The sequence below is a fragment of the Rhamphochromis longiceps genome, linkage group LG8 (genome assembly GCF_057381845.1).
Source record: "Rhamphochromis longiceps isolate RC_006_pf linkage group LG8, R_longiceps_female_GT1.1, whole genome shotgun sequence".
In the NCBI taxonomy this organism is placed as follows: Eukaryota; Metazoa; Chordata; class Actinopteri; order Cichliformes; family Cichlidae; genus Rhamphochromis; species Rhamphochromis longiceps.
In genome coordinates this window covers 35,757,977-35,830,065 of record NC_140564.1, presented here as the reverse complement: position 1 = coordinate 35,830,065, position 72,089 = coordinate 35,757,977, and the positions used below count along the sequence as shown (strand labels likewise).

Here is a 72,089-nt window from a genome sequence, read left to right as displayed (position 1 = left end):
AAGCATCCTGCATATGTGAAGGACACATATCATTTCATTGACATAGTTAAAAACTTAAAAATTGCTGAGGATTTTTATTTTTTCTCCATGGACGTAGACAACTTGTACACTAATATTCCAATTGAGGCGGGAATCGCTACTGTAAGGAATATTTTTCAGAAATTTCCAGATCCTAGAAGGCCTGATCAGGAATTGCTACAATTGCTGGAAATTAATTTGACAAAGAATGATTTCATGTTTGATGAACGATTTTATTTGCAAGTTAAAGGAACCGCAATGGGCAAGAAATTTGCACCGGCGTATGCAAATATATTCATGGCCAATTGGGAAGCAGAAGTGCTCCCGAAGTGTAAAAAGAAGCCGGCCCATTATTTGAGGTATTTGGATGATATTTGGGGGATTTGGACCGGCTCTGAATTGGAATTTACAGAATTTGTGCAAACGTTGAATTCCCATGATCCATCAATTCAATTAAAATTTGAAATCAATAGGGAGGCCATAGACTTTTTGGACACCACGGTGTTCAAAGGGCCGATGTTTAACATCACCCGTAAACTCGATGTCAAAGTTTTCTTCAAAAGTACAGACACGCACGCCCTGTTACACAAATTTAGTTTCCACCCAAAACACACTTTCCGTGGTATCGTTAAGTCCCAGCTTCTTAGATTTCGGCGGATTTGTACCCAACCGACGGACTTTAGAAAGGCAGTAATCACCTTATTTAAGGCATTGCGTGAAAGGGGATATTCTCGACCTTTTTTGAAGAAATGTCTTAAGACCTTTCAGGAGGACAGTGAGAAGGTCAAGGGGGACTTACTCCCACTCATTAGCACATTTTCCTCCAATAGCAGGTATTTCAACAGACATATGAAGAATCATTTTGATGAGGTCATAGGTCAGGCAGCTCTTATCCCAAATTCAAGGGTCATTTCGGCCTTTCGGAGGAACAAGAACTTAGCTGACCTGCTTGTAAGGGCCAGACTTCCACGGCTCGACTCGAGCAAACCGAGGTACTTGGAGGCCCTGTTTACGAAGCTGGAGTTTGTTAGGAATGTCAAGGACAGGACTATTATTTCAGTTACGCAAAGTTTCAGCCCACAAACAAAGAATTGTGTTTATGTTATTTTTTGCTCAAAGTGTGGAATGAAGTACGTGGGTGAAACTAGAAATGATTTGTACAGTAGATTGTACCAACATGTGTATAACATCAGGAAGAAGAAGGAACCTGATGCACCTTTAGTTGTACATTTTCTTAAGCATGGCTGGGATTCGCTGAGAATGGCTGGACTACAACAAGGCATGGATTGGACAGATTGGGAACGAAAAAAGAGGGAGAGATATTGGATTTATACATTGGGAACTAAAGAACCATTGGGACTTAACATAAAATGGAATTAGACTTTTATTGGGGAAGGTTTTGGTTAATTTCCAACCCTTAATCCCACCCTAACCTCAACCTTTTTAACCCTATTTGTCTCAGTATGTTAATTTCAACCCGATTTAGTTTTGACCCCAAAAACCCCCCCTTTTTGTTCTCCAATGTTTTACACTACCCTAGCCCCAACCCAAGCCCCATCCCTAAACCTAACCTCAATGTAAGCCCTATGTTAGTCTAACCCCAGTCCTTTGTCTTATCCTGACCCTAACCCCAGCCCTGTATGTTAGCCCTAACCCTAACCACTTTATCCCCACCTCCTGACCCTCGGTATGTATTATTTAATAAAGGGGGAATTAAATTAGTGAGGAATTGGAAAATTGGCTTAAAAATTCTAAAAACCAGGGTTCATAAATTTATCAGCACAATTCATAGGGTTTGCAAGACTATTTACAGTTAAAAATGACTTAAAAAACAAATTGGGAATAAAAACAGTGATTAAATTAATTTGGCTTTAAAATTCATTAACAGTAATTTCATGGGGTGCAAATAAGTTATTTTTGGCTAAAAAACAGTTAAAATGTAATGTAGATTAAGAAATAAAGACCAAATTCATTTTTACCGAACCAAAGTTAAAAAAGACGAATGGGATTTTACACAGCCGAGGGGAGAATATAAAAGGCGGAGCTCACACAGGAGCTCATTTTCCACTCGGCACTCGATGAGAGCACATCTCTGCCAGTCCAACTGTTGCCAGCTAACCTAGCGTACAGTTTTCTGTGTGCCACACCTGAAGAAGACCGTGTACGGTCGAAACGTTGTGTTTTTTGTGTTTATTTTTGAATAAACAGTTTTTTTGGCACACCTTCTTTTGTTGTTTATTTTTTTACGTGACTTTTTCCTTTCCACATTTTGGAAAGCGTTTTTTGTTCACATTAAAATTAAATAAATATTTTTTGAAGCACATTTAATTTTTTTTGGAAAAAAGAAAAAAGAAAAAAGACAAAAAAATATTCTGGACGCCATGGACGGTGGCTGGACGGTGGTACGCTATGGCCGCCGCCGCCGACGTGACCGCCAAGTCTTCTGGGACGGGTACGGAGGGCCGCAGGGAGGGATGGACCGTGCACGCTCCTTTTCCTTTCGGAGAAGGGATTATCTTCCCCATCCTAACCCGCCAGTGCCTCCCCCCCGGGTCCCCCGGTACTTTGGTCCCCAAGTCCCATCCCGCTCGTATGCAGCTGTGGTCCGGCAGGGACGTTTCCAACCGGCCCGAAGAGGGAGCTCTTCCAGGACCAGAGAGGATGATGTAATAAGAGAAGCGGCAAGTCCCGATTTTGGAAGGCTGATTCGTAAGCTGCATGGCATCATAAAGATGGTGCACCATCTCCAGAACGTGGCTCCAGAGCCAGGCAGGCCGGAGCCCAGGATGATTGTTAAGATGGTGGATATCCTAGCTGGGATGATTAAGCCGGCATACCCACGGCGGGATACAGCAGACATGATCGTGGGGAATGCAAGAAATTGGGGTCAGATGACCCTCCAGATTTTGATGGAACATTATGAAGGATGCTTGGAGAGGTTTCTGGAAGAACTCTCCAGCATGGACACTCGTGAATGGAGAAAGGCCTTTGAGGTGGCCTCCCGCTGGGCCAAGCGGAACCTAAGACGGATCACGCGGAGCATCATTGACCACGCTGAGGCTCTCATCTCAACTAAGCTCGCGGGTGAATCACCTCAGGTTCGTCGGCGGGTAGCGCCAAAGGCCTCGGTGGCCACCATGACGGACCGGGTCCCTGATGCAGCGGCTAGCTGGTCAAGCCCCAACATGGCGGACTGGATGCCATCTCCCCTCGGAAGGAGGGAAGTCCAACGGGGGAAGAGGAGACCCGAAGGGGTGGTTCTTCCTGAGGAAGATGTTCTTCCTGAAGAGGATCTTTTTCTGGAAGACGTGCAGGAGGACCACCTGTCAGACTCTGACCTCGTGTTTCCTCCAGAACGTACAGCCTCCCAGTTGGAGTTGGAGGCCATGTTTGATGAGATGAGAGCAGAGGAGGCACGAGATGAGGCCAGGGCTAGAGCGGAAGAAGAGGCCGAGAGAGAGGCCCAAGCAGCAGAGGAGCGGGGACAATCTTCCCAGCCTTCAACACGGGATGTGCAAGTTCAAGCCCAGGTCCATCACGAAGGCTCTGAGGGTGAGGAGCCGTGGATTGATCTTTCAGGGGATCTGTTTGATGAGGTCGAGAGTTCCAGGGGTCCTCGTTTCCGGGTGAATCGCCATCAGAACACCACAAGAAAGATGATTGATTGGAGCTGGGTGGCGAATCGCAAATGGATTTTCTTGGGAGATTCGAACCTCACCAAATTCCCTGACTTCTCCAACACGGACTTGCAGGTGGAGAGCTTTCCAGGGGCGGACTTCCGCCACGCAGAAGCCTTGTTGAGGAAAACGGTACCGCCACAGGGTCTGGTGGTGGAGAAGGTGGTCTTGTCCTTTGGGATCAATAGCAGGGCCAACAAGCCTAAGGAAACGACCATCAAGAATGTGCAGGCGGCAGTGAGGGCTGCGAGGACGCGGTTCCCATATGCAGAAATTTGGGTTCCCCAGATTAATTTCTCGGAGAACCTGCCAGCTGAAGACAAGTCGAATCTGCAGGTCCTGAATGACTATATCTACCGGAATAGGGTTCACATTCCCCTTTTGGACGAGGACTTGTTCCATACCGAGGAAGATGACATCCATTGGACGGCGGAAACGGGCGTGGCCATGTTTCAACATTGGACGTCCTTTTTAAACTGCAACACCCCCTGAGTCTGGACCAGTATGGGGACGACAGTGGACTGGGCCTTCAAGGTCAGGACGTGGTGGTCTTGGCAAAGAACTTTAGACTCTCGAGGCCACAACGGGAACTGTTGAGAAAAGGACTGTTCTTTGTTCCAGCATTGTATATAGGTAAGAATGAAAAGCTTAAGTTTGAATTTGATATGCAAGCTTACCATAGAAAAGTTAAGTTAGCTACGTATTTTAGAAACTCAAAAAGGAGGGATAAAATGCCTTTTACGGGGCCGTCGGATTGGTCACCGCCTGTGCAGGAGCTTCCACCAGAAGTGGAAACTTTAATTCATAGAGATTTGGAAAAGTTTAAAAGGTGTTATAAACCAATTAGAGAAAAACAGAACATTTCATTGGCAGAAGTCAGAGCACTGCGAGAGCTAAAAACCGCTAAACATATAGTAATAAAGCCAGCCGATAAAGGATCGGCGGTTGTAATTTTAAGTCGGGAACAATACACGTTTGAAGTACAACGACAATTACAGGACACCACATATTACAGGAAGTTGGACAAACCATTGTATTTGGACACAATCCCTATTGTTAAAAATATACTTAAATCATTAAAGGACAAAAAATTCATTAATTCTAAGCAGTACAAATACCTATTGGGCAGTTCGCAACCTAGAGAGAGGCGGTTTTACATATTGCCGAAAATACACAAAGCTCCAGACAAATGGACCATCCCGTACGAGATCCCCCCGGGAAGGCCCATTGTTTCGGATTGCGAGAGCGAGACTTATCGTACAGCGGAATTTCTGGATTTTTATTTGAATCCATTATCTGTAAAGCATCCTGCATATGTGAAGGACACATATCATTTCATTGACATAGTTAAAAACTTAAAAATTGCTGAGGATTTTTATTTTTTCTCCATGGACGTAGACAACTTGTACACTAATATTCCAATTGAGGCGGGAATCGCTACTGTAAGGAATATTTTTCAGAAATTTCCAGATCCTAGAAGGCCTGATCAGGAATTGCTACAATTGCTGGAAATTAATTTGACAAAGAATGATTTCATGTTTGATGAACGATTTTATTTGCAAGTTAAAGGAACCGCAATGGGCAAGAAATTTGCACCGGCGTATGCAAATATATTCATGGCCAATTGGGAAGCAGAAGTGCTCCCGAAGTGTAAAAAGAAGCCGGCCCATTATTTGAGGTATTTGGATGATATTTGGGGGATTTGGACCGGCTCTGAATTGGAATTTACAGAATTTGTGCAAACGTTGAATTCCCATGATCCATCAATTCAATTAAAATTTGAAATCAATAGGGAGGCCATAGACTTTTTGGACACCACGGTGTTCAAAGGGCCGATGTTTAACATCACCCGTAAACTCGATGTCAAAGTTTTCTTCAAAAGTACAGACACGCACGCCCTGTTACACAAATTTAGTTTCCACCCAAAACACACTTTCCGTGGTATCGTTAAGTCCCAGCTTCTTAGATTTCGGCGGATTTGTACCCAACCGACGGACTTTAGAAAGGCAGTAATCACCTTATTTAAGGCATTGCGTGAAAGGGGATATTCTCGACCTTTTTTGAAGAAATGTCTTAAGACCTTTCAGGAGGACAGTGAGAAGGTCAAGGGGGACTTACTCCCACTCATTAGCACATTTTCCTCCAATAGCAGGTATTTCAACAGACATATGAAGAATCATTTTGATGAGGTCATAGGTCAGGCAGCTCTTATCCCAAATTCAAGGGTCATTTCGGCCTTTCGGAGGAACAAGAACTTAGCTGACCTGCTTGTAAGGGCCAGACTTCCACGGCTCGACTCGAGCAAACCGAGGTACTTGGAGGCCCTGTTTACGAAGCTGGAGTTTGTTAGGAATGTCAAGGACAGGACTATTATTTCAGTTACGCAAAGTTTCAGCCCACAAACAAAGAATTGTGTTTATGTTATTTTTTGCTCAAAGTGTGGAATGAAGTACGTGGGTGAAACTAGAAATGATTTGTACAGTAGATTGTACCAACATGTGTATAACATCAGGAAGAAGAAGGAACCTGATGCACCTTTAGTTGTACATTTTCTTAAGCATGGCTGGGATTCGCTGAGAATGGCTGGACTACAACAAGGCATGGATTGGACAGATTGGGAACGAAAAAAGAGGGAGAGATATTGGATTTATACATTGGGAACTAAAGAACCATTGGGACTTAACATAAAATGGAATTAGACTTTTATTGGGGAAGGTTTTGGTTAATTTCCAACCCTTAATCCCACCCTAACCTCAACCTTTTTAACCCTATTTGTCTCAGTATGTTAATTTCAACCCGATTTAGTTTTGACCCCAAAAACCCCCCCTTTTTGTTCTCCAATGTTTTACACTACCCTAGCCCCAACCCAAGCCCCATCCCTAAACCTAACCTCAATGTAAGCCCTATGTTAGTCTAACCCCAGTCCTTTGTCTTATCCTGACCCTAACCCCAGCCCTGTATGTTAGCCCTAACCCTAACCACTTTATCCCCACCTCCTGACCCTCGGTATGTATTATTTAATAAAGGGGGAATTAAATTAGTGAGGAATTGGAAAATTGGCTTAAAAATTCTAAAAACCAGGGTTCATAAATTTATCAGCACAATTCATAGGGTTTGCAAGACTATTTACAGTTAAAAATGACTTAAAAAACAAATTGGGAATAAAAACAGTGATTAAATTAATTTGGCTTTAAAATTCATTAACAGTAATTTCATGGGGTGCAAATAAGTTATTTTTGGCTAAAAAACAGTTAAAATGTAATGTAGATTAAGAAATAAAGACCAAATTCATTTTTACCGAACCAAAGTTAAAAAAGACGAATGGGATTTTACACAGCCGAGGGGAGAATATAAAAGGCGGAGCTCACACAGGAGCTCATTTTCCACTCGGCACTCGATGAGAGCACATCTCTGCCAGTCCAACTGTTGCCAGCTAACCTAGCGTACAGTTTTCTGTGTGCCACACCTGAAGAAGACCGTGTACGGTCGAAACGTTGTGTTTTTTGTGTTTATTTTTGAATAAACAGTTTTTTTGGCACACCTTCTTTTGTTGTTTATTTTTTTACGTGACTTTTTCCTTTCCACATTTTGGAAAGCGTTTTTTGTTCACATTAAAATTAAATAAATATTTTTTGAAGCACATTTAATTTTTTTTGGAAAAAAGAAAAAAGAAAAAAGACAAAAAAATATTCTGGACGCCATGGACGGTGGCTGGACGGTGGTACGCTATGGCCGCCGCCGCCGACGTGACCGCCAAGTCTTCTGGGACGGGTACGGAGGGCCGCAGGGAGGGATGGACCGTGCACGCTCCTTTTCCTTTCGGAGAAGGGATTATCTTCCCCATCCTAACCCGCCAGTGCCTCCCCCCCGGGTCCCCCGGTACTTTGGTCCCCAAGTCCCATCCCGCTCGTATGCAGCTGTGGTCCGGCAGGGACGTTTCCAACCGGCCCGAAGAGGGAGCTCTTCCAGGACCAGAGAGGATGATGTAATAAGAGAAGCGGCAAGTCCCGATTTTGGAAGGCTGATTCGTAAGCTGCATGGCATCATAAAGATGGTGCACCATCTCCAGAACGTGGCTCCAGAGCCAGGCAGGCCGGAGCCCAGGATGATTGTTAAGATGGTGGATATCCTAGCTGGGATGATTAAGCCGGCATACCCACGGCGGGATACAGCAGACATGATCGTGGGGAATGCAAGAAATTGGGGTCAGATGACCCTCCAGATTTTGATGGAACATTATGAAGGATGCTTGGAGAGGTTTCTGGAAGAACTCTCCAGCATGGACACTCGTGAATGGAGAAAGGCCTTTGAGGTGGCCTCCCGCTGGGCCAAGCGGAACCTAAGACGGATCACGCGGAGCATCATTGACCACGCTGAGGCTCTCATCTCAACTAAGCTCGCGGGTGAATCACCTCAGGTTCGTCGGCGGGTAGCGCCAAAGGCCTCGGTGGCCACCATGACGGACCGGGTCCCTGATGCAGCGGCTAGCTGGTCAAGCCCCAACATGGCGGACTGGATGCCATCTCCCCTCGGAAGGAGGGAAGTCCAACGGGGGAAGAGGAGACCCGAAGGGGTGGTTCTTCCTGAGGAAGATGTTCTTCCTGAAGAGGATCTTTTTCTGGAAGACGTGCAGGAGGACCACCTGTCAGACTCTGACCTCGTGTTTCCTCCAGAACGTACAGCCTCCCAGTTGGAGTTGGAGGCCATGTTTGATGAGATGAGAGCAGAGGAGGCACGAGATGAGGCCAGGGCTAGAGCGGAAGAAGAGGCCGAGAGAGAGGCCCAAGCAGCAGAGGAGCGGGGACAATCTTCCCAGCCTTCAACACGGGATGTGCAAGTTCAAGCCCAGGTCCATCACGAAGGCTCTGAGGGTGAGGAGCCGTGGATTGATCTTTCAGGGGATCTGTTTGATGAGGTCGAGAGTTCCAGGGGTCCTCGTTTCCGGGTGAATCGCCATCAGAACACCACAAGAAAGATGATTGATTGGAGCTGGGTGGCGAATCGCAAATGGATTTTCTTGGGAGATTCGAACCTCACCAAATTCCCTGACTTCTCCAACACGGACTTGCAGGTGGAGAGCTTTCCAGGGGCGGACTTCCGCCACGCAGAAGCCTTGTTGAGGAAAACGGTACCGCCACAGGGTCTGGTGGTGGAGAAGGTGGTCTTGTCCTTTGGGATCAATAGCAGGGCCAACAAGCCTAAGGAAACGACCATCAAGAATGTGCAGGCGGCAGTGAGGGCTGCGAGGACGCGGTTCCCATATGCAGAAATTTGGGTTCCCCAGATTAATTTCTCGGAGAACCTGCCAGCTGAAGACAAGTCGAATCTGCAGGTCCTGAATGACTATATCTACCGGAATAGGGTTCACATTCCCCTTTTGGACGAGGACTTGTTCCATACCGAGGAAGATGACATCCATTGGACGGCGGAAACGGGCGTGGCCATGTTTCAACATTGGACGTCCTTTTTAAACTGCAACACCCCCTGAGTCTGGACCAGTATGGGGACGACAGTGGACTGGGCCTTCAAGGTCAGGACGTGGTGGTCTTGGCAAAGAACTTTAGACTCTCGAGGCCACAACGGGAACTGTTGAGAAAAGGACTGTTCTTTGTTCCAGCATTGTATATAGGTAAGAATGAAAAGCTTAAGTTTGAATTTGATATGCAAGCTTACCATAGAAAAGTTAAGTTAGCTACGTATTTTAGAAACTCAAAAAGGAGGGATAAAATGCCTTTTACGGGGCCGTCGGATTGGTCACCGCCTGTGCAGGAGCTTCCACCAGAAGTGGAAACTTTAATTCATAGAGATTTGGAAAAGTTTAAAAGGTGTTATAAACCAATTAGAGAAAAACAGAACATTTCATTGGCAGAAGTCAGAGCACTGCGAGAGCTAAAAACCGCTAAACATATAGTAATAAAGCCAGCCGATAAAGGATCGGCGGTTGTAATTTTAAGTCGGGAACAATACACGTTTGAAGTACAACGACAATTACAGGACACCACATATTACAGGAAGTTGGACAAACCATTGTATTTGGACACAATCCCTATTGTTAAAAATATACTTAAATCATTAAAGGACAAAAAATTCATTAATTCTAAGCAGTACAAATACCTATTGGGCAGTTCGCAACCTAGAGAGAGGCGGTTTTACATATTGCCGAAAATACACAAAGCTCCAGACAAATGGACCATCCCGTACGAGATCCCCCCGGGAAGGCCCATTGTTTCGGATTGCGAGAGCGAGACTTATCGTACAGCGGAATTTCTGGATTTTTATTTGAATCCATTATCTGTAAAGCATCCTGCATATGTGAAGGACACATATCATTTCATTGACATAGTTAAAAACTTAAAAATTGCTGAGGATTTTTATTTTTTCTCCATGGACGTAGACAACTTGTACACTAATATTCCAATTGAGGCGGGAATCGCTACTGTAAGGAATATTTTTCAGAAATTTCCAGATCCTAGAAGGCCTGATCAGGAATTGCTACAATTGCTGGAAATTAATTTGACAAAGAATGATTTCATGTTTGATGAACGATTTTATTTGCAAGTTAAAGGAACCGCAATGGGCAAGAAATTTGCACCGGCGTATGCAAATATATTCATGGCCAATTGGGAAGCAGAAGTGCTCCCGAAGTGTAAAAAGAAGCCGGCCCATTATTTGAGGTATTTGGATGATATTTGGGGGATTTGGACCGGCTCTGAATTGGAATTTACAGAATTTGTGCAAACGTTGAATTCCCATGATCCATCAATTCAATTAAAATTTGAAATCAATAGGGAGGCCATAGACTTTTTGGACACCACGGTGTTCAAAGGGCCGATGTTTAACATCACCCGTAAACTCGATGTCAAAGTTTTCTTCAAAAGTACAGACACGCACGCCCTGTTACACAAATTTAGTTTCCACCCAAAACACACTTTCCGTGGTATCGTTAAGTCCCAGCTTCTTAGATTTCGGCGGATTTGTACCCAACCGACGGACTTTAGAAAGGCAGTAATCACCTTATTTAAGGCATTGCGTGAAAGGGGATATTCTCGACCTTTTTTGAAGAAATGTCTTAAGACCTTTCAGGAGGACAGTGAGAAGGTCAAGGGGGACTTACTCCCACTCATTAGCACATTTTCCTCCAATAGCAGGTATTTCAACAGACATATGAAGAATCATTTTGATGAGGTCATAGGTCAGGCAGCTCTTATCCCAAATTCAAGGGTCATTTCGGCCTTTCGGAGGAACAAGAACTTAGCTGACCTGCTTGTAAGGGCCAGACTTCCACGGCTCGACTCGAGCAAACCGAGGTACTTGGAGGCCCTGTTTACGAAGCTGGAGTTTGTTAGGAATGTCAAGGACAGGACTATTATTTCAGTTACGCAAAGTTTCAGCCCACAAACAAAGAATTGTGTTTATGTTATTTTTTGCTCAAAGTGTGGAATGAAGTACGTGGGTGAAACTAGAAATGATTTGTACAGTAGATTGTACCAACATGTGTATAACATCAGGAAGAAGAAGGAACCTGATGCACCTTTAGTTGTACATTTTCTTAAGCATGGCTGGGATTCGCTGAGAATGGCTGGACTACAACAAGGCATGGATTGGACAGATTGGGAACGAAAAAAGAGGGAGAGATATTGGATTTATACATTGGGAACTAAAGAACCATTGGGACTTAACATAAAATGGAATTAGACTTTTATTGGGGAAGGTTTTGGTTAATTTCCAACCCTTAATCCCACCCTAACCTCAACCTTTTTAACCCTATTTGTCTCAGTATGTTAATTTCAACCCGATTTAGTTTTGACCCCAAAAACCCCCCCTTTTTGTTCTCCAATGTTTTACACTACCCTAGCCCCAACCCAAGCCCCATCCCTAAACCTAACCTCAATGTAAGCCCTATGTTAGTCTAACCCCAGTCCTTTGTCTTATCCTGACCCTAACCCCAGCCCTGTATGTTAGCCCTAACCCTAACCACTTTATCCCCACCTCCTGACCCTCGGTATGTATTATTTAATAAAGGGGGAATTAAATTAGTGAGGAATTGGAAAATTGGCTTAAAAATTCTAAAAACCAGGGTTCATAAATTTATCAGCACAATTCATAGGGTTTGCAAGACTATTTACAGTTAAAAATGACTTAAAAAACAAATTGGGAATAAAAACAGTGATTAAATTAATTTGGCTTTAAAATTCATTAACAGTAATTTCATGGGGTGCAAATAAGTTATTTTTGGCTAAAAAACAGTTAAAATGTAATGTAGATTAAGAAATAAAGACCAAATTCATTTTTACCGAACCAAAGTTAAAAAAGACGAATGGGATTTTACACAGCCGAGGGGAGAATATAAAAGGCGGAGCTCACACAGGAGCTCATTTTCCACTCGGCACTCGATGAGAGCACATCTCTGCCAGTCCAACTGTTGCCAGCTAACCTAGCGTACAGTTTTCTGTGTGCCACACCTGAAGAAGACCGTGTACGGTCGAAACGTTGTGTTTTTTGTGTTTATTTTTGAATAAACAGTTTTTTTGGCACACCTTCTTTTGTTGTTTATTTTTTTACGTGACTTTTTCCTTTCCACATTTTGGAAAGCGTTTTTTGTTCACATTAAAATTAAATAAATATTTTTTGAAGCACATTTAATTTTTTTTGGAAAAAAGAAAAAAGAAAAAAGACAAAAAAATATTCTGGACGCCATGGACGGTGGCTGGACGGTGGTACGCTATGGCCGCCGCCGCCGACGTGACCGCCAAGTCTTCTGGGACGGGTACGGAGGGCCGCAGGGAGGGATGGACCGTGCACGCTCCTTTTCCTTTCGGAGAAGGGATTATCTTCCCCATCCTAACCCGCCAGTGCCTCCCCCCCGGGTCCCCCGGTACTTTGGTCCCCAAGTCCCATCCCGCTCGTATGCAGCTGTGGTCCGGCAGGGACGTTTCCAACCGGCCCGAAGAGGGAGCTCTTCCAGGACCAGAGAGGATGATGTAATAAGAGAAGCGGCAAGTCCCGATTTTGGAAGGCTGATTCGTAAGCTGCATGGCATCATAAAGATGGTGCACCATCTCCAGAACGTGGCTCCAGAGCCAGGCAGGCCGGAGCCCAGGATGATTGTTAAGATGGTGGATATCCTAGCTGGGATGATTAAGCCGGCATACCCACGGCGGGATACAGCAGACATGATCGTGGGGAATGCAAGAAATTGGGGTCAGATGACCCTCCAGATTTTGATGGAACATTATGAAGGATGCTTGGAGAGGTTTCTGGAAGAACTCTCCAGCATGGACACTCGTGAATGGAGAAAGGCCTTTGAGGTGGCCTCCCGCTGGGCCAAGCGGAACCTAAGACGGATCACGCGGAGCATCATTGACCACGCTGAGGCTCTCATCTCAACTAAGCTCGCGGGTGAATCACCTCAGGTTCGTCGGCGGGTAGCGCCAAAGGCCTCGGTGGCCACCATGACGGACCGGGTCCCTGATGCAGCGGCTAGCTGGTCAAGCCCCAACATGGCGGACTGGATGCCATCTCCCCTCGGAAGGAGGGAAGTCCAACGGGGGAAGAGGAGACCCGAAGGGGTGGTTCTTCCTGAGGAAGATGTTCTTCCTGAAGAGGATCTTTTTCTGGAAGACGTGCAGGAGGACCACCTGTCAGACTCTGACCTCGTGTTTCCTCCAGAACGTACAGCCTCCCAGTTGGAGTTGGAGGCCATGTTTGATGAGATGAGAGCAGAGGAGGCACGAGATGAGGCCAGGGCTAGAGCGGAAGAAGAGGCCGAGAGAGAGGCCCAAGCAGCAGAGGAGCGGGGACAATCTTCCCAGCCTTCAACACGGGATGTGCAAGTTCAAGCCCAGGTCCATCACGAAGGCTCTGAGGGTGAGGAGCCGTGGATTGATCTTTCAGGGGATCTGTTTGATGAGGTCGAGAGTTCCAGGGGTCCTCGTTTCCGGGTGAATCGCCATCAGAACACCACAAGAAAGATGATTGATTGGAGCTGGGTGGCGAATCGCAAATGGATTTTCTTGGGAGATTCGAACCTCACCAAATTCCCTGACTTCTCCAACACGGACTTGCAGGTGGAGAGCTTTCCAGGGGCGGACTTCCGCCACGCAGAAGCCTTGTTGAGGAAAACGGTACCGCCACAGGGTCTGGTGGTGGAGAAGGTGGTCTTGTCCTTTGGGATCAATAGCAGGGCCAACAAGCCTAAGGAAACGACCATCAAGAATGTGCAGGCGGCAGTGAGGGCTGCGAGGACGCGGTTCCCATATGCAGAAATTTGGGTTCCCCAGATTAATTTCTCGGAGAACCTGCCAGCTGAAGACAAGTCGAATCTGCAGGTCCTGAATGACTATATCTACCGGAATAGGGTTCACATTCCCCTTTTGGACGAGGACTTGTTCCATACCGAGGAAGATGACATCCATTGGACGGCGGAAACGGGCGTGGCCATGTTTCAACATTGGACGTCCTTTTTAAACTGCAACACCCCCTGAGTCTGGACCAGTATGGGGACGACAGTGGACTGGGCCTTCAAGGTCAGGACGTGGTGGTCTTGGCAAAGAACTTTAGACTCTCGAGGCCACAACGGGAACTGTTGAGAAAAGGACTGTTCTTTGTTCCAGCATTGTATATAGGTAAGAATGAAAAGCTTAAGTTTGAATTTGATATGCAAGCTTACCATAGAAAAGTTAAGTTAGCTACGTATTTTAGAAACTCAAAAAGGAGGGATAAAATGCCTTTTACGGGGCCGTCGGATTGGTCACCGCCTGTGCAGGAGCTTCCACCAGAAGTGGAAACTTTAATTCATAGAGATTTGGAAAAGTTTAAAAGGTGTTATAAACCAATTAGAGAAAAACAGAACATTTCATTGGCAGAAGTCAGAGCACTGCGAGAGCTAAAAACCGCTAAACATATAGTAATAAAGCCAGCCGATAAAGGATCGGCGGTTGTAATTTTAAGTCGGGAACAATACACGTTTGAAGTACAACGACAATTACAGGACACCACATATTACAGGAAGTTGGACAAACCATTGTATTTGGACACAATCCCTATTGTTAAAAATATACTTAAATCATTAAAGGACAAAAAATTCATTAATTCTAAGCAGTACAAATACCTATTGGGCAGTTCGCAACCTAGAGAGAGGCGGTTTTACATATTGCCGAAAATACACAAAGCTCCAGACAAATGGACCATCCCGTACGAGATCCCCCCGGGAAGGCCCATTGTTTCGGATTGCGAGAGCGAGACTTATCGTACAGCGGAATTTCTGGATTTTTATTTGAATCCATTATCTGTAAAGCATCCTGCATATGTGAAGGACACATATCATTTCATTGACATAGTTAAAAACTTAAAAATTGCTGAGGATTTTTATTTTTTCTCCATGGACGTAGACAACTTGTACACTAATATTCCAATTGAGGCGGGAATCGCTACTGTAAGGAATATTTTTCAGAAATTTCCAGATCCTAGAAGGCCTGATCAGGAATTGCTACAATTGCTGGAAATTAATTTGACAAAGAATGATTTCATGTTTGATGAACGATTTTATTTGCAAGTTAAAGGAACCGCAATGGGCAAGAAATTTGCACCGGCGTATGCAAATATATTCATGGCCAATTGGGAAGCAGAAGTGCTCCCGAAGTGTAAAAAGAAGCCGGCCCATTATTTGAGGTATTTGGATGATATTTGGGGGATTTGGACCGGCTCTGAATTGGAATTTACAGAATTTGTGCAAACGTTGAATTCCCATGATCCATCAATTCAATTAAAATTTGAAATCAATAGGGAGGCCATAGACTTTTTGGACACCACGGTGTTCAAAGGGCCGATGTTTAACATCACCCGTAAACTCGATGTCAAAGTTTTCTTCAAAAGTACAGACACGCACGCCCTGTTACACAAATTTAGTTTCCACCCAAAACACACTTTCCGTGGTATCGTTAAGTCCCAGCTTCTTAGATTTCGGCGGATTTGTACCCAACCGACGGACTTTAGAAAGGCAGTAATCACCTTATTTAAGGCATTGCGTGAAAGGGGATATTCTCGACCTTTTTTGAAGAAATGTCTTAAGACCTTTCAGGAGGACAGTGAGAAGGTCAAGGGGGACTTACTCCCACTCATTAGCACATTTTCCTCCAATAGCAGGTATTTCAACAGACATATGAAGAATCATTTTGATGAGGTCATAGGTCAGGCAGCTCTTATCCCAAATTCAAGGGTCATTTCGGCCTTTCGGAGGAACAAGAACTTAGCTGACCTGCTTGTAAGGGCCAGACTTCCACGGCTCGACTCGAGCAAACCGAGGTACTTGGAGGCCCTGTTTACGAAGCTGGAGTTTGTTAGGAATGTCAAGGACAGGACTATTATTTCAGTTACGCAAAGTTTCAGCCCACAAACAAAGAATTGTGTTTATGTTATTTTTTGCTCAAAGTGTGGAATGAAGTACGTGGGTGAAACTAGAAATGATTTGTACAGTAGATTGTACCAACATGTGTATAACATCAGGAAGAAGAAGGAACCTGATGCACCTTTAGTTGTACATTTTCTTAAGCATGGCTGGGATTCGCTGAGAATGGCTGGACTACAACAAGGCATGGATTGGACAGATTGGGAACGAAAAAAGAGGGAGAGATATTGGATTTATACATTGGGAACTAAAGAACCATTGGGACTTAACATAAAATGGAATTAGACTTTTATTGGGGAAGGTTTTGGTTAATTTCCAACCCTTAATCCCACCCTAACCTCAACCTTTTTAACCCTATTTGTCTCAGTATGTTAATTTCAACCCGATTTAGTTTTGACCCCAAAAACCCCCCCTTTTTGTTCTCCAATGTTTTACACTACCCTAGCCCCAACCCAAGCCCCATCCCTAAACCTAACCTCAATGTAAGCCCTATGTTAGTCTAACCCCAGTCCTTTGTCTTATCCTGACCCTAACCCCAGCCCTGTATGTTAGCCCTAACCCTAACCACTTTATCCCCACCTCCTGACCCTCGGTATGTATTATTTAATAAAGGGGGAATTAAATTAGTGAGGAATTGGAAAATTGGCTTAAAAATTCTAAAAACCAGGGTTCATAAATTTATCAGCACAATTCATAGGGTTTGCAAGACTATTTACAGTTAAAAATGACTTAAAAAACAAATTGGGAATAAAAACAGTGATTAAATTAATTTGGCTTTAAAATTCATTAACAGTAATTTCATGGGGTGCAAATAAGTTATTTTTGGCTAAAAAACAGTTAAAATGTAATGTAGATTAAGAAATAAAGACCAAATTCATTTTTACCGAACCAAAGTTAAAAAAGACGAATGGGATTTTACACAGCCGAGGGGAGAATATAAAAGGCGGAGCTCACACAGGAGCTCATTTTCCACTCGGCACTCGATGAGAGCACATCTCTGCCAGTCCAACTGTTGCCAGCTAACCTAGCGTACAGTTTTCTGTGTGCCACACCTGAAGAAGACCGTGTACGGTCGAAACGTTGTGTTTTTTGTGTTTATTTTTGAATAAACAGTTTTTTTGGCACACCTTCTTTTGTTGTTTATTTTTTTACGTGACTTTTTCCTTTCCACATTTTGGAAAGCGTTTTTTGTTCACATTAAAATTAAATAAATATTTTTTGAAGCACATTTAATTTTTTTTGGAAAAAAGAAAAAAGAAAAAAGACAAAAAAATATTCTGGACGCCATGGACGGTGGCTGGACGGTGGTACGCTATGGCCGCCGCCGCCGACGTGACCGCCAAGTCTTCTGGGACGGGTACGGAGGGCCGCAGGGAGGGATGGACCGTGCACGCTCCTTTTCCTTTCGGAGAAGGGATTATCTTCCCCATCCTAACCCTAAACAGAAATACAAAGAGAAAGATAAAGAAAAACAGAAAGAACAAAGAACAACAGAAAAAGATAGAAAAAGGGAGAGCTAAAGCAGAAAAAACTGAGAACAAGAAAAAATAAGAAACAGAAAAAGTTAAGAAAAACAGAAATGAAAAGCAAGAGTATAAAAGGCCCAGAGTGGCGAAATTGAACACAAGAAGCGGGTGGGCCAAGCCTGAAGAAGGCTCAGAGAAGCCGAAACGTCGCGAATGGCCCACCACAGTGCACTACACCCGCTTAGGGTAATTTTTTGATCAGGGGGCACCAATACCAGTCCCATGGATGGACCGTGCACCTAGGTTCCGGCATAGCCGGGCCTATTCTTTCCCCACACCCCAACCCGACCCCAAGCCCTGAACCTAACCATTTGGATCTTTTATTTCTAACCCCGACCCAGTCATAAGCCCTAACCCTAACCATTTTGATCTTTTGTCTCTAACCCCAACCCGATTCACAAGCCCTAACCCTAACCATGGGGGTCTTTACTTTTTATTTCCCAACCCCCACTCACATGGGGAACCCTCATGTTTGTTGTGTTACTAACATTATTAAGACCACACGCAAAACTATTTAAAAACACAAAGGAATACACAAAAACGCATCACATATCTTTAAAAACATTAAAAATCTTGATTTCAATTTTTTCACATTAGTTAAAATTTCTTTTCAATGTTTCATACGGTTGTAAATAGTTAAAAATAATTTTTCCTGTTTGAAGCATTGTTTATCTTCAAAACATGCAAACTTCATGTCTACAAATGTAAATAAAAGCACCAAAAATGAATAAGCAACAAAAAAAATTAAAAAAAACCATAAAAAAACAACAAAAAAAACATTTAAAATCATTTCATAAAATACTAAAAACAATTTAAAACACAGTTTTATCTACAACATTTAGTGTGGTTAAAAAGGATTAAAAAATACGTTAAAAACAATTTTGTCATGTTTACAAATGTAAATAAAAGCACCAAAAATGAATAAGCAACAAAAAAAATTAAAAAACCATTAAAAAACAACAAAAAAAACATTTAAAATCATTTCATGAAATACTAAAAACAATTTAAAACATAGTTTTATCTACAACATTTAGAGTGGTTAAAAAGGATTAAAAAATACGTTAAAAACAATTTTGTATTATTTGACTATGTACATATTTTCCATTTTCTGTGTTTTTTCATTATTATAGGCAAGGCTGCATAACTTTAAAACATCAGTTCATTGAAAACTGCATTTTTAGTTTAGTTCGTCAGAGGCTATATAAGGAGAGGAGTGCTGAACACCCTCATTCTAGCCCTGACAGCCAAAGGAGCAACATCTCCAGATTATTCACAGCAGCCACTTTTTCGTTTTGTACCGCGTGTGCCCTGGCCTGAAGAAGACCCGGTGGGGTCGAAACGTTGCCCCGGGCACACTACCATTTGGCCTATTTTGAATTTATTAAAAATTAATCAGTTTTTCTTTATTTTTTTATAAAAACCAAACGCTTTCTTTTTTTCTCATTATTATTTTTTTTGCACTATAAATTAGATACATTATCATTCATACCTACATTCATAAATAACAAACAAACAAAATTTATTAAATTATAATACCAAAGGCTGCATCATCCACACAAAACTTTATTATTAGATAACAAAGGCTTCATCACAGACAAGACAATAATGGTCTACCTGGATGAGGACCAGGATTGGATCCCTGTACGGTACCGGGGACGGCGTCTTGTGCCTGGTGGCCGTAACAGGCAGTGGAGTAGCGGGAGGGCCCAAGGGAAGGACCGTGCACCTCCGCGTCCCTTCAGGGGCCGGAACACTTTTCCTCTCTCTCACAAACCCTAACCCCTAACCCTTACCCTAACCCCTAAAACCCTCCCTCCCTCCCTCCTAAAAATTAAAAATTAAAAAAAGCCAAAAAATAATGGAAACACGTAAAAGCCACAGAACTGGAAAGGATAAATAAGAAGGGGGTGCCAAAAAAGGAAAAATACAGGACGGGATGTCTATAAAGCAGGGGGTGCCATTTAAAAATATAAAAAGGATAAACAACAACAGAAGGACAGAAAGAAACAAAGAGAGCACAGTAAGAAAAAGAACAAGTTGAGAAACAGAAGTATTAAGCAAAGAAAGTTAAAGAACAAACAGAGAAAAAGAACAAGTTGAGAAAAAGAAGTATAAAGCAAAGAAAGTTAAAGAACAAACAGAGAAAAGTTAAAGAGCAAACTGAGAAAGAAAAGAAAGTTAAATGAAAAACAGAAAACCCAAAGTGGGTGGAGACAGACAGTATAAAAGCCGAGACAGGCATGCAACACAAACAGAGGACACGTTGGGCCAGCTTGAGGAAGGCACAGTTACGCCGAAACGTCGCGACGGCCCAACGATGCGCAGTTGGCCAATTATCACCCTATATGGGCAATTTTTTGACCGGGGGACATCTGCCCACTTCATTCGTCGTGAGCGTGCCTCCAAGGGGGTCCAGCGGCTGCTGGGTCCCCTTTCTCTTTCCTAAACCCTAACCCTCGAGCCCTCATCTTACCTTCCCCTAACCCTCTTATCCTTGAAGCCCAACCCTGGTTTCAATCCTAAACCTAACCACCTTTAACCCTATATTGGAATGACCCTCAACTCCAAACTCCACCCTCCCTCCCTCCCTCCCTCCCTCCCCCTCTCTCTCTCTCTCTCCCTCTCTCACTCTCTCTCTCTTACCCCTCGCTCTCCCTCGCTCTTCCTTTTTTTTTCCCCCTCCCCCCCTCCCCCATCTGGGGCTGATCACAGTGTAAACCTCATGTCCAGGATACTAACATAATCCCTTTTTCAGGACACCAAGTTGGGGACATGATTCCTTGAGTCGGGAGCAGGAATGGCCTGTGCATTGGTGCCCGATTGCCTTCGGCAATCGAGCCCCCATCTTACCTTCTCCTATCCAAACAACCAAGGAATTGGTTACCTTTTCTCTCACATTTTTTGTTATTCGTCCACAAGCACCATACTCCTGAAGCGTAGACTGGCGAGGTCCCGTAGAGGTGGATTCAGTTGGGTGTTTTGCTCTCAGGTGATACGCCAGTGATGAACTGCTTCTGTGGTACTTGAATTCAGCGTTGCAAATTGTGCATCTTACTCTCATTTTGTCCAACAAGCCATCAGGCAACTTCTTAAAGAGAAACTTTCCACCCAAAAGTCCGCCCTCGTCCATGCTTGCGTGTGTTAGCTAGTGTTAGCTAGATAGTAGCATGGTGTCACTTCTTCTTCTTCTTCTAATCATTTCTGTCAGGCCAAACGCCAGCATAGCACACTGTTGCCCCCTCCTCCAGAGGTGCTCATGAATTTAAAGGTCTTAGATTACAGGAAATTAATAAAAAAACAAAATCAGCGTTAAATTTTTTTAATGCATTAAACATTTCGCGTTGATCTTAACAATTAACGCGATAATTTTGACAGCACTAATATATATATATATATATATATATATATATATATATATATATATATATATATATATATATATATATATATATAATTGAACTGTTGCACCTTTACCGCACAGTAAATAAGTCCACTGTCTTCTCCCAAAGGAGTCCTTCATACGAGTCCTCTTTTCTACACCTACCCTGACAGCTTGTTGTGTTTGTGGATATATGATTGACTTTAATCATCCATGAAATCGGCACATTCTCTGTAAGATTAAGGTCAACTATTGAGTTGCATATATTTTAAAGTAAATGCTTTAAAACCACGCTGACGCTGAAAGTACTGACATTGCTAATGTTACATAACTTTGCCGACATTTGGCTAACAGTAATGTTTTAATGTTCTTCGTTATTAAACATTTGCACATAAGGAAGTCACAAAATATTCCGTACTTACTTATTTAAAAGTTTACTCTTCGCCCACTTCAGCCGTCCGCCGTCTTTTTTCAGCAAAATTATCCAAAACTGAGCTTTAAAATGAATAGTGATGATAAAAATCGAGAGAGACCGACCATGGTCACTGACTTCTTTAGGGGCTTTTTCAGATTAAATAGAACAAAATACAAAACATTAAAACATGTTAAAAACACAACAGCCTTAATAAATGCAGAGTAGTTTGGACCTGGAAGCACGTTACATCAGGTCATCATCTAAAGATTGGATATCCCACCTGCTGTGGACTACAACTATATGCTACAGCTACATGCTAATGGAGCTAGCTTGTTAACCTTGCATGTATAATGATCAAACATATTCAGTCACAGGAAACTAAAACCTTTAAAATAACCAACAGTCACACATTTAAAGGTAAAAACATACTGTATCAAACATGGTGCCTGGACTCTACTTCACACCTCCCTCTGTCAGTAGCGTTTGTTGGCTTTGAATAAACTATCACCCCCCTGCTGGTAATGCAACTGAAGCTTGGGCATTAATGTCACCCGAGAAGAGACAAAATTTGACATCCACACAGAGTCCTTCTGTGACACCACCTTAAAGGGAGGGGACTAGAGACAGATAATAAAAGGGTGGAGGTGAAACTAAAACCATTCAGTAAAAGTCACACTGATCCATCACAGCTCAACTGCCTGAGAAAGAAATACATGGCCTCTTCACAGCAATGTAAGTACATTTACAAATGTTAGACTTTTGTTTTAAAAACACACACAAATTTGCTGTGACACTTTTAATCATAGCTTTGGATAAAATATCAAACAACTAAAGTTTTACTTTTTTATATGTTCTAAAACTGACTGACAGAAACTTTCAGTCTTATTTTTGAGTTTCATTATTGTAAAATGTAGATTTACAGAAACAACAATAAATTAAAAAATAAAAACAAAAACTGGCATAATTTCTAAAACTGTTTTCAATGGGAATCAAATCCCTGAATGTATTTCCTGACCCTATACAAATGTTCAGTTCAGTTGGGTGACTCCTATTAGTCATGAAATCAGCTGAACCAGCTAAACAAGTTAGTCTTTTGTACTGTACAGAGGTTTGGAGTGAAACACGCCCTGTCATGTGACCTATTGACATCACCTGATAGAAAATTGAGGTGATGTCAATTTGGGCTACAGAAGACAGAGACATCCCATTCTATCCGCCTCATCCTTCACTCACGTCTTGCATCAGGGGATCAATGTGCAACAGTGAGTTGCACAGTCATAGTACCACCTAGTAGGAACCAGAAACCAGCATTATGTAACAAACAACGCCAAATGTAAATGACAAACAGGCAAATCCTCTGCTGCATCAGGCCTCAAGCTTGAATTATCATTACTGGGATTGTTGCTCGTCACAAATCACACTGTATGTAGGTGTTAGATAAAGATAGATTATTCAACATGTCTCTTCCTTGTTTTTGAGCAAATAACATGGCTTCCAGCCAGAATCTTTCTAGAATACATTCAGTCAAACTTTACTAACTATATGTGTGAAAGTGAAACTGATGCAAGGGTCAGAGGTCAGATCTAAGATCAAAAGTTCTTAATTGAAATCAAAAATGACTAAAATACATTTTGACCTGAATTTTGTTAAAAATAAAAAAAAAGCCCAAATGGGAAAAGTGCTAATTTTCAAATTGTTTCTATTCCTATCATGCAGTTAATGTTTTATGAACTGAAAGTCCATAAAATTTAAATCCTCATTTGATCTTTGACCTCTTCTATGATACTGAGTTTGTAGTAGCAGGAAAGTAAGGTTGCATGCTTTTTAAGATCGTTAAAATATCCTACAAGTAATATTTATCAGGGTTTTGGCAATATGGTATGCTTGGTATGCTGCTATCCATTCAGCCAGCTGCCTACACATTGGAGTTTTTCCTCAGTGGATGGGTTTCAGGGGCTATGTCTGTGTCCCAGTGTTCTGAATTTGTTTTGAGTTCTCATTCAAATTCAAATTCAAATTTTATTTGTCACACACACACAACCATACACAGTATGACATGGGGTGAAATGCTTGTAGCTGTACAATGCCTGACCATTAAATGACAGAAGAAAAGTTTTACAATATTTACAATTTACAGTTTACTATAGAATTTACAAATTAACTTAGGAATTTACAGTAAAGAATGTGCAAATAGCAGAAGAGATTATAAAGATTATAAATTATAGGAATTATAGGATTATAGGAAATGTGTGGTGGTGCGTGTGGTGATGTGTGTGAGAGTCCAGTCTTATAGTGACGTGTGTGGGAGAGTCCAGTCCTACACCTGGTTCAGGGCCCGAATAGCCTGTGGGAAGAAGCTCCTCCTCATTCTCTCTGTTTTGGCCTTAAGGGAGTGGAAGCGCTTCCCAGACCTCAACAGCGAGAAGAGTCCATTGTTGGGATGGGAGAGGTCCATCATAATCTTCCTAGCTTTGGACTTGCACCGCTTGGTGTAGATGGACAGCAGGTCAGGGAGCTCTGATTGAATGATGCATTCGGCTGAGCGCACCACTCTTTGCAGATCTCGTCTGTCCTGCTTGGTGCTGTTCCCAAACCAGGTGCAGATGTTTGCCGTCAGGACGCTCTCGATGGTGCAGGAGTAAAAGTTCTTGAGCACCTTCAGTGGCAGATGGAAGTCTCTAAGTCTTCTGAGGAAGAAGAGACGCTGACGGGCTTTCTTAACCAGGGAGTTGATGTGGCAGGACCATGACAGGTCCCGAGTGATGTGGACACCCAGGTATCGGAAACTGTCCACTCTCTCCACTGGCATGCCACTGATGATGAGGGGTTTGTAATTCCTCGCCTGCTTTGTAGTGAAGTCCACGATCAGCTCCTTAGTCTTGCTGATGTTTAGGAGGAGGTTATTCTCCTGGCACCAGGTCTCCAGGTTCCTAATCTCCTCCAGGTAGGCCGTCTCGATGTTGTCGGAGATCAGGCCCACAACAGCAGTGTCGTCAGCAAACTTGACAATGGAGGTGGTGTCTGATGTGGCTACGCAGTCATAAGTGTACAGTGAGTACAGCAGGGGGCTTAAAACACAGCCCTGAGGCACTCCAGTGCTGAGTGAGATGGAGGGGGAGACTTGTTTTCCCACCCTCACTGATTGGGGTCTGTCTGTGAGGAAGTTGAGGATCCACTGACACAGTGATGAGCTGAGTCCTAGATCTGTCAACTTGGTGAAAAACTTAGAGGGAATTATTGTGTTGAATGCTGAACTGTAGTCCACGAACAGCATCCTAACGTAATTCCCTCTGCCAGTGTCCAGGTGACTCAGGGATGTGTGGAGCAGGTGAGATATGGCATCGTCTGTGGAACGATTAGTCCGGTAAGCAAACTGAAGTGGGTTGATGGTGGCAGGAAGTGAAGAAGTGATGTGATCTCTCATCAGTCTTTCAAAACACTTCATCACAATTGAAGTCAGTGCTACTGGACGGTAGTCATTGTGGCAAGTGGGCTGTTGTTTCTTTGGAACAGGAACAATAATGGACTGTTTGAAGCACGTGGGAACCACAGCTTGGGCCAGGGAGAGGTTGAAGATCTCCGTAAACACCAGTGCTAGCTGGTCAGTGCAGGCTCTCAGGACCTGGCCAGGGATTGCATCTGGTCCTGCTGCCTTCCTGGTGTTCACCCTCTTGAAGGTGTTCCTCACGGCATGCTCTGTGATGATGAATGCATTTTCTTCACTGGTGCACTCCGAGCGCGCGCAGCCGTTTGTTGTTTTAATTGCTGCGGCGTCAAAGCAAGCATAAAACGTGTTCAGCTCATCAGCCAGTGAAGCATCTGCATTCATCATTGAAGGAGCTGGTCGTTTATAGTCCGTTATAGTCCGCAGTCCTTTCCACAGGCTCCTAGAGTCGCACTGTCATAGCTGTGACTCTAGTTTTTCCCCGTAGCTCCGCTTTGCCTTTCGGACCGCGCTGCGCACGTTGTAGGACGCAGCCTTGTATAGGTCCATATTACCGGAGACGAGCCCTTCATTGTAGGCAGCGGTGCGTGATCTCAGAGCGTCGCGGATGTTTTTATCCACCCACGGCTTCTGGTTGGGAAACGTTCGGATGATAGTTCTTTCTGCTGTGTCGTCCGCTAGTTTCCCGATAAATCCCACAACTGCTTCCGTAAACATGTTGATGTCATCAGAGCTGCGCCGAAACATGTCCCAGTCTGCGTCATCCAGTGCTGATTGGTCCGTCCAGCGAGCGACCTCCCTCCTGATTGGTGGTTGCTGCTTTAGCCTTTGTTTGTAAGCAGGCATGAGGAAGATGGCGGCATGGTCCGATTTTCCAAATGCCGGCAGGGGCTGAGCCTTGTAACAGTTCTTGAACGGGGTGTAGCAGTGGTCTAATGTCCTCATGCCCCGGGTGGGGCAGTTGATGTGCTGGTGAAGGTTGTGAAATGTCCGTTTGAGATTCACTCTGTTAAAATCTCCCATAACAATGAGTGCGGCATCTTGGTGAAGTGTTTGTTGATGTGTGAGAGCCTCATGTAGCTCACATAAGGCAGTGTCTGAGTCCGCGTGAGGCGGAATGTAAACAGTGCAGGCAATGACCGCAGTGAATTCCCGAGGGAGATATAAAGGGCGACATTTAACGATCAAAAGCTCCAGATTGGACGAGCAAGAGCGTGTGAATGGGGAGATGTTTGTGCTGTCGCACCATCTGTTGTTCACCATCAAACACACTCCACTACCTCTTTTCTTCCCCGACTCCCTTGTCCTGTCCATGCGGTAAACCGAAAAGAACCCCGTCGGCTGCACGGCGTGGTCTGGTATCGCTGGGTTCAGCCAAGTCTCGGTGAAGCAGAGGAGGTTGCAGTCCCGAATGTCTCTCTGGAACTTGATTCTGGCTCTGAGGTCATCAAGCTTGTTCTCGATGGATTGAACATTGGCTAACAGGATACTGGGCATGGGTGCGCGGTGTGCGCGAGCCCGTAGCCTGTTCCTGATGCCGGCTCTTTTACCTCGAGGCCGTCGCTTAGGGTCGCGTCCTTTGTTCTCCCTCAGGATCTCCTTTGGCCAGGTTGAGTCCGGAGTTAAACATGGTGAAATGTTCGTGTATTGTAGACCAATAGAAACCAAAGTGTCTCTACTGTAGCGGATTTGTGTGTTTTGCATGATGCCCATGCAAGATTATCGCAGATATAGCAAAAAGTGACGAAAAACTGCAAAAAGTAGAGAAGTTGGGGCAGAGCATCCAGCACGGCAGCCGACCTCACCGGCGCCATTTTCCCTCCATGGTAAATTTTGTGATAATGTTGAGTTATAGGATTATTATTTGTTTGTCTTGAGTTTAGAGTTTACTTTGTTCAATGTGTTTAGTTTTACTCTTTTCCTGTGATGTCGTTATGTTTATTTGCGTCAGCTGTTTCCCCATGTGTTTCCACTTCCCTTGATCACCTCCTGTGCGTCCTCTGTCTTCTTTTGTTCAGTGTCAGGTCGTCTGTTTTCCCTCCCACCAAGTCATGTCTGGTATCTCGTTCTTCATGATTCATTGTTTTGTTTTCCTAAAGGTTTTAGTTTAGTTTAGTTACACCCTGTTGCCTTTGCTTTATTCTGTATCCATGTTCAACCAGCCTATAATAAATGTCTCGCTTTTTGTTTAGAACTGCAGTTCCTCTCTGTAGTGTCTGCTTTTGGGTTCGTTTTACAAAGACACCAGTGTACCCTGCTATGACAGCAAGAGGTTTTTTTTTTTTCCCTGCGCCTTTGGATCGACGTATGGATCCTGATTGTCATCTGCACTTACAGTCTTCTTGGAGTCCCTGTGTGGGGTGGTTGGGGGTTCCCCACTTGGGGACTATGGTGTCATACTAGGAGACTTCAATGCTCATATGGGCAATGACAGTGAGACCTGGAGAGGCATTATTGGGAGGAACAAAATGACAGATCTTTACTCAAGTAGTTTTCTGTTACTGAACTTCTACCGAACCTCTAACAAACGAACAGCATGTTTGACAATAAGAGTATCCATAAGTGCGCATGGCACTAAGGAAACCCTAGGTCAGAGGTCGTTAATCAATTTTGTAATCGTATCATCAGATCTGTGGCCGTATGTTCTGGACACTCAGATGAAGAGAGGTGCTGAGCTGTCAACTGATCACCACATGCTGGTGAGTTGGATCAGGTGGTGGCAAGGATTCTGGAGAGACCAGCCACACCTAAACATATAGTGAGGGTAGTTTGGGACTTCTGAGGCAAAGACAGCCGAGAGATATAATCTCTCCAGCGTGTGCTGGGTCTGTCCCGGGGCCTCCTCCCGGTGGGACATGCCCGGAAGACCTCACTCAGGAGGCGCCCAGGAGGCATCCTTGTCAGATGCCTGAACTACCTCAACTGGCTCCTTTTGATGTGGAGGAGCAGGGGCTCTACTCTGAGCCTCTCCCAGATGGCTGAACTTCTCACCCTATCTCTAAGGGAGAGGCCAGCCACCATTTGGAGGAAGTTCATTTCTGCCGCTTATACCCGCAATCTCGTTCTTGTGATCACTACCCACAGCTCATGACCATAGGTAAGGGTAGGGACATAGACCAACCATTAAATTGAGAGCTTCACTTTTACGCTCCGCTCTCTCTTCACCATGATGGACAGGTGCAGTGTCCGCATCACTGCAGCTGCAGCACCAAACCGTCTGTCGATCTCCAGCTCCCTTCTCCCATCACTTGCGAACAAGAACCCGAGATACTTGAACTCCTCCACTTGGGGCAGGAACTCATTCCAGACCCGGAGTGGGCACTCCACCCTTTTCCAGCTGAGAACCATGGCCTGAGATTTGGAGGTGCTGATCCTCATTCCCGCTGCTTCATACTTGGTTGCAAACTGTTTCAGTGGGAGCTGGAGGCCATCACCTAATGAAGCCAACAGAACCACATCATCCATGAAAAGCAGAGATGAGATTCTGAGGCCACCGAAGTGAGAGCCCTCCACCACTTGGCTGCACCTAGAAATCCTATCCATAAAAGTTATGAACAGAATCGGTGACAAAGGGCAGCCCTGGCAGAGTACATCACCCACTGGGAATGAGTCAGACTTATTGCCGGCTATGCAAACCAAGCTCTTGCAACGGTTGTATAGGAATCGAATGGCCAGTAGCAATGGGCCAGACACCCCATACTCCCGCAGTACCTCCCACCGGACACTCCAAGGGACACAGTCGATTGCCTTCCCCAAGTCACCAAAACACATTTAGACTGGTTGGGCAAACTCCCATGCACCCTCAAGTATCCTTGAGAGGATAAAGAGCTGGTCCAGTGTTCCTCGACCAGGATGAAACCCGCATTGGTCCTCCTATATCCAAGGTTCGACTAATGGACTGACTCTCCTTTCCAGCACCCTGGCATAGACTTTCCCAGGCAGGCTGAGCAGTGTGATCCCCCTGTAGTTGGAACACACCTTCCGGTGTGTTCCATGGCCTGAGATTTGGAGGTGCTGATCCTCATTCCCGCTGCTTCATACTTGGTTGCAAACTGTTTCAGTGGGAGCTGGAGGCCATCACCTAATGAAGCCAACAGAACCACATCATCCATGAAAAGCAGAGATGAGATTCTGAGGCCACCGAAGTGAGAGCCCTCCACCACTTGGCTGCACCTAGAAATCCTATCCATAAAAGTTATGAACAGAATCGGTGACAAAGGGCAGCCCTGGCAGAGTACATCACCCACTGGGAATGAGTCAGACTTATTGCCGGCTATGCAAACCAAGCTCTTGCAACGGTTGTATAGGAATCGAATGGCCAGTAGCAATGGGCCAGACACCCCATACTCCCGCAGTACCTCCCACCGGACACTCCAAGGGACACAGTCGATTGCCTTCCCCAAGTCACCAAAACACCTTCCGGTGTGTTCCAACACAGGAGGGACTATGCGCTTACCTGCTGCTCTCTGGCAGGTAGCTCCATGCCCTCCTGGGTTTTAATTGCACCTTAGAACACACATGCATCAACACTACAATGAGCGGGTGGAGGGAGGTTTGGAGTCTTCTCTCACCCCCGTTCTCTGCGGCCTGCTGGAGCGGGGGGGCTAGGAGGAGTTGGCCGTCCGACTGCGGTCTGGGATGTGGGGCCTCCCTGCTGCTGTGGAGTCGGGGCGGTCTGCCTCTCCCCACCGCAGGGAAAAGGGTAACACCACCTGGGCCTGGGTGCAGTTCCCCCCTCCAGGGGCAAGGGTACCTAGACCCGGTTCGTAGAGTACGCTTGGGGAGTGTGATCGTGTATACAGCGTCTCTTTATGTCTGTCTCCACGTCAGTTGAGTGTGGAGTAAGTGCATATGAGAGCATGAGGGTGGGAATGGATGTTTGTGTCTGTGTGTGCCTGTATGTCTGTGTCTATATGTCAGGTTGGGTATCAGACGCCACCTCTCTGGGGACATCTCGGGCCCTCCAAGGCTTGGAGGCCTATCTCCACCCACCACCACTTCCCCTGCCGGTGGCGGACTCCCTCAGGTGTCGGTGCGTTGGTGGTTCTTTGTATCTGGGGGTGGGCGTCTGGGTACACACCGGCTCACTCCTTGGCGGCCGCTTATCGGGGCCTGGAGCCTGGGGCTCGCTCGGGCCACTTCGGAGGTGGGGTGCCCCCGGCCTCTCGGCCTGGGGCTCGGTCACTCAGGCACAGCTGGCTGCCGGCGGAGCTCACGGGCGCGTCACTACAACTCCCCCTGGCTTCTGCTCCGCGGCTGCTGAGTGAGCCCTCATCTGGGACTCTCCTCTGCTCTTACTGGGACAGTGGCGCGGCTGCCCCTCTGTTGGTCTTCCTTGGTCTCTTGTGTTCTGGGGGCCTCTGGATGTCTGGAGTTTTGATCTCCTCCATACCTGCTTGATACCATAGAGGACAGGGCTGTGGCTCCCCACACTCCCTAGCAGATCATTACATGGAGAAACCTTTGGAATGCAAGCATGCTGATCCACACAGGTATGCACACAGGTGTACACATGGGTATTCACAGACGCGGACTACAGCTTTCTTGGCTGCTACCTCAAAGCACATTGTGCGCTGTCTATCTTGCGTGCTGCACAATATCGTTTATTATTTAGTAACTATTGATATCTACTGCTAGCTAGTTTATTGTGATGGTGCTTTTTTTTCTTATTATGTTGCTCTTTGTTGTTTGCTTTCTCTTCTGTTTTTTTCCTCCATACAGGTGACCCAGGTGTTTTTTTTTGTTTGTTTGTTTGTTTTTTTCTCTCTTCCCCCCCCTTTTCACCGTCTCTTCTCCCCTTTGGTTTTCTTTCTTTCTCTCCCTCTCTTTCTGTCATTCTCTCCCCCTGTCCTATCCCACAGTCATGCCTGTCCCGTTTGTAGCAACTGAAAATAAAATAAATTCATAATTATAATAAAGGTCAATCAAATGGACCAATATGGCAAGGCCATGATGATCCACTTGGTAAAATAAATCCGCTTGGCATCTTTCTTGGCCTTAAGACAACAATTCTGATGGCTATAGATCCAAACGGGACAAAAAAAAAAAAAAAGGAACACACCTTCCGGTCCCCCTTCTTAAAAATGGGGACCACCACCCCAGTCTGCCAGTCCAGGGGTATCACCCCTGATCTCCACACAACGTTGTAGAGGCATGTCAGCCAGGACAGCCCTACAAAATCCAGAGCCTTTAGGAACTTGGGGCGGACCTCATCCACATCAAGGGCTCTGCAACCAAGAAGTTGTTTAACTGCCCCAGTGACCTCATCTCCGGAAATTGGCGAGTCATCCCTCTTATCCCCAGTGTCTGCTTCCTCCTCGAGAGAAGCGTCAGTGGGATTAAGGTCCTCGATGTTTTCCTTCCACCGCCCAAAAATTCAAAGTCAGCAGCACTACACACAGCAAAGGTAGAGCACTGATTTCACCTCCTGAGTCGCCTGACGGTTTGCCAAAATCTCTTGGAGGCAGTCCGAAAGTCTTTTTCCATGGCTGCTCCAAACTCCTCCCCCACCCAAGTTTTTGCTTCAGCCATTGCCCGAGCCACATTCTGCTTGGCCTGTCGGTACCTATCTGCTGCCTCCAAAGTCCCACAGGCTAACAAAGCCCAATAGGACTCCTTCAGCCCGGTGGCTCCCTTCCCCTCTGGTGTCCACCATTTGGTTTGGGGGTTACCACCACGCCGGGCACCAACCATCTTGCAGCCGCAGCTCATTGCAGCAGCTTCAGCAATGGAGATGCTGAACATGTACCACTCGGACTCAATGACCCTAGTTTCCCTCTGGATGCTGTTGAAGCTATGCCGAGGGTGTGCTTTGATGATCTCGCGGACTAGGACCGCTGCTAGGCATTCCCACTCTCACTATACATTTAGGCGTGCCGGGTCTGTCCAGCGTCCTCCCCCGCCACCTGATCCAACTCACCACCAGGTGGTGATCAGTTGACAACTCAGGCCATCTCTTTACCTGAGTGTCCAGAGCACATGGCCGCAGGTCTGGTGATACGATTACAAAATTGATCATCGACCTCTGGCCTAGAGTGTCCTGGTGCCACGTGCACTTATGGACACTCTTATATTCGAACAGGGTGTTCGTTATGGCCAAACTGTGGTTGCACAGAAGTCCAATAACAAAACACACTCGGGTTCATATCAGGGAGGCCGTTGATCCCAATCACGCCCGTCCAGGTCTCACAATGCACCCGACCCCTATGGTGCCTCCTGCAGGTGGTGGGCCTGCAGGAGGAAGGGCCCATGCCCCCTTTTCAGGCTGTGCCCGGCCGGGCCACTTGGACTAAGGCCCGACCACCAGACACTCATCCTCGGGCACCCTCCCCGGGCCTGGCTCCAGGGCGGGGCTCCGGTAACCCTATCCTGGGCAGGGTAAACTGAAATTTTCATAAGGGTCTTCTGTTTGACTAGATTTGTATCTAAATCAAACCAAACTTGTTGGCCAGTGTAATGAGTCCATAACTGTTTTTTGTAGCACTCAAAGCAAACAGCAAACAGACTCATATTTTATTGTTAGCATTCACTCACCAGTCAGGGAGTGATTATTAGTTGAAATCATGAGAGAAGTCGAATAATCCTTTTCTAATCTGCTACAGGCATAACTATTCCTCTTAAATCACACACTCTTTGGTCTTTGGGGAATATTTCTATTTTCATATTGCTGTAATTTCTTGTTTAGTTTTCGGCCTTCAATTTTTTTAAGCAAAATTATATTTTATTTATTTTTTTATGTGAGTTAAAAGTCCAGCACGAGCAAACTCCCACTGATGTCGAGATAGGACAGTTTAGTTAAGTGTAAAGCTTTGAGCTCTGTGTTTCTCTCCAACAGACTCAGAGAAACCAGATGAGCTGAGGATCGTGGTCACTGGCAAAACTGGAATTGGCAAGAGTGCATTAGGAAACACCATCTTAGGGGAAAACCTGTTTAAATCCCGTCTGTCTTTGTCCTCGGTGACATCAGTATGTCAGAAGGAAACAGCTCAGTTTGATGGTCAGAAACTGGCTATAGTTGATACTCCAGGTCTGTCTGACACCAAAAGACCATACGACAGTGTGGTTAAAGAGGTTCTTAAATCCATCTCCTTTGCTGCTCCTGGTCCTCATGTTTTCCTGGTTGTGGTGCAGGCAACAAGATTCTCAAAGGAAGACCAAAAGTCTCTGGAAGTCATCAAGGAAACATTTGGAGAAGCAGCACGAGATTACACCATGGCCCTGTTCACACATGGAGACCAGCTGAAGGCTGAAGGAGTCACCATAGAAGAATTAATAAGCAAATATCAACCAATTAAAGACTTCATTCGTCAATGCCATGGAGGATATCATGTTATTGACAACAGAGATGAAGACTCAACTCAAGTCTCTAACCTGCTGAAGAAGATCAATGCAATGGTTCAGAAAAATGAAGGAAGATACTACACCAGTGAACTCTTCACGGAGGCCCAGAAAGCCATAGAAAAAGAAATAAGGCGACTTCTGAGAGAAAATCCAAAGATGAAGCCAGAAGAAGCAAAAAAACAGGCGGAGAGAAACAACTCATTCAATCAGAGCTTTATGACTTGTATTAAAGGTGGATGTGCTGTTGTGACAGCAGGGGGCGCTGTGCTGGCAGCCGCTTTAGTAATGAAAAAGATGGGATGCATTACCCAGTGATAATCTGCTTTAGCTGCAAAAGATTAAATCCAGATTATCATAAAATACAAGAAAATAATTAAGGTGTGAAAATATTTCAGCTGTGTAATTTTATGTGACCGACATCTGTTTTGATTGTAAAAATAGTAACTGTAAATATTTCAATAAAAGGAAAAGGAAAAAATTTAAAATTAAAACGTGACGATTGTCGTCATGGATGTTTGTAACTCATGGTGTTGTGTATGCGTTATTGATCAAGAGCAGGGACGTGATCACTCTTTTGGTATTGGCTTGTAAATTACAATCTTTATGAGACAAATGTTCTGAAACAAAATGCTCTATGTACTTTTACAATTAGGCTTCAGACCTATAGTTAGGGCTGGATCAGGTAACCCTGAATCCAAGGGCATAGATTTGGTTTTGGCATTGGTGGGGACGGATGATTCAACCATCGAACCCTGCCCTGTTTCCTTTTTTTTTCCTTTTTGTCTTTGCTTCTTGATAAAAAAAAAAAGAGAAATATACTTGTCTACATATGCTATTCTGCATGCTTTTAAACCATTTAAAATAACAATTCAGTTTTATATGTGAATTATATAATGTTAATTTAGTATTAAACAAATGACTGACTAAAGTATTTTAGGCTTTACTATGACTTCAGCCATAATCCATATCAATCATGTATCATACAAAAATAAAAAATAGCTTCAAATACAGTTATGACAATAAAAGAACATGACTTTAAGGACTTAACAACATTACTTCAGATATAGTACACCAACATCTCTGACACATTAGCACTAAGGGAACACTGAATGACCTGGTGGTTTTTGTCCATAAAACTACTCATCTAAGATTACCACAAAGTAAAAGATCTCTCAGCAAAATTATGCAACATTTTAGGCTATTGCCCGTATCCAGGGAGATGATTGGGTACGGGCAATGGTACAAAATGGGTAGCTACTTCAGTGTTTCTGTCAATTTGTGCAGATCTTGACTCATCAGTAATGTTTGTAGGGTGAGTGCATTTTTAAAACAATTTGTGCAAACTACACCACAAGGTGGAATATTTGCAAAATCACGACTACTCCATGATATTTTGTCTCAAGAATTAACCCTATGAATATGTCAGTACCATTAGGATGAAATTATTGTGTCACCAACATTTTAACGTTAGACGTATAATTTTAACAGCCTCTGTAAACTAATATTCTGACTTGCTCAAGGCTGCCGTTTTCTCTGACAGTTTCAATCAAAATTAGAAATGCTACTCTAGGAGACTGAGAGAACTAATAGTGCTGCCTGTTGTGCAGTTAGTTTCCCAAACACGTTATTCATGGTTACATACAATTTTAGACTGATGTGGGCCACAGCCTACCATAGCCACACATTTGTTGAGTGAAATTGACTTTAAGTGACTTACAGGTTTCTTTGAAAAATGCTTTCTTAGATCCAGGTTCTTCCTTTGTGCTGCCGTCCTCCTCTCCTCCTCGCAGATCAGGCTTGCTTCTGCTAAAACTAAACAGAGCTCCCTGAAAAGCACAGCCAATCACATTGGCCATATTTGTCATATGACGTAGGACTCCAGTAGAGAACGTAATTTAACCCTTTCTGCACCGCTGGGTGAATGAGACGTTGACAGATCGTTTTTTTCTTACTATCGGGTTTGTTTTTCTTTACTCTAAGAAATCAAATTATTGATGCTGACATGTCCCTTCCATCCATGCCAAATCTACGCCCTTGCCTGAATCCCAGGCTGCTGGGGGATTCCCATGACGCTCTGAGAGTGTCCTCTGGTGTTCATACACCACTCATTTCATTTTGTGTTCTCTCTCATAACTTGTGTTTGTCCTGTTTCTCTGTGCTCTCCTTTTTCTCCAATGGGTCTCTATGATGGCTGCCCTTCCCTGAGCCTTGTTCTCTTGGAGGTTACCTCCTGTTGAAAGGGAGTTTTCCTCCCCACTGTTACCAATTGCCACTCATAGGTGATGATGTGATTTTGGGGTTTCTCTCTAATGCTGTGGAGTCTCTAAATTGAGAGGACTGCAATTGTGAGGTGGTGTAATAAAAATAAAGCTGAACTTATTTAAAGAAACTAAATTCCAATTTTGTCATTTTTTTGGTTGCACTGATACTGATGCACACTATTCAATCCATACCTCCTTGCTGATGCCGTGTGTTGTTTCAGGCTCTGACCTGAGGGTGGTGCTGGTGGGTCAGGAGAGAGTGGGGAAGAGCTCAGCAGGAAACACCATCCTGGGAAAGAAGGAGTTTAACTGTAGGATCAGTTTGAGCCCTCTGACTTTGAGCAGTGAGAAGAAACAAGTTGATATTGACGATCATAGAGTCTCTGTGGTCGACACCCCCGGACTCTTCAGCACTCGGCTATCTGCAGACGAGGTGAAAGCAGAGCTGGAAAAAGCTCTCCAGCTAAGCTCTCCAGGTCCTCACATCTTCATCCTCGTCCTCCAGCTCGGAAGATTCACTCCACAGGAGCAGGAAGGACTGAAAGCTCTGCAGAAGATGCTTAGCGCTAATGTCTCCAAACACACCATGTTGCTTTTCACCTACGGAGACCGACTGGAAGACACCGACATGGACATTGAGATGTTCACCAGAGAGGACAAAAACATCCAGCAGCTGCTGCAAAGCTGCAGCGGTGTGTACCACGTATTCAACAACAAGATGGAAAACAGGGATCAGGTCAAAGAGCTGCTGCAGAAGATTGATAAAATCTGTGACAGCGGACAGTCATACTATGGGAGAAGGCCTCAGTCAGTCTGGGGTTCAGTGCTCAGAACTCTGAGAGAGAACAAGTGGCTAGTGTGTGGTCTGATACCATGTGGTCTGATACTGTGTGGTCTGATACTGGGAGATCGTATAATGCTACCCCAGCAGTGTGTAAGAAAATTCAAGATCTTTGTGGTTACGAGCCATATGTGGGACAAAGTCATTGTTTTCCAAGACTCAAGTAAGTCTCCAATCTTTATCCTCAATTCTCAAGCCCTAAACTTTGAATTTCTTTCAAGTCTTTTTTAAACAATGTTGCAGGTACATATTAAATGTAAATAATAGATCATGTTTTCTCTTTCTTAATCTGTATTTATCTCAACACATAATGAAACAAGTGAACTTACAAAATATACACCAAGTAATTCTGAAATTGTACCTCTATAATGTACAGCTCAATGAAACTTAGCTGCAAGAATAGTCACAGAAGAAACATTCAATGAAAAATGCAAAAGCAGAACTTTCTCTTCAGACAAAAAGTGCTGAGATTGTACAAAGCAAAGAACCATCACAGTAAATTTAGTGCAGTGTGATTAGCATGTCCCGTCTGTCTTATCTAGTCTCTGTGTGAACATGTATTTGTATGTGTCCAAGTGTGAGTGACAGAAAATAAATAAATAAATAAATATGAATTAAACAATGAACATAATGTGCACTTTATGTTATTTCATTGCATTTCCAAAAGACCAAACTGGCCAAAGGTCTGGCAGTCATTTGTGCACAATGAGACATAGAATGATGCTTGGAGACTCCTGACCAGGCCATTCAGGAAACGGACTTGAGGTGTCAGTTTCTCAAGGTGGTAATTGAGAGACAGCACGGATGGAACAACACAACTGATCGTGACTGTTTTCTCACTATGTGTCAAATCTGTTGCTTCTCTGAAAGGCTTCCAGATGTCTGCTATCTCCTTCAGCAGGTTCCACTCTTGTGCTGTGAATAATAACTCCTTTTGCCCAGCCATTTTGAGAACAGCACAGAGTTGAAGATGTTCACATTGGAGAACTGCCTTCTCTTGTCTCAGTGTTGAATTCGATCTTGTGATCACAGCCGCTGGGATTGCTTTCTGTTCAAATTAAGCTTCAAACACATCTATGAATGTTGTGCTTGTGTGCAGTAAAGAGCTGAGCTTAGATAACTTTGAAAGAGAAGTAGATGTCACTTTGGTCTCTGACAAGCCACCAGAACCACCAAAACACTGCAGGTGCTGTCTTTGCCATAGCAGCACCACGACTTAACATGATCTTCCAAGGTTAAGTCATGCCAGAGCTCTGGGTCATCAAGATGATCATCATCATGTGTCTCACCTTGCTCGGCGTGGAAGCACAGAGTTAATGCTTTCGGCATATTGGCAACATTGTCAATAATAATATAGTTTATTTTTGTATTCGTCACATATAACTTCAAATTTCTCACAGATTCTCTCACCTGTGTGTGTAAGCCTATGAAGCAGTTTGGACTTCAGCCGTATCCTCTATGTCTCTTTCTGAATCCAGTGCACAGTGATACCAAAGTAACCCCTCATCCTTCAGTCCAACCAGAAGTCCACAGTGACTGAAACATGATCAGTGTCGCTCAGCTGAGTTTTTAACAAGTTCTCTGTTTTTGATGTAATTTTTCTAGGGCGACCGTGGTTCGCTGGTTTGATCCCCGGGCTCTCTGTCCTGGTTGTTGTGTCCTGGGGCAAGAAACTTTACCCTACTGCCTACTGGTGTTGGCCAGAGGGGCCGATGGTGCGATATGGCAGCCTTGCTTCTGTCAGTCTGCCCCAGGGCAGCTGTGGCTACACCTGCAGCTTGCCTTCACCAGTGTGTGAATGTGAGAGTGAATGAATAGTGGCATTGTAAAGCTCTTTGGGCAGAGATGGGCAGTAACGCGTTACTTGTAACGCGTTACTGCAGATCAACAATGGATCATATATCGATTGTGGGAGAGAATATGAGCGTGCAGCGTTTAAAGCGTGGAAGTACTGACCTTACTTTGAGTTTGATTCCATAAAAAGTGACAAAAACATTAGCGTCCGTTGTGCGTGGGAAGAAAACTTTTTACAGCGAAAAAAACCCCTAAACTTCCAAACAAGCGCCGAGTGCGCAACGACGTAATGGGAAACTCACAGAGAAACTCGCGGATTCTTCAACTGACCACAGCACACCTGTACCAGGGTAAACCTCCGCCTGCTTTACAGGTGAAAATAGAGCAAAAGGCCTGCTAGTCTTTGACTTTATTTATTTTCTGCTGTGTTTTACTTGCATCTATTTGAAAGAGTGAGTGTAAACACAAAAAATATTTTATTTTATGTGCTGGAATGTGCAGAAAATAGGTTTAAATGTTAAACTAATTTATTCAAGTCAGAGAATGTTGCACATAATTATATTTTTGCTTGATGCATAAAGTTAAAAGATTAAAACTGATAAAACAAGTTAAAAAAAAGAGACTTTTCCATTTGATTAGATTTTGTATGATGGATTATGTAGAAAAAGTAGAATTGGGCTGGAAGATCTATCGCTTTATCACCTCTTCAGGTTGTAAATCGTGTTTTTAAAAAGTAACTAACTAAGTAATTAATTACTTTTGAAAATAAGTAATCAGTAAAGTAACGGGATTACTTTTTGGGGGGCGTAATCAGTAATTAGTTACTGGTTACTTTTTTCAAGTAACTTGACCAACACTGGCTTTGGGTGCCTTGAAAAGCGCTATATAAATCCAATCCATTATTATTATTATTATTACTACCGGATTCTATTTGCAGTCAACTACTTTCAGAAACTGCTGAAAACTCTTCTTTTCCACAATAGACAGGGTCAGGTTTCAACCAATATTCAAGTCATTTAAAAATAATGCCTTTGTGAAGGCTTTCTGCTGTGGATGAGTCATGCTGTACTGCCCGGCACGAGTTTCCAGAAGCTGTGATATGGAAGGATGTTGAGGTTTATTTGTTCTTGTTCATCAGGTATTCTTCAAATCTGCTGAGGTAAGCATATTGGTCTGATATCATTAAATTCATTACAACTATTCATGAACTGGATTTGACTTTAAGTTGTTCCTACTAATGCTAAATAAATATATACACTTAAATCCTGAAACGCCTTGATGCATTCTCAATTCTCCAGGAAAGCAAATCTCCAAAAGTTGATTCTGTTCATCTGGACAAAGCGTTTTGTGGGAGAAACGTTTCATCACTCATCCCAGTGACTTCTTCAGTCTCGGCTGACTGCAGTTTCCCCTTTATAAACAGTACATTTGCATAATGACTGAAACCAGCCCACTGAAGGAACAAAGGGTTGAATTTTGCTGTCACATCGAGACAAATCCCACTAGTGATGCTGATCACAGCCACAGAAACAACAGTTCGTAACACCAATATTGCAGAAGTGGAAGCAGATCAACTACGGACGAAAGTTTCGGCCTGTCTCAGCAATGCAAATCCCCCAGCATCCAACATCACCATGGAGGAGAGGAAGGCACTCACATCACTTAGTGATGACAACAACATTATCATCCTTCCAGCAGACAAGGGTAGGTGCACAGTATTGCTAAACCAGAAAGACTATCATGAGAAAATGTTGTCACTACTCAGTGGTGAAAATACTTATGAGACAATGAAACGAGACCCAGGAAGTGGCAACAGGAAGAAAGTAACATTTCCAAGTTTCTGGCTTCGATCCTCAACCCGCTGGTGGGCAGCTCTGAACACCATATCCAGAACACCCTGGATTTCGTTGAGAAGGTGAGAGATATCATTATGGAGGCAGATAAAACCATGGTCTCATACGACATTACATCTCTCTTCACTTGTATCCCAGTCACGGAAGCGTTGGAGGTAGTCCGTAAGAGATTACAGGATGACACCAACCTCAGCAACAGGAACACTCTTAGCATCGACCAACCATGTTTGCTTTCGGAACTGTCTTCATTTCAATCCTTTAATTTCCCCTTGTGGGACAATTAAAGGATTATTCTATTATATTATATTCTTGACAGGGGATATAATTCACAGCATCAATGCCTTCATCTTGCAGGAACTGCTGACACACTCAAGCCACATGAGGTCTAGCATTGTCTTGCATTAGGAGGAACCCGGGGTCAACCGCACCAGCATATGGTCTCACAAGGAACCTGAGGATCTCATCTCAGCACCTAATGGCAGTCAGGTGTATAGGAATTTCTTTTACTTATGTATTAATCACATTATTTTATTGTATAATGCCTTGGTGCCACTGGAGTTTAACATGGCTGACACTCATACAGTAAGACAAATGGTGGGAGTCTAGTAAGGAAGTTGGGGGGGAAGCAAACACTCCACAGGAAGAGTCTTTTGTCTCTTCGAGAACTCTGGGAGGTAGCAAGGGAGTGTCAACCTTAAGGTGTGAAACAGCTGTGTACTGCCTTTTGTTCCTGGAGAAGGTATTTAACTGAGAGCCATGCTAGGCTCAGTGAGACTGCTGACCCTGCCCCGCGGTCATGTAGGCTCTCCACAAGCTTGGTTGTCTCTGTTCTTTGTGTGTTTGGATTAAAGAATGTTAGCTACCGCTCACCGCTCGTCTGCAGGCTTTATTTAATTGGAAAACTTCCACAACACAGGCTACCTCTGCCGAACACATGGAGGACTGTGTTGTCCCCAAAGAAATGCCACCCCACACCAAAACTGACCCACTGCCAAACCGTCATGCTGGAGGATGTTGCAGGCCACAGAAGGTTCTCCACGGCGTCTCCAGACTCTGTCACAAGTCCTGAACCTGCTTTCATCTGTGAGGAGCACAGGGTTAGGGTTAGAGTTAGGTTACCCTAACCCCCTTAAACAGAGATGTGATTAACTTTTATTTTTCCAAACATAACATCAATGATGACACAATCAGTCTTCATCAGAAGTGCTCAAATCACTCTCAGTGGCATCGTCTGGAATGTCTTCCTCCTCCTCCGAGTCCATTTCCAGGAGTGGTTGGTGGCTGAGGATTCTCTTTTACGTGTCCTTTACTTTGAGCATTTCAGCTTTCAGTTCATTTCGTTTTTTTAAAACCAGGCTACGGAGTCCCTTCTGTGCATCCTCCAACATGCCAACAAGGGAGGCTGTAAAAAGAACAAAACAAATAAATATGAGTAAAGCAAAAAAAAAAAAACCTCACCTCATCACCTCATGTGGTAGGACTCGACTTAAGCGGTCAAAGAAGTGCAGGAGACCAATGCTGTCCAGTGTAGCAAGTGATTTATTCACCATTTTGTGGCCCAAACAATATTTACAAAGAAACAAATAAGAAACTCAACTCTATAATTAACTCAATTCAAATAAACATAACTGAACTTAAATCAACAGAAATTAAGGTCAAACTGCACACAGCTACACCGACCTGAACCTTTCTCCCAAAACACCTGAGTTCTTCTGCTTAAATAGTCCACTTAACCAAACAATTCCTCCTCTGGACTATTCCATTCAGTAGGTAGGTAAGATGAACATGATTATATTCAAACCTCTACTACTCCTCTTTACTGGCTGTCATGAACCGAAGTTCAGCGCACAAGCTGGACCCAGAAGCAGAGCCAACACACACAGGAGTACGAGAAAATAAACTTTATTTTAACTGAAGGTGTCCCGGGAGGGTAGAAGGAAAACACGCGTGAAACTCGAGAAACCAAGGGACCGGGAGATGAGTCGCGCAGGAACGCCGAAAACGGGACTGTGGGAGGCTGCAACAGAAAAAGGACAAGAATTATTGGGGCGCGGGGAAATAGCAGCATACGTGGGGGAAGAGTACGAGTCTTACGGTGACAACGGGGCCGTGGGAGCCGGAGGGAGGGGTGAGGGTCCGCGGGGAGCTCCAGGAAAGTCGAGGTGGTGAGTACTGAAGGAGATCCAAATTCCAGACGGGCAGGTGGACAGGCAGGTGGCTCAAAAACACGCCGAGTTGTTTATCTGAGTGCACAGGACAGAATCAGCGCTAGTTCAGACAGATGAGTTCTCACAATCGCTTTCCCGCAGGTGTACGTTACCGCTGTGAGACGACTACGGACTGGCCTGCAGCAGCAGGCTGGGCTGGATCAAATAGTCCACCTGATGATCGCCTGGGATGGGGTGCAACAGCCATGCCCGTGGGCATGGGCATCCCATTAGCTCCTCGGACGCCGGGCCGCGGACCATGACACTGGCAACATAAACTCTGGTGTAATCAATACATATTACAACAATAAATCTATTTCTTCACAAACCCTCTAAAATCAACTTTATTAAATTATAAGAGTTTTTCCCCTCCTGCACTTGGTCTCTTCCTGTGACCTCAGATGAACCCAGAAGGTATAAAGCAGGAAGTAAAACTATATTTCCTCCTTTTGTTTCTGGAAGACAGGTAGGTAAGGTAAGTTCTAAACAATACAAATTAACAGTTGAAATAAAGAACATGTTAACTTAACAAACTTGTAGGAATTGATTTAAACCAAGATGTTATATTATATAATCTGTAAAAGTGCAAAACATAAACAAACCCGGGATAGTAGATGTTTGCCTATTGCAGATTATATGTGAAATATGGTTAAATCAAAACAAGAATGTTAAGAATATAGACAAATGGTCTTCTCACCCACTTTGTCACACCTCATAAACACAAGGAATTAGGATCCTGTAATTAAACATTTTTTTTAAAGGGAGAAGGCAGTGTTAGCCACCAACCTAGATATAGGTAAAAGATCCAGTAAGACTTTAGCATCTGCTCCTATTTTCAATCGATTCATCGAAAAATTAATAAATAAATAATGTGCTTACAGTCTGAGGAGATTGTCCCCAACACCACAGATTGCATTCGCAACACTGTCCAGTGATGCTGCATCTCCCTGCAAAGGATAATCTCCTCCTCTCTCAGGCGCCTCACAGCAATCACCTTCTCAAAGACCTTCCTCTTTGTCTGGAGGTCTGCAGCAGCTACAGTTTAACAACATCAGATGGGAAAACATAGTGTTAGATTATAATATTATTTTATGCCATGTTAGACCCTTAATTAAAGATTGTGAATTATTATGTAGTTTTAGTTTGCATTATTCTCCTGAATTAGAAGAAGCTGATAACTATTGCATTAGTTAAACTGATTTGCATTACATTAGACTGCTGATTTATTGTGGATGAATGATATTGTTTTATGATGCATTATACTGCTGAGTTATAAGAAATACTGTTCGCAGAAAGTCATCGCCTTATTTGTCTGATTAGAAGAGAACAGAACATACTGGAGTTTTCTGCCCCATCTCAGCAGGAGCAGATAAACAGGGAGCCAAGGTCGTAGCTTAGGCGCTGTGTGAGAGCATGTGAATGTTTAAGCTTTTATGATAAGGTGGGGGCACCAGAGGCTATAAGAGTTTGATCAATGCTCCACCATTTTGAGATCTGATGCTGTCTGCGTACGGTGTCCATCTCCCACACGTGTATTCATTAAAATCATTGTTTGACTCAACCCGGCCGGACCAGTGTTGTTATTGTGGTTTTTCTTCTTGTATCCATCCCCAATATTTGAATCCACAACAGTTTGGGGGCTCGTCCTGTGGTATTGGGGTGGAAGTTGGAGGTTTGGACGGTCCGCGGTTGTCGAACGGACAGGCACGAGCCAGTGGTCTGACGTGAGTGGGCATAAGCCGGCTTATACAAAGGTAAGGCACTACCTGTTGAATCTATTTCCAAAGTGTGCCAAATTGGACATGAAAAAAATTAAAGTCTACTCACTGAAATTACTGGTAGATGGCCTGTTTTGATTTTGATGAAAAAAATCTCATGAGATTAGAAAGTTGAAGTAAGTTTGTAAGTTACAGTACTGGGTTAGAGGCCCAAAGAAAAGGAAAACAGTGAAATTGGGTCAGAAGCCCAAGTAGTTTAATAGGGAATTGGTCATTTTGTGAGTTAGAGGCTCCGTTGATCATAGGGTTGCACCTGCCTCAGTCATACTCTTGTTTTGGGGTGTTGACTGCTGTTTCAAAGTGTTATAAATTATTATAGAACGGTGTTGGAATCGCTAAGAAGCGCAGTGCTCAGAGGTAATGCTTGCCAAGGCCGGGGACGCCTAGGCCTTGTCCTCTTTGAGGGATAGTCAGTTGGTCACTGTGGAGCTTGGGGCACTCCAGAATAACTACCGTTTGCAACGTTATCTGTGCTTTTTGGACACTTTTAAATTGAGTTAGGGACTTTAGAGATTAGGCCAGAAACAGTTAGAGTCTGATACTGGTTAATTGATTACAAAAAAGTTGGACCTTCTTCGGTTGGACCCGTTAACTTAAATTGGTCAAAATTGTGTAGGCGCTAAAGCTGTCAGGCCTGAGAGTGATTGTAAATATAAAAGATTTCTTTGTAATATAAAATAGAGAATTGGGTGTGAAACGAGGCTGTGTGTGACGTCAGCGCGCTGCTAGCTTTTTTTAGACGGTGTGTCAACATGCAAATGAGGTGGCTGCTGTGAAGCGCACAGAGGACTTTCGCTTCCTGTTTAGCGTATTTTTGAGTTTTATAATTATGATTTGCAAATACTGTTAAAGACCTGTAAATAAGACGCTGATTTTGCTGATTATAATATTACAAATAAAGTTGTGAATGTTTGATATATGGCTGGGTTTTGATATAGAAGAGACAAATCGTGCATGATTTAGACCGGCACTTCAGTCGGCAGGGCATTTCAGTTGAGTGGAGGAGTTTGAGTGATAAATACGGGGGGTGATTTGTTTCAGTTTTGTGGTGTGAAGCAGGATTTATAAGATTTTTAAGTGACTCTTGGTTCAGTTCAATAATATAGGCAGTTACATTTGATTTACGGTTGGTTTTATCATAATATAGGGTGTGATCAAGCACGAATTTCAGCACTAGAGGTGGTGTAGTAATTTCATTTGATTTAGATAAAAGGCATGCTTATTTTGGGGTCGTGCCGAATTGAAGTTTCACCTATAGGGGATCTTCTTTACATGAATTGCATTTGTCACAGTGAGTATGAATAAATGACTGAATACAGTGAATTGTCTTGAGTGTGTGTTTCTAGGGATAATTATTACTGGTTTTATACATTCATATTGAGGACGGAGGATTGTGGCTGAGAGCGTGGAGAGAGGACGTGAAGACAGCTTTGCAGCTGCTGGAGTGAGTAGCTGTGTGTGTGACAGGAACTCTGCATGCCCATAAAAGGCAACTGCCTGATTGCGTGAAGTATGCACCAAGAGAGTAAAATCTAAAAGCGAATCGATGTTTTCAGAAAAGAAATAGTAAGTGAATGTTTTAGTGTGTTAATACAGGTGGATTTCTCTCAACCTGGAAACCTGAGTACAGCGGCAAATCAATCAATCAATCTTTATTTATAAAGCACTTTTCATACAGAAAAAATGTAGCACAAAGTGCTTTACATAGTTAAAAGCAGCCCACCCCACCCTCCAACTCACTCCCCACACTCTCAATACACATATATCCCCCCACCCACACACACACATACACACACGCGCACACTTAAAGAGTAAAAATTGGGCTGGGCTCGCATGAGCCAAGTGAGGAAACACTATCACAGGGAGCCGTCTGCACCGGGAGCCGGTCACAGACTGCAGCCTCCAGGCTGGGCACACAGCAGGAGGGAGGCCAAGGAGCCCCCCAGCCAGGCTGAGAGGACCCCCAGAGACCCAGCAGCCACGGTCAATCACAGCCACGGTGCAGAGAGCGCCCTCCGAGGAAACACTGGAGATATGACGCAATACGATATATACAGGGTAAAATGATAAAATAAATAAGAACAGGATACAATATAAATATAAATATAAATAGAGTAAGAAGATTAAAAAATGAATAAGAATAAAATCAATAAATATTAGGTAAAGCCTAAATTAATAATAGAATAACAGGATAGAATAAATAAGCATAAAATAAATAAACGCTAAGTAAAAGCTAAATTAAAAAGGTGGGTCTTGAGCCTGTTCTTAAAAACATGTACGTTCTCTGCGGCCCTGAGCTCCTCCGGCAGGCTGTTCCACAGACGAGGACCATACCACTGAAAAGCTGCCTCTCCGTGAGTATGTGTCCTGACTTTAGGGACAATCAAAAGGCCAGTACCAGAGGACCTCAGGGTCCGCGAGGGTTCGTATGGTAAAAGCAGATCTGAGAGATAAGAAGGCCCAAGACCATTAAGACATTTAAAAACCAATAAAAGAACTTTAAAATCGATCCTGAAACACACGGGGAGCCAGTGCAGCGATTCTAAAACCGGTGTAATGTGGGCCCGCCCTCTGGTCTTCGTCAGCACACGAGCTGCCGAGTTTTGCAAGAGTTGTAAAGTTGAAATATTCTTCTTAGGAAGACCAGAGAGCAGGGCATTACAGTAATCAATGCGACCGGTAATAAAAGCATGCATCAGCATCTCCGTGTTGGCCCGAGAGAGAATAGGGCGGACTCTGGCTATATTTTTTAGATGATAAAATCCAATTTTGGTTACATGTTTAACATGTGGGATAAAACCAAGCTCAGAGTCAAAAATAACACCCAGGTTTTTCACTTGTAGCGAAGGACATAGTGAAAATGCCTCTAATTTAGACAAGAGTTTCTCTCTCTGAGCCTCAGGACCGACAATTAAAACTTCAGTCTTGTCCTGGTTAAGCTGTAAAAAGTTTTCTGCCATCCAAGATCTTATATCTAAAATACAGTTAAAAAGGGCATCCATTGGTCTGGTGTCATCAGGAGACACGGAGATGTACAGCTGCGTGTCATCAGCGTAACTGTGGAAGTTCACTCCATGCCTCCTGATGACACTGCCGAGAGGCAGCATATACAAATTAAAAAGTACAGGGCCTAGAACCGACCCTTGAGGCACACCACATGTCATTTTATGGATCTTAGAGGAGCATGTATCCATACTCACCATAAAAGATCTGTCAGAGAGATAGGAAGTGAACCAGTTGTGTACAGCACCAGAGAGGCCCACCATGTGTTTCAGTCTGTTTAAAAGAATAGCGTGGTCTACTGTATCAAAGGCTGCGCTTAGATCCAGTAGCACCAGGACTGAGAGCTTTTGGGCGTCCCAGTTACATCTAAGATCATTTAAAACCTTTAGGAGAGCCGTCTCTGTGCTGTGGTTCACCCTAAATCCAGACTGGAATATCTCCAGGATCTGTCTATCATTGAGAAAATCAGTAATCTGAGTAAAAACAAGTTTTTCTAAGACTTTACTTAAAAATGGTAAATTGGATACAGGTCTGTAGTTATTAAAATCATTACAATCCAAATTGCTCTTCTTCAGAAGGGGCCTCACCACCGCCGTTTTAAAGGCAGCAGGGAAGACACCCAACTGAAGAGAGCAATTCATCATGCATAAAAGCTCAGCCTCAAAAAATCCATAAAGTGTTTTAAAGAGTGAAGAAGGGAATGGATCTAAAAGACATGTGGTGGGTCTCACTGTGGAGAAAACCTTCTGAAAGTTCTCAGCATTAACCAGGACAAAGCTGTCCAGTGTCTCCTCAGGTACAATCGAGCCCTCAGATGTGTTTAAAATCATATCGCGATTAGATAAAATATCAGATCTGATGGCGCTGATCTTTCCCCTGAAGTGGTCTGCAAACTGCTCACAGAGCGAGTCTGTGGGGGTTCTTTTGGAGCTTTTAAAATCAGGGTTAAATAAATTATCTATGGTGGAAAAGAGGACCTTGGGATTATTTTTGTTAATACTGATTATTTTGGCGAAGTATGAATTTCTTGACTTCCTTAATGTATTATTGTACATTTTAAGTTGCTCGGAAAATATTTAATGGTTGATAGTATTTTTATTTTTCCTCCATCTCCTTTCTGCTGCCCTGCAATTTCTTTTGAGTTTTTTGACTTCTTCGTTTCTCCAGGGTGATGCATGTTTTACGTTAATCTTTTTGGTGGTGAGTGGAGCAACGGAGTCAAGGCTTTTCTTCAGTTTGCTGTTGAAATAACTAAAGATCAAATCGCAGGGTGCAGGTAAAAATCACAGGGGGGCATTCGACTAAAACCCTGGTAAAATTTGCAGCCACTTCAGAGGTTAGATAGCGCCTCCTCACAGTTCGCACTGAGGTCTCCCGCTGAATAAAACCGGTGATGTTAAAAAACACACAGTAGTGGTCAGAGACAGCCAAGTCAACAACAGAGGACACGCTGGTGGACAGCCCATGGGTGATGACCAGGTCCAGAGTGTGTCCTCTGTTGTGAGTCGGCTGCGTGACGTGCTGGATAAAATCCAAACAGTGAAGAATGTTTAAGAATTCTTTTGTTGCAGGGTCAGAAGGATTATCTATGTGCAGGTTAAAATCACCGGTTAAAATTATCATATTATATTTTGAATGTATGTTTGTTAAAAATTCTGAGAATTCCTTGATAAAAGCAGCGCTGTCTTTAGGTGGTCTATAAATTGTGACAGATAAAACTGGAGGGCTGCTGAAAACAATAGCATGGAATTCAAAAGTGGTAAAATGATCAAATAAAATTTGTTTGGTGGTGAGTGTGTTGTTGGCTAAAGATGCAGTCCCACCACCTCTCTTACCACTTCTAATAGAAAAAGAGAAATTAAAATTTGGTGGGGAGGCCTCAGTGAGAACAACTGGTGCATCCGAACCCAGCCATGTTTCAGTTAAAAATAAACAGTCAAGTTTATTATATAAAATTAAATCATTAATAATAAAAGACTTGTTCGACAGAGAGCGTACATTTAAAAGTGCCATACTGGTGGATTTTTGACAATAGAGTTGAATGGATGTTGATATTTTTGAAGAGGCCGGAGGTTATTAATGTTTTTGGAGTTACTGGATTTATGATAATTCTGTTGCTCTCTGTTTGTGATTATGACGGGTATTGTGTTGACTGTGGGAGAGAAAGGTCCTAGTCCAGAGTTTTGTGTATTACTGTTAAAAGTGGAACAAATATAGGAGCTGGGACCAGGGGAACATCAGTCAGTGGCAGACAGATCAGCAGGTAATGTCAGTTTGGGGTAGTGACAGGGCGATGTGCGGGAGTGCTGTACGCCAAATGCCAAATTGGCGGACAGCAAACGGCGTCCCCAGGCGTTGAGGTGGAGCCCGTCTGCCCCAAAAAGATGCCTCCTCTCCCAGAAGGCATCAAAGTTGTTAATAAAACCCAAGCCGTGGGAGACACAGGCGGAGGAAAGCCAGGTGTTAAGGCTGAGCAGCCGGCTGAAACGGCCTATCCCTCTGCCACAGGTGGGGGTGGGCCCAGAGATAAAAGCACTCACCTGCAACTGACCAAGGAGGCTGAAGAGTTCGAGGAAGTCCAACTTCAGCAGCTCAGATTGCTGTTTGGGGATGTCATTGGTGCCGATGTGGATGATGAGCCGGTTAACCTGTGGGTGGGATGCCAGAATGTTGGGAATTCTGTCCACTATGTCAACAACAGTGGCTCCCGGGAACGACAGCGTGAGCCCCCCTCATCCGCACGTTCCTGACGATGGAATCCCCGAGGACCAGCGTGGAGAGAGGAGGTGCCACCGGGGGCTGTTGGCCATCTGAGATGCCCACGCCACGACACCGGGGGTGTTCAGATGGAGATGCGCCAGCCGGACTGCGTGAGTGACTCCCAGGTAGCCGCGCCGTGGGTCCTCTTCTCCGAGGAGCCGGGGTAAAGCACAGCTCTCCGCGGTGAGTTTGCACCACAGCGTCTGGTTGCCCGCCGCGGCTCCGGGGGCGTAGTGGTGGAGATGGCGCAGACCTCAGTGACACAGCGGGATGGCGAGGGCTAGCGGTCAGAGGAGGAAAGTCCACAGGATCCAGGACATTGAATTTATTCTCCAATACTACCGCACCGGAGGGGTGAGGGTGCGAGAGACGGATCCTCCTGCCCCCTCTGCAGCCACCACGTGTCTCAACCATGGTCCATGGTGCTGGTTGGAGTGGAGTGGAGCTGACCAGAGCCTTGGGTCTGGCCCCTAGCTGAAACCAGGAGTTCTCGTCCTTGGCAGAAGCACCAGCGACGCAAGTTGAGAGCCTGTGTTGACGGTTGGCGGGATCTTGGGACACAGCGGCTGGATGGTGCACTGTGTCGGCTAGCTCAGCGCTAGTAGTGGTGGTTTGATCTTTGCCAAGGAGGATCGTGTCAAGTTCGCATTCAGCCCCCTGGATTTGGTATAGCGTGGATATCCTTTGTTCCAACTCGATCACTTTTTGGCTCAGGTTGATGCAGCTTTCACAGCTGGATGTTGAGGTAAGTGGTGCCATTCCGGAATCTCGTACCGGCGACAGCGTCAAAAACAAAAACAGACACTGCCACTTTAGCTTACGTTAGCTAAAAAGTCAGTCGTGACGCAGCAAGAAAAGAGTTTTCAGATCAGTATCCAGCAAAGGCAAAACCAAGCTTCCAAAACTTATGCCTGCTTACGAGTGTGCAATGCGCTATGCGCAAGACCACAACACAAATGGATAGATTAACAGAATTGGGACAACAGACAGACCAAGCTTTGGCTCAAAAGTTTACAGCTTGACCTCACTTTGTCCCCACCCTTTATGTGCGCATGCGCCAACCAGCGTGCAGCCTGTTACAGTCACTCCTGCTTTTCTCTTAGTTTAGCTCTTACTCAATCATGTGGAGTGAGAGTTTTTGTTCTTCTGGTGGCCGTGGAACTGTTACTTTTATCAAGGAACGGGACCGCGGCACATCTCCTACATGCACGGACTGTTTACTCCAGAGATCATCTGATCGCCCTGATGCCGGCCGGCTCGCTGTACCAGCTGAAATTTGGAGGGAAACACATCGGGGGGATGCAGAGGTCAAGGACAGAAGAGAAGAAAAAAGGAGACGGTGAGACAGCGGAGGCTCGAAGCGAGGAGGAGGTATAAACCGTGTCTGCCGTCTATCGTGATGGGAAATGTGCGATCGTTGGCAAATAAAATGGACGAGCTCTCAGCACTGGTACGGAGTCAGAGGGAATACCGAGAGTGTAGCCTGATGTGTTTCACCAAATCATGGATGCACCAGGACATTCCCGATGAGAATGCTTCCGTGGAAGGCTTCCACACTGTTCGGGCAGACAGGGACAGCATCGCTAGCGGTAAGTGGAAAGGAGGTGGGCTTGCTGTTTTAGTTAACAACCGGTGGTGTAACCCTGCCAACATAACAATCAAAGAAAGGATTTGTTGCCCGGACACTGAACTGTGTGCTGTTGGACTCAGGCCGTATTATTTACCCAGGGAATTCTCTCACGTCATCTTGGTGGCTGTTTATGTTCCTCCCTCTGCTAACCCCACAGCTGCATGTGACACTATCCACTCTGCCATAGCTCTGTTACAGACTCAGCACCCGAGTGCCTTTATTGTGATCTCGGGTGACTTCAACCATGTATCACTGGACAATACACCAACATTCAGACAATATGTGGACTGTCCCACCAGGGGAGAGAAAACTTTAGACTTACTGTATGCTAACGTCAAGGATGCATACAGCTCCTCCTCCCTCCCCCCACTTGGTAGGTCAGATCATAACCTGATTCACCTCACAACCCGCTATGTGCCAATTGTGAGGAGGGAACCTGTGACCACCAGGACTGTTAGGAGGTGGTCAGAGGAGGCAATAGCAGAACTACAGGGCTGTTTCGAGGTGACCAACTGGGAAACACTCTGTGAGCCTCACGCCGAGGACATCAATGGGCTTACTGAGTGTATCACAGACTACATAACTTTCTGCACCGACTCCATTGTTCCAGCTCAGACTGTTCATTGTTACCCAAATAACAAGCCGTGGGTGACTAAGGACATCAAAGCCCTCCTCAACAACAAGAAGAGGGCTTTCAGAGGGGGCAACAAAGAGGTGGTGAGGAAGGTCCAGGTGTTACTAAAGGACAAGATCAGAGAGGCTAAGGACAATTACAGGAGGAAGCTGGAGTGGAAACTCCAGCAGAACAGCATGAGAGAGGTGTGGAGGGGCATGAAGACCATCACTGGATTCAGGCCAACCAACAGCAGGGGAGCTGAGGGAGGTGAGAACAGAGCTAACGAGTTGAATCTGTTTTTCAATAGATTCGACACCACAGTGTCTGTTCCCACCCCCACAACCTCACCTGTAGTCAGCCTGGAATCCAGAGCCACACCACTGTTCCAGCCTCTCTCTTCACATGGCGCTGTTGCCTCCTGTGAGATTCCTGACACCCCTCCCCCACCCATCACCTTCACTCAATACCAGGTTGAGATGCAAATGAGGAGACTTCACTCAGGCAAGTCTGCTGGACCAGACGGAGTGAGTCCCCTCGTCCTCAAGACCTGTGCCCCCCAGCTGTGTGGAGTCTTTCATAAACTGTTTATGCTGAGTCTGCAGAGGGTCCCGGTGATGTGGAAGACACCATGCCTCGTCCCTGTACCAAAGACACCACGTCCCAGTGGCCCCCAGGATTACAGGCCCATCATGAAGACCCTGGAAAGGCTCATCCTGGACCAGCTGCGACCCATAGTAAGACCACATCTGGATCCCCTTCAGTTCGCTTATCAGCCTCGTCTAGGAACTGAGGACGCCATCATCTACCTGCTCAATCGTGTCTACACCCATCTGGACCAGCCGGCGAGCACTGTGAGGATCATGTTTTTTGACTTTTCCAGTGCTTTCAACACCATCAGGCCGACCCTCCTGGGTGATAAGTTAGCAGCGATGCAGGTGGATGCTTCTCTGGTGTCCTGGATTGTTGATTACCTGACAGGAAGACCACAATATGTACGTCTCCCACAGTGTGTGTCTGACAAGGTGATCAGCAGCACAGGGGCACCACAGGGGACTGTCCTCTCCCCCTTCCTCTTCACCCTCTACACCACAGACTTCAGCCACTGCACAGAGACCTGCCATCTTCAGAAGTTTTCTGATGAGTCTGCGGTGGTTGGATGCATCAGCAGGGATGATGAGACAGAGTACCGGGCTGTGGTCGACTCCTTTGTTACGTAGAATCATCTGCAGCTCAACATGGCAAAGACCAAGGAACTGATCGTGGACTTCAGGAAGACCAGGAAACACTTGACCCCTGTTTCAATCCAGGGGATCAGTGTTGACATTGTGGAGGACTATAAATACCTTGGAGTTCACATTGACAATAAACTGGACTGGACTAAAATAGGGCTGGGCCATATTATACCGTTCACGGTAATACCGGTATAATGTTAGGCAACGATAGGAAAATGAAATATCGCGATAGAATGAGTAAAACGCGCATGCGCAGTGCCTTTGTTTTCATACGCACATGGCCGATTGTTGAGTGAAACAGATGAACCAGAATTGGTTTGTAAAAATGGTGCAACTTCAGTGATGTGGAACTGGTTTGGTGTTTGTCCGTCAGACACACGACAAAGCACATTTTTTTGCAGAACATGCAAGCGGCCGTCGTTATTGTCGGACTAAGATGCTCTTAAATCTGGAAGTAATCTGGGTCCTAAACTCCGTATGCTTCAGGTCAAACGAATACTGCAGCATCACTGAGAGTTAAAAACTGTCTAAATTCTTTCATCTTTAATAAAACGATCAGCATTGCTGCTTAACCAGGTCAAACTATGAAGTTTAACTTCCAGGCATCCATGAAAACAAAATTTATTACATTTAACTGAGTTAGAAGTTAGCAGGAAGCTAGCGGAAGTTAGCTCGCTAGTTACCTAAGCATGATATAGCATGTTCTGACACAGATTTCTGGAAAAATTCAAACGTACAGCTCTGCTATCAGTCCAACATAGATGAAGACAAGAAACTAAACAGCAGTGACGTTTGTAGGGTTACTGAAGTTGGGCTAGCTGGTATATAAAATTGTGCTGCCTGATCACTAGCGACACAGCTATGTTAGCATAACATAAACAGTGAAGCTGGAGGACAAACACTAACACTTTTCCACTTATAAAAGTTAACGTTAAAGTTCCTGATAGTTAGAGACAAATGCAATCACATGGCAGGATGCTGTAAACGGACCAAACTTCAGTCAGGAGAACAACTGAGATAATCCATCCACAATACGAGGTTAGTCATTAATATACTGCAACAACATGGGAATAGAGCAGCTGCCAGAGAATTCAACATTAATGAATCAATGTTACAGAAGTGGAGGAAGCAAGAAGAATGAGTTTAATAAAGTTTGATTTGTCTGACTGCTTTGTTTCACTTAATGTGCCTTATAATTCCGTGCACCTTATGGTCCGAAAAATACGTACTGTATACTGCAGTTTAATGTTGCAAAGCACCTCTTTTTAACTTCAGTGGATATTATACATGGTTATGCTCAGGATATGTCAGCCCATTTCTACTGGAAATGCCTTTTGGTTAAACTTTCAGCAAGGAATTTGCATTTGCACTGTTACATTTTTATAAAGCTTTTAATGTACATAAAAACCAGCTTCTTGTTTAAGTGAAAATAAATGGAAGGTTGTCTTTTTGCGCTAGTAATGTTGTGGAGTTGTATTTTGTCTCGCATCAATTATATCGTCGGTTATATTGTTATCGCAAATTTTCAAATATATATCGTGATAAATATTTTTGGCCATATCGCCCTGCTCTAGGCTAAAAACACCACAGCACTTTACAGGAAGGGCCAGAGTCGTCTCTATTTTTTGAGGCGACTGAGGTCCTTCAACATATGCCAGAAAATGCTGAGGATTTTCTATGAGTCTGTTGTGGCCAGTGCGATCCTCTATGCTGTTGCATGCTGGGGGAGCAGGCTGAGGGTAGCAGATGCCAACAGACTTAATAAACTGATCCGTAAGGCCAGCAATGTTGTGGGGATGGAGCTGGACTCCCTCAAGGTGGTGTCGGAGAGGCGGATGCTGTCCAAGATAAAGACAATGTGGGATAACACCTCCCACCCACTCCATGACATGCTGGTCAGTCACAGGAGCACGTTCAGTGAGAGACTGAGATTACCGAAAAGCACCACTGAACGACACAGGAAATCTTTCCTGCCTGTGGCTCCCTGTACAACGCATCCACTTAACACACTGTTTACTGCTACAACTACACATGTTTCTTTTCCAGCTATTTATTTATGAGTGACTTATGTATGTATGTATTGTTTTTGTTTATTTTCTGCGCTTTTGGTCACTCAGACCACATCACTTTCTCCAGAGATCAACTGCTTAACATCAGGCAGTCGTCTCACTATAGTTCTTATCCATTTTTCACAAACCCGGAAAGTTTTTTGAAGATTTTAGTTGGAGGCGCAGCAGCTCTCTGTGGCTCCTGGAGAAGACGTAGACGGGGGAGTCGCGCTGGTGCGCTGGTGAAACTACGTCGGCGAGGATTCCGCACGGCACTCCCCTCCATTCACCTCGCGAATCTCCGCTCTCTTCCAAACAAAGTCAACGAATTACTGCTTCTAAACCGGACTAACAAGGACTTTGCACGCTCTGCTGCCCTCTGCTTCACTGAAACCTGGCTCAGTGAGCGAGTCCCAGACGCTGTCTTAAATCTGCCGGGCTTCCAATTTCACCGGGCGGACCGCGAAACAGAGCTCTCAGGGAAAACAAAGGGTGGTGGAGTCTGCTTCTACATTAATGAAGGTTGGTGTACTGACGTCACAGTGTTACAGAAACACTGCAGCCCACACTTGGAAAGTTTTTTCATCAACTGTAAATCTTTTTATTCACCGCGGGAGTTTTCTTCCTTCATGCTGGTCGGAGTTTACATCTCTCCACAGGCCAACGCGAACAACGCACTGTGCGAGCTGGCTGACCAGATTACTACCCTGGAGAGGAAATTCCCGGATTCCTTTACAATTATTCTTGGGGATTTTAACAGAGCAAACCTAAACTACGAACTCCCTAAATACAGACAGCATATAGACTGCCCCACCAGGGACAACATCATACTGGATCACTGCTACACCACTCTAAAAGATGCCTATCGCTCTGTGCCCCGGGCAGCTTTGGGACATTCTGATCACTGCATGGTCCATCTTATTCCAGTTTATAGGCAAAAACTCAAACGTGGCAAGCCTGTAGTCAAAACTGTGAAGAAGTGGACTAACGCAGCAAAGCAGGAACTGCAGGACTGTTTTGACTCCACTGATTGGACTGTTTTTGAAGCTGCATCTGAGAACCTAGCTGAGCTCACGGACACTGTGACATCATACATCAGTTTCTGTGAAGACGTGTGTGTGCCAACAAAGACCTTTTCCACATACAACAACAATAAACCATGGTTCACTCCTAAACTCCAACTTCTTCGTAAGGCCAAGGAGGACGCCTACAGAAGTGGTGACAGGGTCCTGTACAAGCAAGCCAGGAACACACTGACCAAGGAGATCAAAGCAGCTAAAAGGATCTACTCCCAGAAGCTGGAAGAACGGCTCTCAGCCAACGACCCTGCGTCAGTGTGGAGGGGCCAGCAGGAAATCACCAGCTACAGACGCCCCCCACCCACTATTGAAGCAAACAAAGACCTGGCCAACGAGTTAAACACTTTCTATTGCAGGTTTGAGACGGACAGACTCCCACGCCCCACCCTCCCCTCCCCAGGGACATTGCTTCAGACATTGACCCCCAACACACCTTCCACCTCTCCCCCCTTCACCCTGCCCCTCCCCAATCAAGACTCAACGACCACCCCCACCCTCCCCAATCCAGACTCAACGACCACCACCACCCTCTCCAATCCAGACTCAACGACCACCACCACACCTCTCACCCCCCTTTCCTCCTCCCTGAAACTAAGAATACACACTCAGGATGTGAGCCGACTATTCCAGAAACAGAAGCCCAGGAAAGCCCCCGGACCAGATGGCGTCTCACCCTCCTGCCTCAAAACCTGTGCTGAACAGCTGGCTCCCATCTTTACTCGCATCTTCAACAGATCCCTGGAGCTGTGTAAAGTTCCCTCCTGCTTCAAACGCTCCACCATCATCCCTGTTCCCAAGAAACCCACCATCACAGGACTGAATGACTACAGACCTGTCGCCTTGACGTCTGTGGTCATGAAATCCTTCGAACGACTGGTGTTAGCCCATCTGAAAGACATTACAGGCCACCAGCTGGACCCTCTGCAGTTTGCCTACCGGGCAAACAGGTCGGTGGATGATGCAGTGAACATGGGGCTGCATTACATCCTGCAACACCTTGACCGCCCAGGAACTTATGCCAGGGTCCTGTTTGTGGACTTTAGTTTGGCTTTTAACACCATTGTGCCTGAAATTCTTTCCTCCAAACTCTCCCAGCTCAGCGTGTCACCAGCTACCTGTCAGTGGATCACCAGCTTCCTGACAGACAGAAAGCAACAAGTGAGGCTGGGGGAGATCACCTCTGAAACCCGGTCCCTCAGTATTGGTGCCCCTCAAGGATGTGTCCTCTCACCACTACTGTTCTCCCTCTACACTAACGACTGCACCTCCAAGAACTCGGCTGTCAAACTCCTAAAGTTTGCAGATGACACCACTGTCATTGGCCTCATTCAAGATGGTAATGAGTCTGCATACCGGCAGGAAGTTGAGCGGCTGGCACTCTGGTGCAGTCAGCACAATCTGGAGCCGAACACTCTTAAGACTGTAGAGATGACGGTGGACTTCAGGAGACCTCCCTCAACTCTGCTCCCCCTCACCATATCAGACAGCCCTGTGTCAACTGTGAAGACCTTCAAGTTCCTGGGTACAACCATCTCCCAGGACCTGAAGTGGGAGACCAACATCAACTCCATCCTCAAAAAGACCCAGCAGAGGATGTACTTCCTGAGACTACTGGGGAAGTACAGTCTTCCACAGGAGCTGCTGATCCAGTTCTACACTGCAGTCATTGAGTCTGTCCTGTGCTCCTCCATCACAGTCTGGTATGGAGCAGCCACTAAACAGGACAGGAGCAGACTGCAGCAGACTGTACGGGCAGCAGAAAGGATCATCAGCGCCCCCCTGCCCTCCATCCAGGATCTGTACCTCTCAAGAAACAGGAAACGGGCAGGGAAAATCATCGCAGACCCCTCACACCCTGCACACAGACTTTTTGATCTGCTGCCCTCTGGCAGACTGTACAGAAGCCTGCAGACCAGGACCACCCGACACAGGAACAGTTTCTTTCCCCTCGCCATCTCCCTTCTTAACAGTTGACCTGTCACACTGCTCCCACTGCCAGACTGCAACTGCACCTTATGTACATTTTGTAGTATTCATTCCACCTCATTCATTTCTGTATTTTATGTATATAAGTTTAGATTAGTTATTTATAGTTGGTTTACACAGCTTTGTGTATGTATGTGTAATGTGTATATATAGACACGTGTGTGTGTGTGTGTGTGTGTGTGTGTGTGTGTGTGTGTGTGTGTGTGTGAGAGAGAGAGAGAGATTTACATTGCTGTGCTTGAGAGCCACCATCTACCGGAACCAAATTCCCTGTATGTGTCTGCACATATACTTGGCCAATAAACACGATTCTGATGTATGTATGTGTAACCCAACCAGTGCAGGGGCCTCCCTACACCCCGGACTCTGCGTTGTGTTAAATTGTGTTGGATTGGGGTGCACCGCAGAGAGACCAGTCGGACACAGGTGTTCAATTTGTGGCTCGGACCGCGCCGTTTATTCGGAAGCAGGGGCAAACACCACTCCAACTCTGCTGCTGGCCCTTCGCAAATCACAGCAAACACTCCGTGACTATCAACATTGCAAAATACAACAACACATATACACAGAATACACATTAAGTAACAATAACCGTGCCTTCTACAACATTCCACGGTCTCGGCGATGAATACAACACAAAACTGATGCAGTTCGCCACTGGCAGTGCTTACCTTCGCAAATCACAGCAAACACTGACCCAAGATGGCGCCCGCGCGAACAAGAAATCTAAAGTACGGTGTCCTGCAGAGGACGAATGGCCAAAATTGCTAACATTTACACCATATATGCAGCTCAACAGCGACACCTTGTGACTTATTCCAGTCACTACCTTACATATGTATGTATGTATGTATGTATGTATGTATGTATGTATGTATATTGTACTATTCTTAGTTAGCGTATTGTCTGTCTTGTCTTAATGTTGGTTTATAATGGAGCACTGTAACAAAAAATAAATTTCCCCTAGGGATCAATAAAGTATTCTGATTCTGATTCTGATAAAGGACATCTTCTCCAGTTATCGGTTACCATCACTGGAAATTTTCAGGCAAGTTTTTGGCTGAATTGTTATTGGCACCATGTGTCCCTGAAATCTCACAAGCAAGCTCTGACTCCTGGCTGTAGACATGGAATGCTGTTATTTAAGGTGGGAAATCAAAATTTGGGAAACAAAATAAACACACACACACACACACACACACACGCAATGAAAAAACAGCTTACATTCATGAACACGTGAAGATTTTCCAGCAAGGTTAAAGCAGCGAAACTTAACGTACACCTGTTGTTAAATCCATCCATCCATCTTCATCCACTTTATCCGAGGCCGGGTCGCGGGGGCAGCAGCCTAAGCAAAGAGGCCCAGCCACCTCCTCCAGCTTATCCGGGGAATACCAAGGCGTTCCCAGGCCAGCCGAGAGATATAATCTCTTCAGTGTGTCCTGGGTCTGCCCCGGGGCCTCCTCCCGGTGGGACATGCCTGGAACACCTCATCCAGGAGGCGCTCAGGGGGCATCCTTGTCAGATGCCCGAACCACCTCAGCTGGCTCCTTTCGATGTGGAGCAGCAGCTGCTCTACTCTGAGCCCCTCCCGGATGGTCGAACTTCTCACCCTATTTCACCCTTCGGAGGAAGCTCATTTCCGCTGCTTGTATCCGCGATCTCGTTCTTTTGGTCACTACCCACAGCTCGTGGCCATAGGTGAGGGTAGGGACGTAGATCGACCGGTAAATTGAGAGCTTCGCTTTTACACTCAGCTCCCTCTTCACCACGACGGACCGGTGCAGCGTCCGCATTACTGCAGCTGCAGCCCCAATCCGTCTGTCGATCTCCGGCTCCCTTCTCCCATCACTCGCAAACAAGACCCTGAGATACTTGAACTCCTCCAATTGGGGCAGGAACTCATCCCCGACCCGGAGTGGGCACTCCACCCTTTTCCGGCTGAGAAAAGGAGGTGCTGATCCTCATTCCCGCTGCATCACACTCGGCTGCGAACCGTTCCAGTGCTGGAGGCCACCACCCGATGAAGCCAACAGAACCACATCATCCGCAAAAATCAGAGATGAGATTCTGAGGCCACCAAAGCGAAAGGCCTCCCCCACTTGGCTGCGCCTAGAAATCCTGTCCATAAAAATTATGAACAGAACCGGAGACAAAGGGCAGCCCTGGCGGAGCCCATCACCCACCGGGAACGAGTCCGACTTCGCAATGCGAACCAAGCTCTTGCAACGGTTGTATAGGGATCGAATGGCCCGTAGCAATGGGCCAGACACCCCATACTCCCGCAACACCTCCCACAGGACACCCCAAGGGACACGGTCGAATGCCTTCTCCAAGTCCACAAAACACATGTAGACTGGTTGGGCAAAGTCCCATGCACCCTCAAGTATCCTCGAGAGGATAAAGAGCTGGTCCAGTGTTCCGCGACCAGGACGAAAACCGCATGTTGTTAAATGATAAAGTTTATCCACTACTAACAAATAAACTCTCTGGGTTGCAGGACAACTGAAGGAAATTGCCGTCCCGGGTTTCCTCCGTGGCGTGAGCGATAAGCAGAGTTTTGTCCTTTCCTTATAAGACTCCTAATTATTCAAAGTAACACTCAGGTATGCCGTTCAGCTGGGTTAGTTACGATATCGGGAGCAGTTAGGAGAACAAAGTGATACAGAAACTGTTCAGATTGCTTTCCCAGAATCAACTCAAAGGTTTATTTGGTACACAGCAGTTTATATAGAGAAAAAAAGGTTCGTGTGTCAGCTTTCCCAGTTCAAACCGGTACAGACTAAATAAGGAAACGTCTTCCTGCCTTCTGAGCAAAGTATCCCTTGTGTAGTTTATCAGTTCAGCTACAATTTATGATCATCCCAGCAAAATACACTCCTAGACATAAAATACAGAGTTCTTTCATTAGTGAATTCTGAAACAAACCACCTGGCCTTTAACGAGCCTTTTTCTAAGAGATAAAGAAGGGAGGATGGGAGTAAGGAAGTGGTCTCGTCTCTGTGGTGTTTTCGACCTTGGGGTACCAGCTTGTGAGTCTTACACATTAATTCTTGGGTCACAGAGAAAGAGAAAAACAACTAGTAGATGGGCCTTATTGAGTAACAGTTTTCCTGTATAAAACAATATCCTGTAAATGCTAACCGTGGTATCAAAATATCACAACAGTTCTCCCCTTTTATCATGAAATGATAACATAGTATAAAGACAGAATGTAATAACATAATATAAAGACAAATCATAAATGTGAAACAAATCATAAATGTAACTAGTCCTTCGAGTAAGCTTAATATCAAAATTTTAAAAAGAAGAAAAGAAAAAGAAGAAAACGTCATTCTCTTCTTGGACAATCGAGTAATTCACAATCTAATGCTCAATACATACATCAGGATCATCATCGATGACATCTGACACATAATCTGGGTCAATTTGTGCCAATTGCAAATACATTGAAGTAGCTGTACTAGTAGCTATACGGGTTATCATTGAACGTACACAGGGTACCACACAACAGACAATAATCATCAAAAACAAAATAATACATGCTACAATGGTTACAAAAGCTACAATTAGTTCCTTCCATTTTCCAAACGTGTTCTGCAGCCACTTGTCTAGCCACTGACCGTGACCTGCATTGGCTCTTAGTTCTATCTGCAATGCTTCAAGTTTATTCATAGCTTGTGTGAATGAACCGTTAGGGGCGGTATTATTGGGAATGAAAGTACAACAAACATCTCCGAACATCGCACAAACACCTCCTTTCTCAGCTAACAGCATGTCTAAGGCCATCCTATTTTGCATGGTCATTAAAGAGGTAGCAGACAGCTGTTCTCCTAGGGCCTTAAGGGCCGTATTGGTCAAATTAGTAAGTCTTTGCTGATTGTAATAAACATAATTGATCCAGGCTACATTTTTGTTTACCTGTATATGCGGTATTAGTGAGGCAAACCCTGCGGATATTTCCCCTTGTGCCTTTAATTCCCTTGGTATCCCGCGTGGAACCCCTATAGCATCTATGTAAACGTTATGTGAGTAAGTGGAGCGTTTTGTACGTCTGCTGGATACAGGCAGATCTGAGGTTTGTTGTATTAGTAGTTCTTGAGCTAAAGTTACTAGACCGCAGGTACCGGTCCAATTAACAGGTAAAGCCACTCTAAGGGTATTATTGCACATCCAATAAGCATGTGGGATTGGTCTGGTCAGGCGCGAAGCTGTATAGCCTTTTAATATGCCTCCCCAGTACGAGTCGTTTAGTGTGTTGGGCGAATGCAGGATTGTGGAGTTATCTGAATGCGTACTTATATATGCATATATATAAGAAAACATATGTCTATGTTGTGTCCTGTCAACACTCGCTGCTAGCCATGTTTCGTTACAGCGTGCTCCTGGAGAGTCAGAAAAAAATGTATAGTTTTGCGCGTCATAATTTATGTTTTCAAGTTTTGGTCGGTGTATGCATGTCATCAAGATATTTGGGTGATGGCGCACCTGTTTTGGGGGCGAAAGAGGTTCAGTGCGGTCTTCGGGGCGATTCATTGGGTTACAGGGGTGGGTAGAGTCGTTAATCATGCTAACATCCTTACTAGAGACTTGTCCTGTGTATATGAGTAGACAATCTAAAGGACTTAGTTCTACTCGCACCGCTTCAATCAGGGTTACTGTTAAGGGCCCCTTTTCATCATTTTTGAATAGCATCCTTGTCAGGGGAAAACCTGAGATTGGGTATCCTACTATAACCTGTTCTGGATTACCCTTTGAACAGACATAACAATTGCTGTTTCCTAAATCACGAGCAGCTGTTCTAGCATTTTCATACCAGGAGTTGACTCCTACTCTAGAGGGCGCATAAAATGGTTTATTAGTGGCGTCTATGTTGTCATTTACTGATTTTAGGGAACGTGAAGAGTGCATTAAGTAGGTGTCTCGCAAAATAGAGCATGAGGTATCGTCAGCAAAATATGACCTGCAGAAATGTGAACATGGTTGCAGTTTACAATACAAAATAGCAAAGAAAAATCCTAAGGTTAATGCGATAGGTATGATAAATAACCTAAATATATAAGAAAAACAGTTCTTCAGTCGTCTTCTGGCCTGGTCCCAGGTTCGAGAGACATTCAGTAAGCGCCGTATGATGACAATGGGCATTTCATTTTCTCCATTATCAGGATGGAGTGAGTCTAGCTTTATCAGGTTAGACATCATGTGGTACTTTTGGCTTTCTATTCCTGCTGGATGTTCGAGTACCTTGCTGCGGCTCTTTCAGACGTTGTGTGTTAATCAGTGATTGCGTGTGTGTATGTACACTGGATCCGGGCGCTGGCTCGCCTGAGATGTCATCTACCCGTGTGTGTTTATTTGCTCTGGTTCCGGGCGTTGGCCCGCCGGAGATGTCGTCTGCTTGATCTGACGCCTGAGATGGTCCGATTGGGCTGGTCTTAACCCTGCTGGCATGAATCCACTGAGGTTGTCCGTCCGTAAGGATGCTGGTTCTCGTCACTGCCAGTACAGTCTGGGGGCTGGAAAACGCGGCCTCCCCGAGTGTCCTTGGTTTTAGTGACTTCACTAACACCGCATCCCCTGGTCTCCACTTGTGGGTTGGATCTGTGGAGGGGAGAGGCTGGGAGAGACAAACTTTCTGATAGTTATTATTCAGTGTTTCTACCAGATTGTGGACATAGTCGGACAATGCAGTGTCTATGTCCCCTTCCAATAGCGGTGCCCCTCTGGAAGCTGACCATGGTGTTGGAAATGGTCTTCCCATGATTATTTCAAATGGAGATAATTTGGTTGCTGCGGATGGAGTCATTCTAATCTCACAGAGGATTTGAGGAAGTAGTTTGATCCAGGTCATTCCTGTTTCTATCATTGCTTTAGTCAGGCGATTTTTTATGGTCCTATTCATTCTTTCTACAACTCCTGAACTCTGAGGATGGTATGGCACATGATATTTCCAGTCTATTCCTAGAGTTTTAGTACACTTTTGAATTACTTCTGATGTAAATGAAGGTCCTCTATCACTGTTAATTTGGTGAGGTATTCCAAATCTGGGTATTATTTCATTGCACAACTTTTGACAGACTACTTGTGCAGTTTCTTTTGAGGTTGGATAAGCTTCTACCCATTTACTAAATTGATCCACTATTACCAGTAAGTACTTGATGCTTCCTTGTGCTGGCATGTGTGTGAAATCAATTTGTAATGTATGAAATGGAAAATCTGGTTGTGGTAAATGCTGATGTTTCGCTTTTGGTTTTCCTACATTAGTTCGTGCACATGTTAGACAGGTTGCTAATATGCTTTTTACTGCATGCAATGTTTTCTCAATTACAAATCTTGATTTTATTGCCCCTATTACCCCTCTTTGTCCGACATGACTCACACCGTGAAAATGTCGGACAAGGACTGGCAGCAGGGAAGATGGGAGGGCAATCAAACCCTCAAGGTTTTTATATAGGCCATCTCTGTCATCTAAGGTACAGTCATTATTCTCCCAATAGGTGTAATCACATGCAGATGCTTGCTCTTGTATGAATTTTAAATCAACATTTGTTTCCAAATAGTCTGGGAGTGTAACAAGTGGCAGCTGTAGGGGCACAGATAATACTTCCTGTGGAGGTGGGAGCTGTGATGCAGCTGCAGCTTTGGCTGTCACGTCTGCTAGAGCATTACCTGTTGCTTCATCTGTGTCAGCTGTACTGTGTCCTTTCGTTTTTACAACTGCAACGGCCGATGGCAGCTGTATAGCCTGCAAAAGTCTCTGCACAAGATCAGAATTAGCAATCGGTTTTCCATCAGCAGATCTAAATCCTCTTTGTCTCCACAATGTGCCAAAGTCATGTACGACGCCAAATGCATAGCGGCTGTCTGTGTAAATTGTCACACGCTTATCCACATGGAGCTCACAGGCGCGTATTAAAGCCATGAGCTCTGCTTTTTGTGCTGAGTGAAATGGTAATGAGTGAGCCTCTAGTATGATGTCAGGCAATGTCACCACTGAATAGCCACAAAGAAATGAGTTGTCATTCGGCCTTGAACAGGACCCGTCCACATAAACCGTGGCTGAGTCTGGGATAGGTGTTTGTTCTAAATCTGGACGTGGTGCTGTGGATTCCTGTATACGTGTCATGCAGTCATGAACATCAAGCCTGTCTGAGCCATCCTGTCGGTCAGAAGAACACAGCATATGGATCAATAAATGTGCTGGCGAATTGGGTGTGCTGCTCGCTTTTATGGTGAGGTTTGCTGTGGAGGTCAGTGTAGCTTCATAACCTGAGCGACGTTGTGCGGTCATGTGTTGTGTAGTTATGTTTGCTAGAATGGTCGTGACCTGGTGATTGGTGTGTAGAATAGTGTCATGTGAGAGTGTAAGCTTCTCGCAGTCCCTTATCATGATAGAGCAAGCCGCTACTGCTCTCAGGCAGGCCGGCATCCCCTGAACTACTGCTGGCAATACCTTTGAATAGAAGGCTACTGGACGGTAGCCACTGCCATGCTCTTGGGCCAGTACACCTGTGCAGGTCGTGCCGTTCTCTGTAACGTACAGATGGAAAGGTAAGTGGTAGTCAGGCAGACCCAAACAAGGGGCGGAGGTCAGCGCTCCCTTCAATGCATTGAAAGAGGCAGTCATTTCTGTTGACCACAGTATTCGAGGAAGCTTGTCTTTTTTGCAGCATTCACGCAGAATGTGGTCATGAAAAGAACAGTCTGGTATCCACTGTCTGCAATAGTTCACCATGCCTAAGAAGGACAGCATTTCCTTCTGTGTAGTAGGCCGAGGGACGGAGGTCACAGCTTTGACCCTGTCTGCAGTCATGGAACGTTTTCCGTGAGACAGTGTGAATCCCAAATATTGAACAGAAGTCTGACAGTACTGCATTTTCTTTGCAGATGCTTTGTGGCCAGTCTTTTGGAGGTGCTGGAGAAGCATGTGTGTAGCAGTTTGACACAATTCTTCACTCGGAGCACAGAGGAGGAGATCGTCCACATACTGGATCAGAGTACAGCCCTCAGGAGGAGTAAAGCTGTCCAGGGTAGCACGGATCACCATTGAGAAAGCAGCAGGGCTGTCTATCATGCCTTGAGGCAGACGAGTCCAAGTGTACTGCTTATTTCTATGTGTGAATGCAAATAACGGCTGTGTGTCTTCATGCACAGGCACTGAGAAAAAGGCAGAGCATAAATCCACCACGGTAAAATGTGTGGCTGTGGATGGAATACATGTCAATATGCTGGGGACATCTGGGACCAGAGGTGGCAAAGGGATAATGACTGCATTAATTTGTCTTAAGTCTTGTGTAAAACGCCATACGCCAGGTTTGTTAGGCTTTGGCACAGGATTGACAGGAGTATTATATGGAGATACTGTAGGCTTTATCACTCCTGTAGTCAATAAATCTCCTATGATGACATCTAGGGCTGAGGCTTTTTCGACAGAAATGGGATATTGCTTGACATATACCGGCTTGTTGTTTTTTAGCTGTGCGTGATAAGGTATGCAGTCAATAAATCCTACATCATTCTCACCTTTAGACCACAATGTCATATTCTGGTATTCAGCTGGCAACGTAAGTGCAGAAATAGTACAGTGGATAGGGTAGGTTAGATCTATGTGACGATATGGTGTAGTTATGTCATAACCTATGTCTGAGTTATGTGACAAAATCACTGTTTGACCTTCACTTGTGTGAGCAGTTATCATGTTGTTGAACAGTGTGAGAGAGACAAGTGTGGCTCCCAGATATGGGATTACCTGGCAGTGGTTTTTGAACACGTCTTTGGCACAGTGTGTGTCGTGGAATACCAGACAAAAAGGTGTTGAGTTCATTCTCTGCTGAGCCGTCCAGCTGACACAGAGGCTGTTCCTTCTCCATGGTACATAAGGCAGAGAAAACATAGCTGTTATCAGTATCAGCAAACATTTCACCTTTTGTGTTAAATGAAATACACAAATTCCTTTTTGCCATTAAATCTCTGCCTAATAAATTCACAGGCGAGTTTGGAATAATTACAAATGGATGATATGTGATTTCATCTGGTTTAGAGCCCCAACGTGTCTTTAGAGAATGAGTTTTAGGGCATTGCACTACAGTTCCATTAATTCCCATAGTGTTGATGCACACAGAGGACACAGGCCCATTATAGAATTTCCCAGACAGTGAACTTTTAGTGGCTCCACTATCCACTAAAAATGGGTATTTCTTACCATCTATTTCTACTTGTAGCATGGGCAAATGTTCTGTGTTAGGGGACAGCTGCAGATGCAGCATCGTGTGTAGTGCTTCACACTGCTGTCCCTCATCCTCACCTGGGCCTCCCTAGTAGCGACCCAGCCGGGGATTATCAGGTGATGGGAAAAGATCATGGTGAGAATTGTAACGCACCCTTTCCCTTTCTGATTCATGCTCTGGGTGTCTGCGGTTACTGGAAAACTGAGCTAAATTTGCACCTCTAGCTTGTCTGCCTTGTGGGTTATAATGTGGGTTGTAAGGCTGCAGCCTAGATGTGGGGCCATTATTGCATGTTTCTTGTGGTTGCCAGTTACCTTGACTGGAAGAGCTCTGCTGACGCCTAGTGGCGGGAACTTGTACTGCGTTCTGTGGTCAAGGCGTGTGTGCCCTGTTGGTGGCTGCAAAGCGACATTCTCTGGACCAGTGTCCTACCCTTCCACAGCAAAAACAAACATCTCTATTCTTACCATTCCGTCCTCTGAAACTTCCTTGCTGTGCTGGAGCGGGTAATCCTGCATACATTAATTTCTCACTTTCCTCTGAGCCTTGAACATCAAAATTCAACATCATCTTAACACTGTTAGCTTTTGTGATAGTAGGAAAAAGGTCTGCACTGGCCTTCAGTTGTACAAGCTTTAAGAAAGCATCTTTACTCAATTCGTAGAGATTATCAGTAGCTGTCACTTTTAGCAACTGAGAGCACTCAGGGTGGATATTGTTCAAAAAGGTGGTGATGAAAATCTGATCATTACCATCCTCTGGCATGCATGCCTCATTAGTCCAACAGTGCATAAAGCGTTTTATGAATACTAGGATAGATTCATCAGGCTTCTGTTTACACATAGTTACTGCATTTAAGTCAATTTTGTCTCTGGACATTGTGAGCAGGAATTTCTTTAGATTCTTAAAGAAATCGGCGACTTTGTCATTATTTACCCACAAAAACTCTACAGTTGTGGATGCTTTATCATGCTTTGGGTCTAATTCACCTATCTCTCTTATGAGTTGTGACTCGGTTACTCCAGGAATGCATTGACACAATATGTACCTGTAATCCGGACCACCCAAATGGTGATATCTGGTACTTCTCTGTAGTGCAGAGACAAAGGCTGTAGGATTTTTAAGAGGATCGGGAAGCTCTTTAATAGTTGTCACTAATTCTGAGATTTTAGGGGGCTGAATACAACACTGATCTCCTATTATCATAAAGGGGTAAGCGTCATTGACGTCACTAGATTTTGGGTCTGTTTGTTTACTACCGCGAGTGTTGGCGTGAGGACCTTTGTCATTCCGGCTTTGTTTTTCCTTTTTTCCTTTTAGATAAGTCTTTATTAAAGTTCGGGTAACAGGTATTTCTTTAGCTACCTCTAAACCTCTAGCTACGATATCGTGGCGTTTCATGTGGGTGTCTATTGTGGACACTGCCTGATGCAAAAGTTTTTCTTCATAGACGTCTAAATTGTTTTTCATAAGTTCCTCACATTCTTCTTTCAAAAGTTTTTCTCTCTTTCTATGTTCTGCTAATTCTTCCTCGCGGCGTATATATTGTTTTTCCTGATCTTGTTCAATTAGGTGGCTGAGACCCGTTGCATGTGATTCAGGTTTTTTGTCACTGTCTTTTAAGCTGGTTGGATCAAAGCGCTGACGATGTTTGCATGCGGCTGCGGCAGCAACTATTAATTCGGTCTCATCTTCGTAAGGCGGCGGGGCTGTGGGCTGAATGGCTGAGCATGCAAGACTAGCTTTTCCCGCGGTAGATTTATTTTCTATGCTGGAGCCTGCACTAGTTTTATTTGATGTAAAAGTATCTACACCTGGTTCCGGTCCCTTTTTCCATAGCGGTAACATTTGATGCATCACGTCGCGGCATTCTATCATATATTTTCTACAGGACTTTTTAAGCAGACTACTTTTCTTATCACAAATGATATTCAACATTTCTACGGACCTGTTTTCTGGCGATAATCGTTCGGGATAAGGCTCCGGAAATAAATTAGAATGCATTGAACTTACAGTCCGTAAGTTGTAAACAAAGTCAGTCACATAAGCACTCCCGCATGTTCTGGATACGTAATCATGGAAGTCTTCGCCGATTCGTGGACGTGGGTTATACGTAACCGGAAATGGGAGTCGTACTGAGCTGTTGTTTGAGACTTTAAATTTAATTTTTTTTGGTTTTACAGGTAATTTTGATTTTTTATCGGACTTGTCTGTGGTCTTTGAATTATTCTGACCCATGTTCAGTGATTTCCAGAGGGGTTTACACGCTTGAAGGATTTATGTTAGTATTTCGCTGCGGCACAGCTGAGGTTACTTTAAATTTATTGCTAGCAATTTTTTGTTTGGGTGAGCAACTCTCACATAGCGAGCAACTTCTCGCTTAACGAGCAACTTCTCGTAAAACAACAGGCAACTTCCTGTGTCTTTCTGCTTTTAATTTACTGCTTCTAACCCTTGTATGGTAATCGGGTCTGTGAGACCCGTTTTCAGTTTTCTTTTCTTTCGTTTTTTTTTTTTTTTTTTTTAAACAAAATTAAATTTAATTATTTACTAGCTTTCTCTGAGTAAGCAACTTCTCACTTTTTAACGTACGTTTCAAGACAACAGGCAACTTCCTGTGTCACTTATTGGTGAGCAACTTCTCACTTAACGAGAAATATTCAAGACAACAGGCAACTTCCTGTGTCACTTTTTCTGAGTGAGCAACTTCTCACTTTTTAACGTACGTTTCAAGACAACAGGCAACTTCCTGTGTCCACCAACACCACACAAGGGTTAATTTACTTTATTCGGGGACTGAGGAAGTCGTCAGTGTATCTCTCTGGATCACTAAGTGAAACTTCGTCAGCATATCCCGTTTCTTTATGGATCGATCACTGAGAGAGGCATAATACGGTCTCATATAAATATTAAAGACGTGTATTTACCTTCTGTCAGCGGATCCCACTTCTGACACCAAAATTGAAGGAAATTGCCGTCCCGGGTTTCCTCCGTGGCGTGAGCGATAAGCAGAGTTTTGTCCTTTCCTTATAAGACTCCTAATTATTCAAAGTAACACTCAGGTATGCCGTTCAGCTGGGTTAGTTACGATATCGGGAGCAGTTAGGAGAACAAAGTGATACAGAAACTGTTCAGATTGCTTTCCCAGAATCAACTCAAAGGTTTATTTGGTACACAGCAGTTTATATAGAGAAAAAAAGGTTCGTGTGTCAGCTTTCCCAGTTCAAACCGGTACAGACTAAATAAGGAAACGTCTTCCTGCCTTCTGAGCAAAGTATCCCTTGTGTAGTTTATCAGTTCAGCTACAATTTATGATCATCCCAGCAAAATACACTCCTAGACATAAAATACAGAGTTCTTTCATTAGTGAATTCTGAAACAAACCACCTGGCCTTTAACGAGCCTTTTTCTAAGAGATAAAGAAGGGAGGATGGGAGTAAGGAAGTGGTCTCGTCTCTGTGGTGTTTTCGACCTTGGGGTACCAGCTTGTGAGTCTTACACATTAATTCTTGGGTCACAGAGAAAGAGAAAAACAACTAGTAGATGGGCCTTATTGAGTAACAGTTTTCCTGTATAAAACAATATCCTGTAAATGCTAACCGTGGTATCAAAATATCACAACAACAACAACTTAACTTCAAAAAAAGGACACTGGTCTGACCAACCAGTGAAGACACGACAAATTTAGTGGTTAAAAGATTCAAATTGTGACATGTTTTCTGCTGATTGATTAGTACAAGTGATTACTGAATGAAAGAAAATTCCTTTTTTGGGCTTTTAAACATGATCTTAAGAATTTTAACAGGTACATGTGTTGTCCTGTCAACTTGGTGGGTTATGAGTTGATTATATGGTGAGAAAAAACAAAAAAGGGGGAGAGAAGGCTGACACAGGGCCTGGCCCCGGTGTTTATCCCCTCTCTGAATAACACAGCCAATACAACATCATTTTCCTGTTCGTCTGTTTTTGTTTTGTTTTTTCTCTTTATGCTCAATTACAGGCTGCTTTGTCGGCCCTGAAAGCCGAGGCTGACCTTGACTCCTTCTCTCCCCTCTACCATCTTGGCTCTCCCCTCTACCACCTTTGATGTGACCCTGACCAAATGCTACAGCATTGAAAATGTCAACAGTGCTGCAGGAAAATGATCTCATGCAGCAGAGACGGAGAGCGTTAAATCCAAGGCCCGTTTCACTACACGGGGGAGATTTCCAGACAGCTTCAGCTGACAGAGCTGTGACGAGACGCCCATTAAGCCAAGCAAAAGAATGCTGACTTTAACAACTCTGCATTAAAACTGTGCAGGACAGTGACCAACACAGATGATTGAGCAGCAAAAAGGGTGTGCCAGAGACAGGAGGAGTAACTTAGGTCAGGAGACACCTCAGAATGGACAAAAGCACCGGAAGAAAATACGCTGAAGGCACAGGTGTCGGGGCTCGGCCAGGAGCTGACCTCTGAGAAGAGCTGGACAGCAGAGCTGCAGAAGGCCGTGGAGCAAAGCAAGGAAAACATCAATAAACTTCAATCTGACGTGTACGGAAAAGACTCTGAGGTTTCTGCCCTCAGTA

At 44.6% G+C, this 72,089-nt stretch overlaps 1 protein-coding gene across 1 annotated transcript; it reads left to right on the top strand.

Annotated features, from left to right (window-relative positions):
• The first annotated feature begins 17,415 nt into the window (after positions 1 to 17,415).
• Positions 17,416 to 42,425, top strand: LOC146664425 (GTPase IMAP family member 8-like). Its single transcript, XM_085415182.1, has 5 exons — positions 17,416 to 17,458; positions 32,701 to 33,309; positions 35,692 to 36,471; positions 39,609 to 39,806; positions 42,265 to 42,425. Exons 1-5 carry the CDS (start codon positions 17,416 to 17,418, stop codon positions 42,423 to 42,425), a joined length of 1,791 nt encoding a protein of 596 aa, XP_085271308.1.
• Positions 42,426 to 72,089: the final 29,664 nt, after the last annotated feature.

What these genes read in the sequence shown, in the direction of transcription:
- LOC146664425 (XM_085415182.1), top strand. Translation starts at nt 17,416, where the DNA reads ATGGCCGCCGCCGCCGACGTGACCGCCAAGTCTTCTGGGACGG. An exon ending in CATTGTTTTCCAAGACTCAA is followed by an intron (nt 36,472 to 39,608) that starts GTAAGTCTCCAA and finishes AAATCCCACTAG; the next exon opens with TGATGCTGATCACAGCCACA. An exon ending in CATCCTTCCAGCAGACAAGG is followed by an intron (nt 39,807 to 42,264) that starts GTAGGTGCACAG and finishes GCTTTCCCGCAG; the next exon opens with GTGTACGTTACCGCTGTGAG.